Source organism: Netta rufina (assembly GCF_964035555.1).
Source record: "Netta rufina genome assembly, chromosome: 16".
Classification (NCBI taxonomy): domain Eukaryota; kingdom Metazoa; phylum Chordata; class Aves; order Anseriformes; family Anatidae; genus Netta; species Netta rufina.
In genome coordinates, this window is record NC_140140.1 from 10417175 (window position 1) to 10478122 (window position 60948).

General features: G+C 40.6%; 4 protein-coding genes across 5 annotated transcripts; 3 read left to right on the plus strand and 1 right to left on the minus strand.

Moving 5' to 3' along the window:
* Positions 1 to 1641: 1641 nt before the first annotated feature.
* Positions 1642 to 2661, plus strand: MC3R (melanocortin 3 receptor; the record flags this gene model as incomplete). The annotated part of the gene is made up of 1 exon (XM_084296796.1): positions 1642 to 2661. Exon 1 carries the CDS (start codon positions 1684 to 1686, stop codon positions 2659 to 2661), a length of 978 nt encoding a protein of 325 aa, XP_084152922.1. The 5' UTR covers positions 1642 to 1683.
* Positions 2662 to 37991: 35330 nt separating this feature from the next.
* FAM210B (family with sequence similarity 210 member B) lies at positions 37992 to 44437 on the plus strand (the record flags this gene model as incomplete). The annotated part of the gene is made up of 3 exons (XM_084296941.1): positions 37992 to 38636; positions 40390 to 40562; positions 41335 to 44437. 3 exons carry the CDS (start codon positions 37992 to 37994, stop codon positions 41549 to 41551), a joined length of 1035 nt encoding a protein of 344 aa, XP_084153067.1. The 3' UTR covers positions 41552 to 44437.
* A 617-nt stretch (positions 44438 to 45054) lies between these two features.
* On the minus strand, positions 45055 to 51084 carry AURKA (aurora kinase A; the record flags this gene model as incomplete). The annotated part of the gene is made up of 8 exons (XM_084296642.1): positions 45055 to 45711; positions 46307 to 46481; positions 47129 to 47277; positions 47663 to 47801; positions 48116 to 48307; positions 48998 to 49076; positions 49650 to 49932; positions 51031 to 51084. The coding sequence occupies 8 exons, from the start codon at positions 51082 to 51084 to the stop codon at positions 45520 to 45522; spliced, it is 1263 nt and encodes a 420-aa protein (XP_084152768.1). The 3' UTR covers positions 45055 to 45519.
* A 556-nt stretch (positions 51085 to 51640) lies between these two features.
* On the plus strand, positions 51641 to 60092 carry CSTF1 (cleavage stimulation factor subunit 1). Of its 2 annotated transcripts, XM_084296767.1 has the most exons (7): positions 51641 to 52669; positions 53117 to 53287; positions 53919 to 54114; positions 55519 to 55796; positions 56507 to 56704; positions 57289 to 57679; positions 59200 to 60092. In XM_084296767.1, the coding sequence occupies exons 1-7, from the start codon at positions 52550 to 52552 to the stop codon at positions 59457 to 59459; spliced, it is 1614 nt and encodes a 537-aa protein (XP_084152893.1). In that variant the 5' UTR covers positions 51641 to 52549; the 3' UTR covers positions 59460 to 60092. The 2 variants fall into 2 exon arrangements, with proteins under 2 accessions (XP_084152893.1, XP_084152894.1); XM_084296768.1 differs by lacking the exon at positions 53117 to 53287.
* The last annotated feature ends 856 nt before the right edge of the window (positions 60093 to 60948 follow it).

Genomic DNA, 60948 nt, shown 5'->3' on the forward strand with positions numbered 1-60948 from the left:
AAAATCAAATTAAAAAAATCACTACACAGCTATAGTGTGACTAAATAATGTGCAAAGAAAATCCACCTTGTGCTTGCCACCTCCTTTACATGGTAACTGGTCCCACACAGGCTAAAATCAGTACAATTCCACGTAAGGGGTGGCCTCCCAGCAGAAAAAGCAGCTACTGGAAGGAAGGTTTAATTTTCAAAGAGTAAAGAAAGGTAAGGGTGCATGGAAATTTATTCAATTTCTCCAACAGAGGTGCCTAGCTGGGGATCATCGTTAGCTTAAGGGATGACAAAAAAGTTCAAGTGCAATTAGGTCGGAAGAAAAGATTACTTCAGGTCAATGGACATGCTTCCAAGGAAAACAGACCAACATTAGATTTCCATTCTTGTGAACTGAACAATAGTATAAATAATAATAATTATTATTATTATTATTAATAATAATAACAATAATGGGGATGGGGAAGACAAATGAGGCAATTGAACTTGAAGAACCCTGTCCTTGAAGCCAAAGTTAGCAGAGCTGGTTTGGAAAGTGTATTCATCTAAAAATTCACTTCCATGTAATACATTCAACAGCTAGTTGAGGGTCTGGGCCACCTGGGGTAACCCTTCACTGCCTATACAATATAATCCACTTCTGAGGCAGGGGGAGAGGAAAAAATATATGTATTAACTAGCAAGAGTTGGTTAAGCCTTTAGGCTGTCTGAGCTAGGCCAGGGAAGAGGCACAATGCAGAGGAGACAAGCACCCGCACTTTGCTTCACTTGTGAGCAAGGAATTTGGGAATCAAAATAAACAAACAAACAAAGCCCAAACCCAAATCATTTGTGAGCAAGAAATTAAACCCCCAAGAGCTTGTTTCTGACGAAACCAACACTATCTAGCTTTCAGAGCATGTCAGCTAGAGCTCTGGCTCTGGGCAGAAGGAGTGTAGAGCAATATAGTGCATGGGCACCCTACACACTTCTGAGCACCCTTTTTTTATTATTATTTTTCCCCCAGATGAATTTTAGGGCAAATCGATCATATTTGTTATCTGCAGAGGGCGCCAGACAGTTTCAGATCCGCTGGTGGATCTAGCGAGGGGATGCTGTACCTGGTGGTTGCAGCTGTCACTCAGAAAGGTGCTTGCTCTCTAATGGCCACTGCTCTGCAAGGAGGATGTAGTAGGAGTTGTTTTTTATTTCATGCATGTATAAACCCCTTGGTTCTTTTTTTTTTTTTTTTTTTTTTTTTTTTACTTTTCTTGCCACTGAAGTAGCAAGAGATGCTTCACACAAGCTGCAACACACTAACCCACACTGGCCCCAGCCAGCTGACAGCAGCAGATGGGGAAACTGCCTGCTTTTAATCACCAGAATTAGAACCAGCAACGTGCTGCTGATGATTTTTCCCTTCAGAGAAAACTGTCTGATGCCTGATTTGAAGCTCACTTTCTTCTAAGGCAGAAGAGCAGCCTGTGACTGACACAAAACTCACTGTAATTGAAGATTTTTTTTATTTTTTTTTTTTTTTTATGTTTCTACTTGCAAAATCGATTAACAAAAACTCCTGCTTGATTCCATCCCATGTGCACAACAACAACTTGGAAAGCTTTTTTTTTTTCTTCTTTTTTCCTTTTCCTCCTTTTTTTCAACCTTTGCTCTGTCAGGTCTGTAATCCCTTGTGAATTCAAGTCTTTTGCTGACAATGAATACCACACACTTTGCCTTTTCATTTCAGCCTGTGCTGCTTAATGTCACCGAAGACTTCAATGACTCAATCCTCAACAACAGAAGCAGCGATGGATTTTGTGAGCAGGTCTTCATAAAAGCTGAGGTCTTCTTGACTTTAGGGATCATCAGCCTGCTGGAAAACATCCTTGTCATTCTTGCAGTCCTGAAGAATGGAAACCTACATTCTCCCATGTATTTCTTCCTGTGTAGCTTGGCTGTGGCAGATATGTTAGTGAGCATGTCAAATGCCTTGGAGACCATCATGATTGCAATCCTGAGCAACGGCTATTTGATCATTGATGACCACTTTATTCAGCATATGGACAATGTGTTTGACTCAATGATATGTATTTCTTTGGTAGCCTCAATTTGCAACCTCTTGGTTATAGCCATCGACAGGTACATAACTATTTTCTATGCTCTCCGTTACCACAGTATCATGACAGTGAAGAAAGCTTTAACCCTGATTGTGGTCATCTGGATCGCTTGCATCGTCTGTGGCATCATATTCATTGCCTACTCAGAAAGCAAAACTGTCATTGTTTGTCTCATCACAATGTTCTTTACCATGCTCTTTCTCATGGCCTCCCTTTATGTTCACATGTTCTTATTTGCACGCCTGCATGTTAAGCGCATCGCTGCCCTCCCTGTGGACGGGGTGCCCTACCAGCGCACTTGCATGAAAGGAGCCGTCACCATCACTATATTACTAGGTGTCTTCATTGTTTGCTGGGCACCTTTCTTCCTTCACCTCATTCTCATTATTTCTTGCCCAATGAATCCATACTGTGTCTGTTACACTTCACATTTCAATACCTATCTGGTCTTGATAATGTGCAACTCGGTAATTGATCCGCTTATTTATGCCTTCCGGAGCCTGGAGATGAGAAAGACTTTCAAAGAAATAGTGTGTTGCTGTTATGGCATGAGCATGGGACAGTGCATGCTGTAAACATCTGGCTTTGTGTTGAGAATAGAGAGAGGATACATACAATAAGTGTATGAATATATACAAGTATGCAGATACCTAGCAAGTCCATTTTAAAAGCCTTGCTTGAAGGAAGGGCACAGGGAAAAAGAAGAAAAAAAGAAAAAAATATATATATTTAATGCCTTGATTTATACTTTTCAAAATGAGAAGGATTTAACTAAATGATTTGAAGTTATTTAAAGAGTTGTAACAAAATTAAATCAAAAGCAGTTTGCAAAATAGATCAAAAAACTTACTGGGAAGAAAAAAAAAAGAATCCTGAAAGTGAATGCTACTTTACAGAGAATGGAATAATATTGTGCCTGTACCCTTCATTTGTACCTGTTGCTTTATCTCTGTGCCTCTGTCAACAAAGTCAGTGTTTTCTAAGAGTCCATTAGTAACTCCTATGAAAAGCTATTCATTTGCAAGACAAGTGAATCAAAACAAATCAAACCACTGATAGGTAACAGCGTGGCTGTACTGTAACTCCGATGTCTCTATCTTTTAATAAAGGATTAGATTGACATTTATGCTGCTTGCTATCAAGTCAACTGAGAAAAAAGGATCAAAGTAAGCAGTTGCCTGGCACTGAAATATTCTTTCACTAGAAGTCAGCTAACTGAAAGTGAACTGTTGTATAAGTGACAGTGTGATTTGAACAGCTGACTGATAGAAGTGACTCATTTAAGAAGGCATCTACATTGTTTATTGTGATATGGGAGTATCATATCCTCAAAAATTAAAAAAAAAAAAAAAATGGAATGCACTGATAAATGTACTATTTGGTATGTTAATAAAATAAAACATGGATATCTCCTTTTGATAAATAGTTACCAATAAGATTCACCCCTTGAGAATTTTGAAGACCAGGGGTCTGAAGACAGAGATGAATATAAGGAATAGCTAAAATGCCAAATAGTTTGAATTTAGCTTTGTGTTAAAGCTGCATGAACTCTTCAGAAATAGCCATTTGGCTAATTTAGGTACCTTTGAGAAGTAAGCTGTGTACGGCAGATATGACTTCTATGCACTGTCAAATATGTGTCATGGGTCAGACTGATTTTACTTAAAGATCTTTAAACTGAGTTCAGTGGATGAACACTGCTGCATTGGAAATAAGAAAGGAACGTGGTCTTTGCAATCATTTTCATGTGCAAGTTTGTGGCATGTAAAGCATGCAATTTCAGCTACAACAATTTAGTCTTTTCCTCTGCTTCTGATAGGAACAAACCACATAAGTGGCCTTCAAATAGCTTATTGTAACTGAGCAATGGCTGACATGATTTGTATATAACACAATGTACAGGCAGTATCTCTGTCATCACAGTGCCAGACTAAGAAAACTCTAAGCCATTCAAGTCTACTTGGCAACTTTCTGGTATCTTGCATTCAGTAAGGGCAGCTTGACTTAAGACTTGATTTTATTTTTTTTCAGCAGAACTGCTAAGTTTTCATTTCTGAGGGTTCCCTTGCCAGTCTAGGAACAGTTATCCAAACCAGGGCCCCCCAGTCTATTCCACTGCCAGTTCTGCATCCACACAACTATAGTCTGGCACAATCCCAGGGTGATGGTAGCTTCATGACCACAGAAAGAAAGAAAGAAACAGAAAGAAACCACCAAGATCCTTTGGGCACTGTGAAGCACATAGCAGAACTGGCACAAATGAAAATTTTCCCACATTTAAGGTAGAGAACAGAGAAAATCCCATCAAGTGGCAAGTAAACTCAACCCAAATGCTTTCAACCTGTATCGATGTCTCACAAATCACAGTTTCACAGTACTAAGATCTATTTTGTCAACTCAGTCTGTCTTTTGCAATGCCAGATGTAGCACATTAAGATGAACTGAAATAAATCATCACAGGAAATCCCACAACTGACTTTTCTTGCTGTGGAAATATTGTACCTACTTATAAAAAAGCCCTACCTGCTGTTAGTGTTATGCACATTTATACCATGGAGCATGGTTTGCCATGATATTCTGCCTCAGGTTATTGTGTATTTAGTTCTTATTGTACCTGATATCCTACTTATGTCTCATTTTGAAAGTGATTTTAGATGAGACTGATTCATACTGTGCTGTGCCTTTAAGTAAATAAATAAATAAATAAATAAATATAAAATAAAAATAGATCTGTTGAATAAAACAATCTGAAGGCATCACTTTGAATCCTGTTTGTTTCTCTCCGTTCATGATGCCATGTCAAACCAGAGTCCCCAAAACAAGAAATAAAGTTTAACACTGGTCAAAAACTCCTCAATCTGTGTGCTGTCCACAGAACTATGCAGAAATGAGTAAAAAGCCAGGCATCTCCATCCCACTTGCAAACACGATGGAAAGAGGACCCACAAAATCCCTCAAACATCTCTCACACTTCTAGCACCAACGAGCAAAGGTGCAGTTCTTCCCCACAAATCATCCACTGAGATGGATGGTGTGCTTGTTGAGTCACATTTCCAAATTCCCAATTGTAACTCACACTTTGGAAGCCCATGGTGCAGTACCCTACAGGGAGCCAGGATGGCAGTCATTGCTAGCCCATCTGCGATGGGAAAGAAAAATTTTCCATGGGACTGAACTCTGGAATGAAAGTTAGTGAATGAAAACTAACAGTTACAGCTCCAGGTGTGAAGTGGAAGCAAATGGAAGAACAGGACTGTGCTCAGAAAATATCACTGCAATCATTTCCTTTGGGCCAGACCTTAGTGCTTCACAGAGAAGGGAGTCAAAGAACTGGTGTTCAGCCACCCACAGGGTAAGAGCTGAGGCTCAGGTCAGCACTCATATAAGGGACACGCAAGGAATGGAGCATCAGCAGTGGTCCCCCAATACAGCATCATTTCCCAGCAGCACCCACTATAAATGTGTCTGTACAGCAGAACAGACATCACAGAAGCACCTCTTTCTACAGGGCTGCAGCCCTGAACATATGCAAAGAATTGGAGCAACATTTCTATCTGCCCAGAATCTGCCCTTGTTTATAGTTGCAGTGAAATAGGAACATTTTCAGAGAAGCTAGTAGTAAACATAATGCATGATATGCTCATGAGCAGAAGTACTTCTTCCTTGGTAAGAGTGCTAGGCTTCATGAGATAGATACTGTTTCCCCTTAAATAGGATGAGAAATGGCAGAGATAATATCCTTTCCATTTAAAGATGCCATTTGTATGGATTTATTGATGCAGTTTCTGTGCACAAAAATTAGTCAGTCCATGAGTTCTGCATTTTCCATTTGAACTGTCATTTGCTCAGAGATTTGTTAAAAAACTCATATATTCAGACAAATACTTGAATTCTCAGGAGCACAAGAAATTCACTAAGCCAACTCAATACATCATATTCTGCAAATTATAGCTAGCCTTGCCTCTTTGATGTAATATTAGCACTATGCATGCATTTTTTCCATCAAAAAGTGTCTAAATATTTTATAATTTAAAGCATTTATCCTAATGGATATATAAAAAAGTCTAGGAACAGAATCCTGCAGTAAACCAAGGTCAGTTGGGCCACTGGTACAAATACCTTGTCAGAGATGAACCCCCTTCACTGAAATATAATGATTATAGTAGTTGATGCCCAGACTGGGACTACAGCTAGCTGCTTGATTTGGTAGCTATACGTAAACCACTTAGGTGATTTTTAAGCTGCACACCTCTCAGTATGACAGAAACCTCTCAGCTAGTATGACCTGGGCACAACAGCCAGCATGGGTACAGCAAATGCAATTGTTCCAGAATAGCTTGTTCCTTCCTGGCTCCACCTCGGAAAAGTAGAGGCAAGCCACATTCAGACTGATTGACATGAGAACTATCCCTTCTGAACAAGGTATAGAAATTTGGAACATTCTCTGTGGGCTACAGGGTACAGGAGGGCTCCTATAGCTACTGTTGACAATCTGAAGGTTGGCTCCAAATGTCACTGTAAACATTGCTACTGAGCAACGGCAGGGCTCTTTAACATTCCCTCTTCAGAACAGCCCTGAGTACAGGCATGGATCTGATTCTTTATCACAGCTGTAATGCAATGCCTGTATTCAACAGACTCTTAGGTGGAAGGCTGAGGAAAGATAAAGTTTTCAAGGAAAATTAAAAAAAAAAAAAAATACTACCCATATATCTCTGTGAAGAACATTCAGATGTGTTGTTCTGCCCATTTTCAAAGGTTAAAACTTAAAAGGTTAAAATGCAATCCTGTTTTTTAGTATTTCAATTAATAATAGATATTAAATGACTAGAGGCGTGGACCAAAGATAAAGCAGCTCCTTTAGGCTAGAACTACAAGTGAAGCCCTTTTGCACAGCTTAACGCTCACTACACAGAGTGCAATGTGGCATCACAGCTGCAAGTTTTGTTGTGTTCTCACTAGGCTGGAATAGATTAGGGCTACAGCTCAAGTCAGACTTTACACTGATGAATGAAAATAAGCTGTATTGAATTTTCTCCAAAGAAAAAACATAGCTTTTGATCCTTTAAATCTGATTGGAAAATAAGTAATTTTTATTCTTCTTCCTTGTTTAAAATGATTTTTTTTCTTAGAAATAACAAGTACAGGAAGGCTTTCTTCAAATCCAATTTTCATAACCATCCACCACCTTAGCAACCTCATAGCCATTATATATCTCATAGGCAATTTAAATTGTAGTTCACAACTATGCTTATTCATCACTCTCATAACATATACCTGTTAGAGTCGATCACTGGGTAAGGTACTAACACAGGGCCTTTCTACTCGCACCAGTGCAGGTATGAGCAAAAGATGCATTTCTATCACACTCAGATTCAAGTTGTGCACAGTAGATCTAAACTTGTATGAGACGTGGAGGTTTGTATATCATTAGTGGGATAGAAATGTCTCTGAAACAAAAGCCATAAAAATGGAACGCAATTGATTTGGTGTTTGTGCAACACTGTATTGGTCAATGGGGCAGAAGGCAACTACAGAAATGTATATATTTCAAGAAGACTTCTGACAAGGACTTTGAAGAATTAAGATAAATGTATGTGATATTCACAGCATTCTGAAGACACTGATGAGAAAAGGAGATCTACTCACAATTCTTACTCATTCATATGACTTTGGCTGCACCAGAAGAGAATACGGAGGTATGTTCTGGAAAGACAATGAAAGTACGTTTAATATTTGCTATTATTGTTGGTATGAATGTTCATACCGCCAGAATTAACTGTCTTCTGTAAATGGTTCTGAATTTCCAAGTTTTTTTAACTGCAAAATTTAAAACTATGTAGAACACATTTTATTTAATTTCTTTGTTTACAAAAAACACACATTTTATTTTATTCAAGGATATTCCTTTCTTTATTTTTTTATTTCTTTAGAGAAAGATTAGAGACAAACAAGGCACTTGTGAAGCACGATTTACTTAATAGATCCTTAAATCCATGATTCTACCATTTCAGCTCTCTCCATTAATAAAAAACCACAGTCAATACTCACCCTCAAGCATTAACTGATGCAATTTCTGGTTTGCTCTATACTGCATTATTGAGTCAAACTCAATGATATTCCAGGAAGAGTAAAATATATAGAACAGTCCTCTTTCACTGTAACAAGTATAATAAGCAGCATGACACTTTCAACACATTATTGATATAATTGCCATAATTGTAAGGATGCACTCTGGGGGTAAGCTGCAACTGAACCACAAAGCCAGATGCCAAGTGTGATGGACTTGAGGCTGCTCTGTACATAACTTGACTTAACACATTTAAGCACATGTAAACCCACATACATCACAAGGAATGAACATTTCTGGAGACTCACATATTCCTAAATGTACAAGAAACTGTAGGTAAAGCAAAACAATCGCAGACCTCCACCCTTGTACACCTGCTATTGCATGTTTTTCCATTCAAACTAACTTACTCAACACAGTCTAATTTTATACAAGCAATTGGGTAGAAATTTCACTATCTCTACCTTCAAAAGCTGTACAACTGAAACAACCTATCCCCACAGGGGCCATTATACTGAGTGAGTTGATAATCAAAGCAGTGAAAAGGTGCAGCAGGGAGAATCAGTCTAAATAGTTATTTCCAGTGATGAGGAAAGGCAGCGAAGGCCTATTAGCACTCATTCCATTAGGAGTTCATATTACACCTTAACAGAGTTTTGCATGAGTGTCAGTGTATGTGACAAATGTGCTGGAGTGCATGCTGAGAGAAAAGCATCCAAGTGTGATGGAGAATAAGAGCATTAAGTAGCAGAGCGCTTCCTCTGCCATTAGCATACAGCTGTGAAGGTCATCTCAGGACATCTTGAGCTATAAGTGGATTGAACTCCTTGTCTCTTTTTGTACTATCTTATTGCATGATGGTGGGTATTCCTAAAAGCCAATGTCACAAGCAAGGAAGTTTCTCTTAGTCTCTTCAACAGTCACTGAAGAAGATGAGACTCTTTTGCTCACTTCCCAGAAAAGTCAAATTAGGATAATGCTTCATGACATCTGCACCAGGAACAACTTTCTTCTTTGGCTACAGAGGGAGCTGACAGGCCCTGCTAAAAACTAGCTCTTAAATCTTTTTATCTAATTGTTAGTTTTGTCAAGGTAAGTGGTCACACGGTTCTATATTCAGGAAAAAAATACAGAAGTAGCATTACTTTGGAAATAACTTGTTTTGTCCTCTACCCCCAGTAAAATGAAGTGAATTTATATCCTACCCTGCAGACCCTGGCCTTTCCAAATCAAAAATGAACTACTGAAAAAATTGCAGAGTAATTTTTTTTTTCCTGAAATATCTACGTAATGGAAAGGGGCAGACAGAGGCATCTCTATTTCTTCTAGTTATGCCATCACTTCTGAGATCATAAAGAAAATCTGGTTCCAGAATTGCCTGAACAGTGGGAGACCTAAAGCTATAGCACTGCCTGCATGCAGGAGTACCAGCGTACAATGAGTTCATTCCATAAATCATTGCAGTTCAGCAACTGCTGAGACTTTCATCACCATCAGGTTCAACAGCCCTAAGAAAATATTAGGTAAAAAAGAGAGAGAAAAGAAGGCTGGATGGAAAATTGAACATCTGTTCAAACAGCTACTGGTGGCATGTAGCAAGGCTAAAAAACATGGGAGAAGACAAGATCTGACAATGGATACGTTTGGTGCTTGTGAACAGACAAGGACTATTATCTGTGAAATACAAGCATCTGCAGCTAATTAGTACAGACCTTGTCTGAATCATTGTTAACTACCTTATTTCACAAAGGCAACACGCTGCTCCTGTCTTCAGCCTTTAAGAACAAAGCAGCTCTTCATAAAATCCTTGTCTTTCAAATCGATGCTGAACATATTCTTCATTTGGGCAGAACACCAGACCAATTCTTGCAGCCTTTTACTGCTTACCTCTTCATCACAGACAATTATCTGATACCCATGAACCTATCTGACTTTAGTAATCTTAAAACTGTTCAGCACGTACTTGAAAATCAGCTCTAAATCAAGGACTCATAATCCATAGTTCTTAAGTGGTATGCGGATAGTAAACAAAGATATTCTTTCTTTTTCAGTCTTCTCTGCACAAAATCGACTGAGGTAGACTTGGAATTCAAAATTTCTGGTAAAAAGAATTTAGAAAGCAAAACCAGAAATGAAGCATGCAGTAAACTTATCCTCATAGATAAGTAAGTGATTTGTGTGTTTGTTTATAAATCTTGACATGCAAAAAAAATCAACCAAACATACTGCTTGTCATAATGAAGTGTACTGCGTTATATTTTTATGTAATATACCATGCATTCAATCAGAAAGGTATATTATATAACACAAAGACAGATCTCTACATATAAAAGATGTTCCCAAATTTAAAAGAAATCATTTTTATGTAGACCCTGTTAATATATTTCCAGGTTTGCCACCCAATATGAGGTAGGGAGCTTTATTTTTCTTGCCATTGTGACTATGCAGCTTTTCTTTTGCTTCTGAGCCAAGGATGCGTAATCAGTAACTGTGATCATCTGTTCTGCAAAAGCTATCACAGGGACCATTAACCACCTTCATATCCCTCATTTGAGAAAACAGCTCTAACAATTCCAGTAATGAAAAACATTTGTATATGGTTATGTAAGTCTAATGCTTAAATAAGCTTTATGGGATGCTAATCATCCAGATTTTATACAAAATCATATGTAAAATAAATGAATGTGTGATTTAATTTATAATGATGAGCCATGTAAGTTGTATAAGTTTGGAGAGGGTGGAGGCAAAGAAGGAGATTTGGGTAGATTTGGAGAAGCTTTTAAATGTCCAAACAGATTGTGTAAATTGAAATGAATGTCTTGGTTTTTGTTTGTTAGTTTGTTTTTTAATTCACAACTAAAAACTAGGAAAAGGCTGGAGGTTTCAAGAAAATGATTTTCAACCACCAGATTGGCCCTGGCATTTTCATTCAGGAGTCAGAGCACACCGTATAGCTAATCTTGGGGCAGAGACCAAAGGGCTTGTCATTTTAAAATGTTACCCATGAGCCCAGCCTGTATCTCCTGAAAGACACAAGTGACTTTCTCAGCACTAAAATCATGAAAAGAGGTTCACCTTAGCAGCACGAAAACTAAAGAAAATGCCTACCTACTGCATCATGTAATAACCTGAGCAATCAGTTCCAGGAGAGGGAATAGCAAAGGTAGGGCAACATGTCCATCATCAGCAAATAAAAAAAGTAGTCTCGAGACATATTTTTAAGCAGAATCACCTAACATTCTCTAAAAACAATGTTCTTCTCTCAAGCTGGTTTGAGGGGGTTTCCCACTGCTTTCTGTGACACCTGTTGCAGAAGGTACTTACAAGCAAAATTTGAGTAGGAGATTCTCTTTTGGTTTCTGATTGCTTTTCTGTCTCTCTTTGCCAGCTGTGCAACAGCATTTTCAACCCTGTGCTTTTCTAGACATCAAGTGCAACCTCTCAGCTATTACCCTTCTCCTCTGTACTGGTGGCCAGTTTAAATTAAATTATAGGGGAAAGATAAATAATTCACCCCAATTCCTGAGCAGCATTTGACACAATTTCCCTGTTTAATGTCATGTGTAACAAATGGGAACTTCACAGGAAAAACTCTGAAAAATAAAAATAAAAATAATCCATATATACAACTGATGCAAACCTGTCATTTCTATAAATATACAACTGTGTTTCAGAAGTTCATACGTATTCTGCTGTGTTATTGTTATTGACCAAAAAAAAAAAATGTGTACAGGTATAATTAAAATCTTCATATGGACTAATGTACCTTACAGTGTACTGAACAACCATTAAACACAAGTTAGGTAAAAGCAATTAATAAAACACCAAAGAGAATTATGTATCAAACCTAAGAAATCCCCATTGGTCAAAATCAGATTCTATAAAGCAGAAAAAAAAGTGCATTGTGAATGTTAAATTTGGAAGCAAGTGTATATTTGTGTACAAAGTGACAGTTGCATATTTCAATTGTAAAAAGCTTTTACTAATGAATGATTGTTCTCTTATGGTAACTTTATATATATCAGAAAGCATCAGCCTTTTCCTTTCTACTAAGGAAGCTGAGTTGAAAGTGAGAGCAAATGCAAGCATTTGACAGGTGGGTGTAATAACAATGCAAATATTGTTTCCACAACTGATTTGTATAATTTAGCCTTATTATGCGTGATCTGGCATTCAGTTTAATAATTCTATCATATTATTATTATCTAAAATGCATATATTATTTTGCTTTTAAAAAAAGTATCTGAAAATCATAAGCCAGATCATAAATTCTGTTACAATGTTAATGACTATGAGAACATAAATCTTAAATTAAAAGCTAGGTGAAATGGAATGGCATTGGTAAGAAAAGCAAATTTTCATGGGGCAGTGATTTCCTCTTGAGAAAAAATACTTTTTTATTTCTTATTTCTTTTCCTCAATTTCTATGGGCAGGTAGTAATTACTCACAAAATCTGTTGAAAGGGAATCATGCATGCGTGGAATCAGAGTGCACACAGAAGTTACTAAATATTCTTTTTAAAAATGAATTCAAGTGGAAAAACATGATGTTCTCAGAGTTTCAATTCATCATTTTCTTCCCTCATCTCATATAATTTTCATTTAAACAGGTTTAGGTTCGATTTCTACCTCTGGTTATTATACAGTGTCACTGGGAGCTGACATGTCATCATGACTTCACAGTGCAAAGATCTTTTTTGTGTTAAAATACATTCTTTGCTGGCTGAAAAAAATAAAAACTATGACAGATGTGCTTAGTGGGCTCATATGTATTTCCAAAGGCAATCACATAAATGAGAGAAGGGAAATCTTGCCTCCAACCTGCTCCGAAAAGAAGTCATTGTATTATGACGTCCAGGAACAACAGCTTCCAGTTGGCTTGATGGGAGTTAGTCCTAACCTCTGCTAACTCCCAAAGGGGCAGAAAGAAACCTCCAAGGCACACTTGAAAACGTTGCCCTGTAGCTTTGGCCTCTATATTTAGGCATCCTTAATTTTAGTTAATTTAAACCTATTGTACTTGTAAGGGTTAAATGACAAGCCAGGAATATCCTTGAAACTTGAAGCCTACAACATGCAGAATTTTAAGGCAAGAAAGCCCAAATAACAATGTTATTTGGAGTGAAATATTCACTATCTAAATTCTGTATGATAATGCAAGTACGTTGAAAATCAATGTTCTCTCTGTTAATGAGACAGGGTAATCAAAAAGAAACTAATTATTGCTTAGATATGTAGGATTTAAAATATCATTTTTTGACCTAAGTGCAGCTTCTTACAAGAATCTAACAATAATGAAATTACTGACAGTCCAAATGTACAAGAAATATTCAAAGCCAGCCCAATTACTATCTGAAAAACAACATGTGAAGAGGTAATCACTGTTGTACTCAACACTTTCCTTTTGCTTTGCTTAAGGAAAAAGAACTAGAGTGCGAGGCTTTGTTTTTCTTGGTTTTGGCTTGCAGACCAGAAAAACACTTAATTGGTACTGTGGGCAGAAGAATCTTTTGAGTACTTCCCTGCTGTTGCCCACTCCTAAATGAATTGAATTTCTTCTTTAGCCACCAAAACATACTGATCACAGGTTTCCATCTTTCAGGGTTCTGTAAAGCGTAGGGAAGAGGTAGGAAAAGATGTAGGGGAGCATTTGTTAATTAATGTGAAATAGTGAAGCTGGCAGAGTTGGCAGGAAGGATATTTTGTTCAGGGAAGAGAATTTTCCAGATACTAACAGGAACAGCTCAGAGAAGAAAAGAAAAAAAGAAAAAAGAAAAAAGAAAAAAAAAAAAAGTCTAGGATAGCTGCAGCTATGTTTTGCGTTTTGTTTTCTTAAATACACTCCCTGTGGAAGTTTGCCTTAATTAAAAATTATTCTGATATATGGAAGTAATACTTTACTTCTAATGTGACAGTTACTCCCAAATGCTGTATAATTACTCGTTAGGAAAGCCAAATATCTTCCTAGGCATATGCACAAATATTGCTATTTAGAAAATTATTTCAGTAATACACTACCCATTTTTTTGGTTTACTGGAATCTGGTAAGAGAACAACATGTAACAACATCTTTTAACACTTCTTTTTCTGAAGAGATAAGTAAAATAAGGCAGCTCTGTAAACAGTGAAAGTTTTTCATACTCAAAGCCACCACTTCAAAGAACTTTAAGCAATCAGATTTTCTGAATAAAGGAAAATATGGAATTAACATAACTAAGAATATACTTTCCACATTTATGCAGCAGTGTATACCAGATCATTAAGACATCTGCATAGTGAGCAAGCATGTATTTAAAAGAAAAAAATCTTTTCTTAGAGGGAAGAAGGTGTTGGAATTTGAACAAGCCTTATCTTAATGAGAAACAGTCATTACAAAATATGTCGTTGGTTTTTAATCATTTAAAAGTTACAGGATTGTCTTAATGTTGTAACAATGTCATTTTCAAAGGTCTTTTTGTTCATATTGTAAATCCAACAGCATCTTGCCCGTTGTGTCAGTACTTATGTAGTCAGACCCACACTAGCTGTATATATCCATGGTGTTTAAGTACCTAAAACATGCTCTTTCACATCCTACAATAAGCGATTCCCAGTTAAAAACAGAACTTAGGAACTTCCCTGTCATCATGAGTTATGTAATGTGTACACATTTACCTTATACGTGTGCCTTTATACACATACACATATAAGCCCATACACTCATTTTCATCACGAAGTCATACTTTGAATCTATCACTGATAATTCATAGAAAATCTGGAATGTACTGGCTTTTACACAGTCAAGTTTGTTCTTCGCATGTATGAAAGTGTAATTTGTTTGTGTTCTGCTAGTAAGAATTTAAACATCCTCTGTTCTGCTGCCATCAGTTACGTCTAGCTAGTTTGAATTAAAATGTGAAAAACAAATGAGATCCACAGATTTATAATGTCATTTTAAGACAAAGTGGCACAAGGCAAACTACAATTTACTTAGATTAACACTACCTAGTGTTTGTGGAAGCTTAAATCTCAACTGTTCTTTTCTAGAGCCTCTGTTAATCCAACTGCTGTTTCAATTTTTATCATCTTATTTTGTGGATCTACAAAATACAACATCTCTAGTAGAGAAATTAGAATACCAAAGCAATCTCCTCTTTGATTTTTCTCTGTTTTAGCCCCTGTGTGTATTTGAAGGCATATGGGTGCCAAATTTCTTTGGAGAGCTGGGATCTCTGAGTCCTGAAAGAAATAGGAACCTAACCATGAGCAGCACAACACTTGAACTGCTGAGTATCCCCTGGGCAAACGCAGCCTGCAGTTTGATTGCAAATCTAACCCAGCAGGTCAACATTTCTGAAGAGCTCAACATCCTATTTTGGAATAACAAAAAGAGTGGCAAGCCTTTCAAGCAGCCTGGCACAGCTCCACGGCAGAGCACAAACCTGCAGTTTAAGCTCTGCGAGGCTCTTTGTGCAAGCGTGGCAAAGATGATGACTGACAATACACAGTGTGTCCTTCAAAGGTTTGTGCTTTTTTCCCCCCAGATTGTCACAAATCAGGCCACTCACAGATAGCCACCACAGGCACACTGATGCTGTGAGCAACTTGCTGTGCCACACCATGGCAGGATCAGGGGCACTCAGCAGAAGTGCTGTCTCGCAGAAGTGTTGAACTCAAACAGATCTAATCAGCAGTGCGGACAGGGCTATCTGCTCCACCTGGCCTGAAGTGTTTATAGACAAAACCAATATGCTAGAATTTCCCTGACATTCATGCTAATAAACTGTGGAAGCAAATCGGCATTACAAAGCAAAACAACAGGTAATTGCCATAGACATGTACTGCAAAACAACCAATTTGTCTGTGATTTAAATGAAAAATTACTATTACTCTGCCTTCATTTGCTATCTTCTGTATCAGAGCCTGTTATTAGTCATATTCCTGGTCCACAGTCCAGGAATAAAAGAGTTTAATACTGAGCAGGAAGTGGGTATGTTGACATAATAACCAAAGTGTGTATATTTTGGTTGGTTAATTGCTTCTTTTCAAGAGAGGAAGGTTATGGAGCCATCGTGCCCCCAGTTTTGGACAGTCAGACACCACCACGGGAAATGATAGCTCAAGTAGGTAGGATAATCATTGGATGCAACACTGTACACTAAATTACAACTAGAGAAGTTTCTTATTAAAAAATAAAATAAATAAATAAATTAATTAATTAATTAATTAATTAAAAAGAATCAATTACCTCTTACTGTCAAGCACATGGAAATTAAGGGTTTCTTGACACCATGCTGTGAAATACCGGCAGGGTTTTTTTTCTATTCTGCATTAGCAAATATTTCAAGCCCTGACTCATTACACTGGTTAGCTTCAGACCTTCAAATAACTTTCAGTAACAGTAACTAAAATGTCTGAGGATTCCCAATCCCAATAGAGTGAATTATTAATGGAGGGAAAAATCCTGATCATTAAAAATCCTCTGCTGAAAAATTGTCACAATCATGTGACAAATGTGCCCCACTGTCAGGGGCTCTCCATCCCATTGCCAAAAAATATTTTTCAACAAGGACTTTGAAAACTCAGTCAGGTGCATATCAGCTGTACCTTTCCCATACTTACTTCAGGAAGCAACGATTTGTGCATTTGTTGTCTCCCGACTGCTCTCATTTATAACATGCTGACAGAATTCCAGGTTCATGCTTCTAATTCTACTGTTCTTGTTAGAAGAGGTGTTACTTTTGGACAATAGATGATCATCTTCTCTCTGGGGTGTTCCTGCAAAGCAAGAAAAAAATAAAAAGTAAAACAGATGCTGTGAGCCTCACAGTGTTGTTTCTGAACAACAGGAAGAGGTCATCCAAGCTTGCTCCAATTTACTCAGACTGTGCTAACCTAAAAACCTGCTCATCTCAGAGATGTTGTTGCTTAAGGCATGCCATCATGCACTTGAAAGGATTTGTTTGTTTGTTTGTTTGCTCCAGATAACTAAAAGAAGACTATGACGATACTGCCATCTCTGTAAACAAAAGCAGGCTTCCTACACTCTCCAAAATTGTATGACACTAAAAATTACTGCTACCAAACAGTAATGGGGCAACACTACAGAATGGGAGATCAGCAGAACTGTCAAATTAATGTGAGGGATCTAACCTGCAGGACGTTCAGGACACTGGTAATTTGAAAGAAGGACTGTGACTTAACTGGCAAATATTTCATGCTGAATTTGTTTCAAGAGATCTGTTTTCCACAATCTTGCAAAATATCTCAATGTATCCCCAATATTTCAAAAATAGTGGGGGGCAGTGTTTGTTTTGTGGGTTTGTCTGGTTTGTCTGTTGTTTTTTTGTAACACTTCTAGTGACATCGGTACACTGATCTGTTAAAGACCAGCACATATGCTTTCCTGGAGTAGCCTTCTTAATGCCCCCCTTTCTTCTCACTCTCTTTACTTCTCACCCAAGGGCTAAACTCAAATTTTTATGATGAGGACATGACTCAGAGTGGCACAGTCAGAAAAGGCAAAAAATTCAAAGAATCATGCAGATCCACTTCCCTTCTCTTTTAGGACCTAATAAAGCAAAGCCCTGGAGAATGTGTTTGATTTTAATACCTCTGCTATCAGCAGCAAGGATCTTTCTCCCAGAAGTTGCAGTGATAGGAAGTAATTGGAGGATTTAATGTCAAGCAGTGTTTTCAAGGAAAACCTGTTTTCAGGTACTTGCTGAGCACCATGCACATACTCATTCTGGTTATGTTGAGGCACTCGGTCAAGCACAGACCTGAGGGTGATTTTATCATCTTGGAATATAATTCACTAGCAAACATTTCTGGTTGCTGCAGTCCCAGAAAAAAAATGGTTTGGAGTGTCCACCTGGTGCCAGATTGCACAGCTCGTTACCAGCATGTAGGAAACAGAAACAAGCAATGAAAATCATTTGTGCAGATTGCTTTTCATTGTGGTGAAAGCAAAATTCTCCATTCAAGCTTCAAATCAAGCACTACTTCACTAATCACGGAAAAACTACAGATGGGTAAATATTGACAGCCATTGAGTTCTGTTGCACAACACAAGTAATTGCTCTCCACAACAAGAAAATGAGAGTGAGAAGTGCAAAAGAAACCTACTGAAGAAGTTCCAGCCTGGCCAACTGCAGGTGGAGCTTTGGAATGCGCCAGAGCAATTTAGCAGGCTGTGTATAAGCAGCCTGTGCACCAAAGAAAAAGAGAGGTGGTTAGAGGCTTCCTATTGATGTGAAAAATGTTCAGCTTCACTCACATTAACAGAAACCTTCCCTCAACAATAAATAACTTTGTGGCCCTGTCGTTTATGTGAGTCCCCTCCTTTGAGGACAGAGACCGGGAGCAGGGAGGAACCCTTGTCCTTGTTCTCCTCCACTACAAGACCCCTCACCATAAAGTGATACTATACTATACTACATTACACCACACTACACTGTATTTCAAAACAGTTAAGAAGTTAGCCACCAAAACTGAGGAATCCCTGTTATTTTGCTGCCTTTTACTCGCTAATCTACGCAATGCTTAAGTAGAGGTTTTCAAGGTCTTTCAAAATCACAAAAGCATTCTAAGAAAAAACTCTTTTCCTTTTTCATCCAAAGAGAATTTTTCATATAAAAGTCAAGTGGTAAGCCTTCCTGATATCTTTTAGATGAATGGAAACGTTCCAGACAATAACATTTTTTGTTTCCTGTGCAGCTGACGTAAGAGATGTTACGGCAGACTAAAATCTAAGCCACTTGCAGTAACAATTTAATGCTTTAATTTTTTCCATTATATGTAATTTGGGACTCCTAGGCAGGGAAGTAGGGAGTGCATGGACAACCGACACAGCTAAAAGCTTTGCAATTAGCCGAGTATGTAGTTTAGTGCAATTAACATTAGAATGTGTTTGGTTTTACAGTTTTTTAAGCCAGCTCTGGAAGCAGCATGTACACTTTTAGAGCAGTTTAAGCACTACAATACTCTCAAAACTCCCATTGCAATGGGAAAGCTCTGAGGTAGGTTTCTTGCCACTAGCATCATTGCAATTATAGTTGCCCTGATGCTATCAAGTGTAGGGAGAAAAATGGGGATCTTTGTTTTTCTGTCTTTATTTGAAACCAAGGGTATTTCTCCCTCTGAAAGCCTCATCCCTGAAGATGAGGAAGCTTTACTAAAGAAGCGATGCAACAAAGTAGTGACTTGTTAATCCTCGGTCCCACTACTCTGTGCCACACACACAGATAAAAGTCTTAAGAAAAAGCATTAATACGTTTTGAAGTGGAACATATGTGCACATCTTCTGGGCATTTCTACCTGAGGTTTCCTTTGAAGTGACTCTGCACCCCGGATGCTGACCACTGCTGGCAAGATAGCAAAACTCCTCGTACAACATGTAGGAAAATTAGGTCCCTAAACAGGAGTATAGATCCTTCAACAGGAGCCCTGCAGCTTCTAGAATCACACAGAAATGATCAGACCATCCTTCTCTTACTGAGGCTAACCAGTCCTGTAGGAGCAATAAAAGTTACAGCACGGCTTCTAGGAGTAGAGCTAGCTGCCATTTAAATATTTTGCATTACTATTGAGGAAAAAATCAGACTTTCATAAGTGTCATAGCCCAGTTAGAAAAATGAAGCAATAGGCAAAGATACAACACACTGTGTGCAGCAACAGCTCAGAAGGAAATGCATGTTGTCTTAATTCTGAGCACAACATAGCATCCATGTTGTTTTGTACAAACTACTGCTTTGCCAGCTTTCCACAGTGTTTGTTATTCTTTTTGCAACAGAATTGATCATTTAGCTGCATCTGATGCTCTGCTTTTATGTGCTGTCCCCTGGCTGCTGCAGCCTTCTCTTTTCAACATTTTCCCCACAGAGCATCCTTAATTAAATTACTCTGTGTTGTATACAGACTGCAAAGGGACGGGGAGCTAGAGCTAGCACACAGCTTGCATTTGAGCAAGGAGGAAGCCAGAAAAGTCTGGCTGGAGAATGGTGTAACCCCCATGCTGTAGGCACAGGTCTTCCTGTGCAAATAGAAAACCTCCAAGCACAGAGTATCTGGCTACAACTAAACACTGACAACACTGGGAGCAGGATGGTGCTAGGGATTTCCAGACAAAAACAAAAATATATTTGCTTATCTGAAGGTTTGGTTTGGTTTTGGTTTGGTTTGTTTCACATAGGTGCAATGTAATGTTTCCATCCTTTTATTGGTTTATTTAACCTGATGTTGTTGCTGGTAGTAAACCTTTAATCTAGCAGTTCACCCAGAACAGAGAAGTTAATTGCTAAACACATTTCCCCTCTTTTTTTTTTTTCTTTTTCTTTTTTTTTTTTTTTTCTGTCTGTTGTGCAAAGGTCAGACATGGAGTGTGGAAGGGCTAGTCAGTATAGCTGTGCTACTTTTCTGTAGTATGTTGTTAGTGGATGTTTTGGACATCACAGCCAGGGGAAGAAAAAAAAAAAAAATGGAGAGAGAGAGCTTTGGCAAAGCTCAGAAACAATTAATAATGTTTGACACATTTTGTTGGTGTTACAAAGGAGAGCCACTGCCTTTTATTCTTCAGTTGTCTCACAGGCACGCCACCCAGCACCCTTTCTGCTAACCTGCCCCCAGATATAGCTCAGGAAGCTCTGTGTGGCCCAAGGAGCCGCTCCGTACAAGAGCTGTGTGCAGAGCTGTAGCTAATGAGCATGGTTACAGCACTGCAGCCTACCGGAGGGTGTGCAGCATGGGGAGGTGACTGGGTACGCTCCAAGTGACAAAAGTGAGCTCTAATGCTCAGCCTTAATTCCCATGATTCCCAAAACATTCTTTTGGTTGTTGTGTGTCCATTTTTATTATTACTTAGCAGACAATTTGTTAATGAGCCTTATAGACGGAGCTGGAAATGAAGAGCTGAGTCACTTCCTCAAAGACAAACACACCACTGCAGACTGCAGGCTTCAGGCACTCAGCTTCATCCACTCCCTGCCTGCCACACAAAGCCCTTATTTCTGTGACAGGGGAGAGGACAAGAACTAGCTGGAGCACCTTGTCAGCCCTGCTGTTTCTGTGGCAAGAGTCTGCCCCTGAGAGTTATAGTTGATTCTGAAAGAACTTGTGCAATCTTTCCCATTATTTAGGCGATGCCTAGTAAATATGGCAGGTGCCTCCTTTAGGAGAGGCAGCAGCTAGTAGCAGAGCATCTCAGGAAATGACACATATAATGGAAAATAAAAATCCTTGGGAAAAGAATAACCCAGGCTTGCTAAGAACCTGCCCGAAGATGCAGCTAATCAGGGCAATTGTTAGCATGAGCAAGCTAAAGCCTGCTAGTTCAACCCATTCATTGGGCTTCTGGATGCAAAACTGAACTATTTACATTAACTTAGACTTCTCGAGTAATTCCCAAATTCCTTCAAGAAGTTCAATCCAAAGATTTAAAATCTCCTGTCCCATTCCCTTCCTCCCAGTTTCCAACAATTCTGCCCTCATGAAGAATAGCCCTGTATCACTTGAACCTTAGTGGGAAGTTTCTCACAGTGGGACAGCTTTGCATATTGATTTTTTTGCTGAATGAGATTAATCAGAATGAAGTAGATAAAGGGAGATAAATGAGAATGAACTCATCAGCTTAATCAAAATAATAATTTAGCCACATTACAGTTCTGACAGAAATAACACCCAATATGTGAAGTATCATATAATTAGACCTACTTTCAAATAATACTCATGTTTCTAACAATCTAGCTAACACAAGTGCTTAGTCATTGATTTATGCAAATATAATGATTCTATTCTCATTAATGAATGTTGAGAGGAAATGGCAAAATACGTTAAAATTAATGATATGCAAGGTAAAATACATGGCGGTGACTGCACTTTTACCAGCCTAAATCAGGGCAAACAGAGTCAAGCAAGACCAGTCAGCTCTCGCACACTTCAGCCACAGAGCTTTAGGACTCTTGCTTAACCTAGGGAAAATGAATGGGTTTGGTCCTCAGTTGCCCTGAGTGGAGTCTGATTCCCTCTCCCATCCCAACTAAGAGGAGTATGTGACCATCTGTGTGGTGCTTAGCTGCCTGCCAGGTTAAACCATGACACACCTGTTGCAGGTCTTACTCTTTTCAGAGAAGACGGGATTGGATCTACAGGATATGATGACTACAAAGTGTGCTGTAAAAAGCAATAAAAGGAATCCAGCATATTTTTAAGAGCAGAGGAGAACAGAAGTTCATCAAATCTAAGATAAATATACATAAAATATATTTCACAATCTGATCATCAAATAAGACTCATCAGAATCATCAGAATGGAGAAAGAAAAAGTTAAGCTTATGTGCACATCAGATTCTGAATTAATCAATTTTGCTGGGCTCAGCCTAGAATCGAAATGATCTTGTCTGTGTACGACTAAAGGTTACCGCTTTCACAATTCAAACAGAAAAATGTATTCATCAAAAACATATCTATTAGCTTCACAATAGTAAGCACTCTATGAATCCGAAGATGTTTCTTAGGAATAGGTAATATGGAACACTTACCTAGAAACTAGATAGCTGACAATTTTCAGAAACAATTACTCGATTTGCTAGCAAACGTTTCTTCTTTCAGTGCTCTGGTAGGAGAAGTTGGCTGTACTTACACACCAATATGTGTATTTTTGCAATGCTATATGCTTATGTATTTTTAATTTTCTGGTAACTTTTCTTTATATCATTTTAGATAATCCATTAAATCCATAACCATGTTATTTACATAGCCTTGTAAATCAATCTCCAACATAATGTACCAGCATTTCATATACATCTTTCTATTCAGCCCCAAAGCATTTCAATAAAGAGCAAGAGCAATGATAATGCACTGCGTTGTGCATCACCATGGCAATGTTTCAGAAAATAGCTTTTATTTGGGGTCAGAAACATCAAACATTCTAATAGATTGCAAGTACAGAGTTCATCTTGATACAGCCTAAAATTATCATGCTCTAACTATCATACCCTCAGTTCTCAAGATTTGCGCAGAAGGAGATATTTAGACAAGAGTGCTGAGGGAATTTAGACCTTCAAGACATAGGGCACATTCAGAAAGTCTGTGAGTAGGTTTAAGGTCCAGTTTCCCAGAACAAAGCTTTTGAAGTTTGAGCCAACCTATATCAAAATGCAGAAATATTCCTTAAAAGACAAAATTCTTATGGATCACTTGCTTCATCTATCACTCAGTCCTTCACTTCACTTAATCCTTAAAATATCCAGCTGAACTACTGCAAGGCGTGGTAGCAAAACCTACCCTACAGCTAATTAAGGCTATTGAGTGTTGGTAATAAGCAATATTACTGTTGGGAGGGGGCTGTGAAATTGTACTTGCTTTGGATGTGAATGTCATCTTCCTCCCTTAGAAAATAACATGTTATATTTGAAACTTTTTGTGTACCAATTCTGTTTTTTAAGGAAAAAAAAAAAATAGGCAAGTGTTTGTGCTCACGGTAAAACAAAGGGCTTCTCGATCAGGAACAGTCTTGGTTTGCGCAGCTGGCTTAGCACCCTCTCTCTCAGTTGCACCGGTGAGCTTCTCCACCTGCTGGAAGAGAAGAGGGCGACGGCCGTATCTGGCTGCAGCTCGGGAAAGGGGCTCTTTCTTTCCAGCATTTGAGATTTTCTTGCTTATCTATCTACCTTGCAGATTGACAGAGGGAAACGCAAGATAAAATACTCGTGTAACTTGCAGACCTCTACATTAAGGTACTAACTTAGTCTTGGTGCTCAGCTCCCTGTGCCATTATATATATAATCATCAGAGGATTGCAGAGTTATTTGTATTATTAAAACAAGGCGATGCCCAGTGCCTTGTGCAGCTTGGAATCATTTAGGAGCTATGTTTTCCATTCCTTTCACCCACTTCTGTCACCGCTTGGCTCAGTTCTCTTCAGATGGTCTCTGGATGCTGTAAACAGCCCTGGTGTGTCCTGGGCAGAGCCTGGACATGGTTTCAAGTCCTTCAGGTGCACTATTTTAAGCAGATTCCTGTCTGAAGGTTTGGGCAGTTCAGCCCTCCATACTCCCAGACCCCCCATGCATGGTTAATCTCAGCTCCAGAAAGGCGTAATGACAAGAAGGTGAGTGCTTAAGCAGAAGGAGTTTTGTTGTGTGGTTTTTGTTGCTGTTTTGTTTTTAAACGCAGATAATTAAGTTTTTTTTTTTTAAAAAAAAAAGAGGAAAGAAAATAAAAGAAAAAAAAAAGCCTGCTTGGGGGGGGGTTGGTGAAGGGTCAGGGTCGATGGGTTCCTTTTCTCTTTCTCTTTTATGGCACCTTCACCCCTTGAATCAAAGGAACAGTAATCATTTAAAGCCCAGTGAAGTTCCTTCCTGCCTTCTCTCTCCATGGCCGTGGACTGGTCTCTCTTCATAGGAAGAGTCCCTCTTCAAAACCTCTTCTGATTCTTCCCTGCTGTGTCTAGGCACAGAACCTCAGTGTCCTCCAGCATCAAGAGGCTGTTGTGCTGTGCAGATAGGCTGGTAATCAAGGACTCAGTGGCATAACTTTCACTCAAGTCACTCACGCAAGTAATTGTTAAACGCTCTTCCAAAGCTAGCAACATGCTGAGATCAGTTTTGTCATCGCAGGGTACAAAAGTACAGGTAGAATATAAAATGGAAGAAAGGTACAAAAAAATGGATGTGGAGGAGGCAGGGAGTCATCATTTGACAGTTATGGCCCACTTGTCTGTTCTTTTATGTCTACTTAAAAAAAAAAAAAAAGGCAAATATGTGAAGTAAGAAGTGTATTCTGCTTATGTTACTTTGGTAGAGGGGTAGGCACACTTCGAGAGCTACTGCAAGTTGTCATCAATGCAAGCACTATAGACAAAGAAGCAAATGATCTTAGAGTGATAAAAAGAATTCATCAGCAATATTTAACTGCAGATTGAGGGCGATTCAGATCCAGAATATGTAAAAGATAGATGTCAAGTTAATGGAAAAAATCATATACAGATGTTTCTCATCAACATATTCTTTTACAAATACAAAAATAATTGTGATGATAAAAATTACCTTCAGCAATATGCAAAGCAAGGAAATAGATGTAGTTTTACAAACACTTTCCAGGCTACATTCTCGTGCGGGTATATCAAGTGAAACATGAAACATTTTGTACACTAATGTCAGCTCTGTAAGAGGAAGAGATGATTTATTCATTAATAGTCTGCAAGACTATGACAACTTCATGGAAAACGTGGGACTAAATATGAGCTTTGCTGTGAAGAGAGTTGCAGGATCAGACACTTGTTTCCTCCCTCAAGACATTTTGGGCGCACAGAACATCAATACATAAACCACTTCTTCACCTTACTTATTCCATTATTAAATGAGTGTCTGTTTGTCTGATTTCTGAGAGGATGGAAAAACTTACAAATGCATTAAATAAAGCATTTTTATTTAAAGCCAAAAGGGAAAGCAGCAAAAACCTTATTAGTAAGAAATCCTTGAATATAAATGTCAAGGTCCCAAGCCACATAAAGTGTAGTGATTTCCAATTAAAGCTGTTGTACTGGTCCACAGATTTCCCTAACTATGTTCAGCACTCAGGCTACTAGCTTTCTGAGCTTCATGCTTTATTGAATTTTAAATACCAAGAGATTTTACAAAATTGAAGTTCCAGTGAACATCAGAAGATGATCCGTGTCATTTTATTCAGGATACAACTAATAAAACAGAAACTCTGGGCTACAACAAAATATATACCTGCAAGCACATAGTAGTCTTACCATATGGCTTATGAAAGAAAGCGAATAATTCTGAAACCCTTTGGAATCAGAAGGGGACAAATCTGCTAATCAGACTTTCTCCCATAGTCATACTCATACACACACAAACCCCAGTATTCATTACAGATTATTCATCTAGTTTTCTTTTCAAGTTGCCTTAATCTTTGAACATGGAAATGTGCAACCTTTAAGTCCTTTCATATTAAGGCAGATATGGGGATGGTAATGCTACAAGTTCAGTAATATTTATTAAATGAACAACTATATTTTAGAGGAGAAAAATGTTTGGGTCTGGTCTGTGATCTTCAACAAATTCCCAGGAAGCCAAACATTTTCTCTGAAGGACATTATTGTGCCCTACTAATACACAAATGTTACAGCTACAGAAGAAAAATACAAAGCTAGCACCTGGTAGCTTACAGCAGGAAAGAGCAAGTCAGACAAGGTTGTTTTCTCAATTATCATCAAGCAGTTTTCCTAATAACAAAGGTTTCTTCCTTCATTTGGAGCTTTTCTAACTACAAAAATACAAGCCTACAATATGGGTCCGAATTTGTGACCGCATACGGTTGCTGCTTCAGAAATGCCATTCAGATGTTGATAACAACAAGCTCCACATAATATAGGTTCCAGAGGAAATTAGTCCAATTTTTATCTTCAGTCCCATTTAGATTTCTGGAAGCAATTTTTAAGCATTTTTTTTTAGCTCCAGTGGCTTATGCAACAGCAGGTATTGTTAACCTAGATGGGAACCATTTTTCTACCTAGCATTTTACATCATTTAAAAGAATTGCCAAGCATGAATATACAGCTTAGAATTTCAATTTGATTGGTATTGTCCCCTAAAGTACATTCTGTGAACTGATTATCTCCTCATTCCTCTATATAAAGATCTGAAAAGTCCCAAGGATTTTTTAAGCATTTCTTGCAGCACATGCTCAGTTTGCCACAAGGTCAGGCCCTAATTGCCCTGTTTGGCAACCTGTACCGAGGCAAATGTTGGCATGTGCTACCACCATCACTATTTTATATCTGCTCCACAGGAAAAGGGAAAGTTTCTGAAATGAGTGCATTTTCCCTGTTGCAGTTCCCCCATTCCAGATGGTGGTGATCTGTTCAGAGCAGTTCCAACGAGCACACAGGAGATGCTGCCTGCAGGGCTGGAAGCGTGGTAGCCAGGCACAGCCGAAGCTGCACCTCTGCAGAGCCTGTCCTGGAAACGCATCCTCTGGCACCTAGTGTGAAGATCCTATTCCAAGGGAAATTGCTCTAAGAGAATGGGTTATCATAAAGTCAAGACGATTTCTTTCCAATCTCACATGTGTAAAGTTGCTTATAGGTGGCTCAGAAAATGTACTAGATAAACTATTGATCTGGCATCCGTACGCTCTGAAAAATTAATGTGTGACAATGATGTGTGAGAAAATCTATTTAGGTATCACAGCAGGGTAACACTGTCACTAATCGTAAAGGACAGCTGACCCAGTTCTTAATTAACATTCCTAGTTGCTATTAGTTTCATCATATTCAGCACTGATGGTGGTATTCCAGCACTGAGCAACAGCGACCTGATTCAAAATGACACAGACAAGGCATTTTGTAGATCTTGTTGAATTCGTCATTTATATTCGCTGTTAACCACTCTTCCCTGGCAGCCGGGAATGAGATTCTGGTTCTTGAATCAATTCTGCCCCCTGTTCCCAAACCCTTCTTTCTCTGCCTTGCACCTCATGGTTACCCGCTGTAAACGCAGAGTTACTCAGAGGCACTGCACAGGCTGGTTTTGTTCGTTATCTCTTTGCAAGCTGCTTTATTATCCCGGAGCATTTGTGAGTGCTGAATGCCCTGATTTGTTACTCTGAGGATATGCCATCTCCTCAGAGCTGCAGAAAGGACCAAAGGGTTTACCTTTTGTTTTCCTCCTAACTTCCTGACTTTATTCTGACAGCAAAAAAGAAGGAAATAATCTGAGAGGTTCACATGGCAAAGGACAGGACTATTGGCCAGAACCTTGTCTTAGAATACCTTCTTCTGAGACAAGATCAGAAATTCATGGCCATCCTGCAGAGCCCAAAGACAAAGAGACCGTTTCTGTTCTTATGTCCCCAAAATGACTGCGGGGCAGATAGTGTCACCTTCTCTCCTGGCCTCAGACCCAGTGACCAGCTGGAGGGGCTGACAGGGTCGCTCTGGAGACCACCCCCCTTCCCAGGTTGATATGCTCAGGTAGCTCTCCATCTCTGGAGATATTCAAAGCCTGTCTGGATGCCTATCTAGGCAGCCTGCTCAAAGGAACCTGCTTTGGCAGGGGGGTTGGACCCAACGATCTTTTGAGGTCCCTTCCAACCCCTTCAATTCTGTGATTCAGTGATTCTGTGATTTCTAACAGGTACCCGGGAAACAACCGTCCTCTAGGAGGTAACCGCCAAGAAACATGGAGCGGGGCTGTGCAAGCCTGCATTTAGCTCAGCTGCTGGCTGAATTGGAAAATAAAAGTAGCTGTTTGATCTGAATTGAAAATTAAAATGATTGTACTTTTCTTATGAAAAGGAGCTCAGGAAGTTTTATTTAAGGCCAAATGCTGTGGGTCCTGATTCCTGTTCTGCCATTTTCTAAACTCAATATCCCAGGCCAGCAACTTGCTTTTCAAAAAACTGCACGTATTTTACAATGTTAGTATAAAGGAAAGAGAAACTCCTTTGGCACTGCCATCCTTGCTGCAGGATGAAGGCTTCCCATTCTAATTCAGGTGTCTCTCTTTCTGAACAGGAGGCCTCAGCACCCTTCCCTCAGCTCTCTCAGGAATACGCAGAACTATTGCCCTGCCCTCTGCTTGTGTTCCCTGCAGTAGCTTCAGTCGTTCTTCTACATGCACCACTGTGCTGTGGAAGCATCTTTCCCCCGAGCATACTTAACTGGGTTAGCTTAGAAAGTCCCAGCTAACTTAAACACTCTGCTTTTAAAGAAAGACAACAGAGAGCACAAAGCAAGTCAAATAAACAGAACTTGTCATAGCCGAGCCATTTCCCTACATAGTTTGCAAGGCTGATACCTAACGTCCTTCCATCTTCTATAAAATAAAAACAAAGAGGAGTCCATCAACATGCTATAAATCCAAGACAAATAATAAGGCAACCTAGATGTCACAAAAACAATCAGCCTTATAACAGAAAATTAGAAACTGTGATTAACTTTCTAAAAGGCTTTCAGATGCAGTGGACGATATTTAGAGAACAGACCAATGTAAACTGCTCATTTTCCCTTCCAGATGTGACAAAATGTTGTTTCTTTACATCCTACTCCAGTGACAAGAACAGGAGCCTTTTTTTTTTTTTTTTTGAAGGGAAGAGAAGGGAGTTGATGACAGTATTTTTTTAAACTCCCTCCCTTTGACTTCTATACATATTTTGGAAAAAGAACTTGTCCAAATTTTCAATTAATAACTGAAGGAAAAAAATAATAATAATGTTAATGCTATCACATACTTAAAACTACTTTAATTAAAACATGAAGGTAAAAGACAAATAAATCAAACCAAATAGAATAAATTCTGTCCTTTGGATGAACTGTTGTTTTCCAGTAAAATGATGATATCCACTACCATATTCATTTATAAAAAATTAGTAGGAGAAAGGGCAGTATTTCAGGACAAAATTGTTTCTGCTCCCTCTGATCTAAGCCCGAGCTTTTTCTGTTCATTGAGGATTAAATCCTAACATTAAATACTAGTGAGGAAAGGCTGCAGTGCTTATCAGTACAGTTCGTGGGCACAGAGAGTGAATAGAGAGCAGAATTACAAATGCTTGTACAACTTCTGTCTGCATAGTGGTTTTCTGTCACAAGTACTTCATACCTAACAAAGGCAGAATTAAACATCTCTGTGCATCGTTTTGGCAGTGTGTGAACTGCTTCACGCTAGCTTTTTGCATCAATTACTTTGGCATTATCAAAAAAAATCCAAAAAATATGTTTATTTCCCTTCCATTCTTTAAATAGCTTCTAATGCAATTCCCATGGAAACCGTGCTTACAACCACATGCCTAATGTTTGTGGGTTCAGGCATTATCCAGCAACAACTCCAGACTCAAAGAGCTGTACGAAAAAGCTGAATTCACGTGGACCATGATCAGCAATTGATAAACACTGATGTTTATTTACTTTGCGAGTCAGTACAGAACAGAACTGCTTAACCTAGTGAAGTTTATAGCACACAAAGTGTCCTGTTAGACCTTCTTCTCCAGTATCATTCCTCTGCCTGCAGTCCTGTCAGAGGCTGCTGAAGGTTTCTCAATTACATAGGCAAAATTAGATTTTGTAACCCCAAACTCGAGACTAAAATATCTTATCTTCAGGTCAGCAAAATTCAGTTCTACTCTGGCAGCAAAGCATCTTCCCCTAAATCATCCTCTTTGGGTTATCTGTGGCAAACATCCATTAGAAATTGGACACTTCACAAACAACCAAGAACAAAGCAGGCGGCCCTGTGGGATGTCGATCATTTCTGATTATTAGCAAACTCTCAGATCATCAAGGGTTCAGAAATTCTGAACCCAATTAGAAACAAAATGGTCTACTAATCTATTATTTTTCTTAATTATCTTAAAGGCATTTCCAGAAGGCAAATGAGCAGTCAGTATGTGGGAGGTGATGTACCAGGGAAACATCTAGGGTTTCCATAGGACTGAACCTGCTGTTATGGCAGACTGGTAGTTAAGGCATAGATCTCTGATGGATAACTGGATAACATCAGTTTTATGCAATTGCATCACTATTAACTTCATTTAACTGCATCCAGCTAAACAAAGAGTATTTTCAGGCTGAGTTTCTTTAGGGGCTTTAGGAATCAGCTTATCTTTCAAAGCTCATCCAGGCTGCTGAAACAAGATCTTTTTCACAGACAGCTTTTCTTCTGACCCCAATTTTATTTTATTTTTTCCTGTTTCTTCTTTTCTTTGAATGCTTTGTAAACTTTGTACAAAATCAAAGATTCTTATTGGTTTCAATTCTGTCATCTCTCCTTTCTGATTCCCCTTTTGTTCTCTACCATTTCAGACACCAACTCTGGGTTTATGACAGTGCAATTGAGAATAACTTCCCTTAGTTCAATCAACTGAGAAGTAGCCCAGAATAAACAGATAATTTATTAAATCCATGAATAATAAGTGAATTATCATGTACTATTCCAGAGGATAACAATATTGAAGAAAATGGGAAATAATGCAGCAAAATCGCTTTCTTCCCCCTTTTCCTAGCTCAGAGGTTACCTTCTGAGCCCTCCTTCCTCCAGACTTGCTCCTGTAGCAGATTTTACACTGTGGTTCTTAAAAGTGCATTTTGGCAACTGGCTGCACGTCTGAAGGACGTGGAAAAAACCTTGTGCAGCAGCAGAAAACCTTCAGCAATTGAGCTGGTATCTGTCCATATTCCCAGCAGATATGCTCACATTTGGCAGCTGCTCCAAGTTTTAGTAGAAGCCACGTAACCACATTAGCACGGTATCAGGCCTGAAAGAATACAGCTTTTTTCTCAGCAGAGCTCATTAGCTCAGCACAATACAAAACAGCTACATGACTTCTGGTTATCTTGGAGCTCAAGCAGGTTGAGCTCCTATCAGTAAAATGTGCCATAGGCCTTCGCAGTGAAAAAGAAAAACTCGCTCTCTTTTCTGTGCTGACACAGAAAGAGGCACAGCCAGCCTTTTCCTAATGAGAACTAGGGAGTGATGCACAAGAGCTGGCTGGAGACGCAGCTACATTGCTCTAACAGAGCTCCTCAATGGCCCACATCTGCCCCATCTTCAATCCAGGGGAGTTAGCTGCATAACTCTTATAGAAATAACCACTTTGCGACAGCAACTTTTCATGGTTTAAACTGAACGATGAATCATAAATGCATTGCAGAAGCTGGTTCCCAAAACTAGCCCAGCTGTGAAAAGCCAGCAGTGCCATCCATTGACAGAACTTTGTAAGGCATGTGCTGGGCACGGGAAAAATATCTACCAGTGAATCATTCTGCATCATTGCTGCTGGAGATAATTTGCCAGTCTTTCTGCATCAGGCTCTGGTCCCAAACAAGTTCTTACAATGCCTGCTCTCAAGCAACAGCTGCCAGACACGTTAAAAGACTTCACTCATAGTGGTAGAATATCTGCGTTCACACTTGTTGACTCATGATAGATGGGTGCTTGTGCCAGCTGTGTCTTCGTCTAGTGTCACAAGAAGAACATGACAAGTCACAGGGTGGTCACATGCCCAGGGCCAAGAACAGGCTCCTTATTTTGTAGGATCTCAAAGCTGACAGCCCTATACAGAATGATGCTTTTATAGTGGTCCCTTTACAAAACAGCACCTGAAAACATGACACAAATCTTTCATAAGTAATAGATTACAGGCTTTAAAAGAATATTCCTCAATTTTAGGGATTGCTAGAAAGTCCAGCAGATCAGGAGGATGTTAACAACTGTGGTTTGTAACCTTTAATGCTCTTTAGCTTGTATTATGGACTCCTCACATCTATTAAATGCTTGCATCAATGCAAGTAATACTATTTTTCTTTTAGGTTTTGACATTATATGCAGATACAATTTTGGCTGTCACTCACTTTGAAAGGCTCTGTCCTAGAGCAACAACATATAACCAGCTGAAAGATGGGGGAAGAATTTCCAATAACCTCGTACAAATAAGGGCTAATGACTGTGTTTAGTAATTCATATCAGCCTTTTCTGAGTATGCTGCAGATTGAATATTGCATTGCACTGAGTTGTTTGGCCAGAAACTCATTATGGTATTACGAAGGGAGAGGTAGAAAAGAGGGTATCTGGCCTTGACTGTTACTTGTTTTGTCTAAATAAGCTGACAATTTGCTTTATAGCAATACTGGTGAGGAGCAAAGGGCAGGAAATCTGCACTTGAAAATCTAAATCATGGGCTGCAACAGCAGAATGTTATCAACTATTCACAGAGCTTTTATGCCTGAAGGGAAAGAGGACAACTGGCTTTTGTGTTTGTGAAAACAAGTTGAAATTGTTGAACATTTAGTAAAACAAACAGAAAATATGTCTCTTGCCTATTTTTTCCTAAGTTCTTATGTAGCTAAATTATGATCAGTTCATTTGTGAGTCAAATCCAAAAGTAAATCTACAAGAGTCTGTGGAAATTTGAGTGTCCATGGGAATCAGAGAGAAGAGCTGCAAAACAGCTTTGAGGGGGTCTGACACAGACAGCAAAGCAATTCAGACATTCAGCTTCCAAATCTTTCATCATACAGTTTGACTTCACAAAATACCATTTAACCCATTATAATGGAAGCAGAAATTCAAAGAAATTCATCAGTAAATAGCACCATTTTGCATCCCTCTCTGTGTTATATTCATAAATAAAGGAAGTGGAATTATCACTGAATGATTAAACAGCCAGTGGAAATATTACCCCAATGCCAAACCCCAGGTTCCTGAATAGTTTGCACTTCACTGCAATGTAAACATCAGTCTAAGGGTGGAAGATGATAACTTCTCCACAGACTGTAAATTCTTCAGGAACAGAAACTTTGCCAAGTATAAAAATTTAAAAATTTTTAAAAAATAAATAAATGAAAAAGTCTGTTTTCCAAACTGAATGGATACTTAATACCACATCTCAAGGAACCAGCAGTGGGTATAGTAATTATTGCTGCATCAAGTCTAAGCCAGGTTTATAGTTACTAAAACGTGAGAACGGCAGGTGACTTCTCTGAAGCAAGTTGTGTGTGTCTTTAGTGGCAGCATTATTACATAGAGGCAGGGCAAAAAGGCCAAGAGCTGTTTGGACAAGAAGACTGAGTTACCTTCCTCCTCAGGGTGAAACCCATCAGTGGGTGCCAAGGAGGCTGCTTGTGCTGCAATTCCCTGTAGTTTATCTGTTCTGTGAAAAAACAATCTTCCTCCTTTGCTGGGGCTATCAATCCCTCACCTAGCAGGAGACATTGAATGTGATTTTCAATCACACACATCCAAATGACTGTACATCACACCATCCAAATGAGAAAGTATCTCATCAGAAGATGACTGGATAGGACACTTGCGGAGAGCAGAATTAATGCCACTGACCTGTTGTATCAACTAAGGCACAAAAATCCTGAAAAAAATATGCTTCCTCTATGAGAAAGAGAGGGATCTGCTGCTCCACAATGACGGTGTCTGCTCACCCACATGCATGATGTAGATGGGCACATGAAATCAGCAGCAGGTCACATAAATACAAGCAACTTGGATGTTTTCACTTCTATTTTCATCTTACTTTACGTCCCTTTTTCTCATCAAGACAAGGGGGTCAGTGGGCAAAGAGCAAGATCTGCCTCGTACATGAAATTCATATTTGTGCAGAGGTTTCCACAAAAAACATGCCTTGGTCAGATTAGCTTTTAGAGTGATTTGGGTTGAAGTCACATTTCCCTTTGCTTGGTTAATCAATGTTCTGCAGTGCAGGATCCCACATTTTTCCTGGGAACTGGAATGAAACAGGACCTTACAGCCACATTCTTCAAGGATTTGCAGATGAATTGGCTTTTCTTTGCTTTCATGTTTGGAGAACTTTTGCCCCAAATTCCTGTCTTACAGATGAATATACCTGGACTGGCTTCCTTTGGCTTTAGCTACCCTAGCAGGATAGTGTTCTCCCATTTGAATAAAAGATAGCAAGTTTAATGATTTTCCACTGGTTTTGCTTAAGAAAGAAGATGGCCTGTCCCTGAGAGCCAACTCCATGTACTGAGGTGTTCATGGAACTAGAAATTTCCTACTAAATATGTTTGTAAACTATATTTGGTTCATCAAATATTATACAGGAAACTTGTTATATTTTTCACAGATAATTTTCTTTATTTCAGTAAAAAAAAAAAAAAAGTTTTACTTATATAATTCAAATTTAGGTTAATTTTATCCACCACCCACATTACCTCATTTTCATAATTTAAGCAACCTTGGAACATGATGTGAAAAAGCCAATGTATTAAAGAACTGAGCCTCTTAAAACTCTACTTCACATGCCATGCCCTTAATTTACTATAATATAAAAAAATTTACTTTAGCTTCTTTTCTGAATGAGGTTCGTGATCTGATCCCAACTTGTCTCATTATATTTGTGGTACATGACATTACTACATTTATAATAATACTAAAAGATACAGCTTCCATCACGCATACGCAATTGCCTCCCACTCTCACATAGGAACCAATTCTTACATGCCCATTAGAAGGCATTATATTTAGGAGCTATCACATTCACTATCCCTAGATTATTAGGAGATGGAAAGATTTGGAAAACATATAACAAATTTGCTGTCACACAATTTATAAAACTTAGAAGACTTCTAAGGTTTCCTCATCATCAAAATATCATTGTAGTTTGACTGAGACTTTATTAAAAGTTAGCAGTTACTGAATTATTAATCACATTTATCCTTACAAATGAACTTCACTCCTGAATAAGCTCATTGCAGGGTCCCACAAGTATCAATGGCATTACTTAGCTTGCGCTGTTGGCAAACCACAGACTGACCAATGGATTTGCACCCTGGATTATTTTTTTTCAGGGTGGATTTCCAGTTACAGAAATTGGTGTCATGGAATACTTCAATTCTTCCATTGTTTCTACTGAGCTGTAAAACTGTCAGGAGAAATCTTTCCTTCAAAAAGTCAAATTATGGGAGGAAAAGTGTAAGGGCTTTATAATAGATACCTTGATAAAGGATATCCCTGTGTTACTTCATTACAAAATTTCTGATAAAAGCATGACAAATGATTCTGAGACAAATTATGTGAGAATGGCCATTACAGAAAAAAGTTTGCCTCAGTGAAATTGAAATGCATCTTCTGCTTACATTTTAAATACTGTATTTGGCAATCTCTTAGTTCCTCTCTCTGTGCTTGCAAACTATGTCTATATTAAAGTATCTTAAGCCAGGGTGTTTGCTTGCTTTTCAATGAGCATCTATCATTTGATGTTTCTGGTATTGCTGCTTCCTGTTTCTAAGCAAAATCTCCCACTGAGATTTTTGAGGCAGCAGACAGCCAGACAGAGCGTATAAAACTGCCAACTCTTCTGCTTTTATGCCTCATTAACTGACCTATTGCTCTTTTCTCCACTTTCCCAGGATTTCTAAATTTCCTTCCGCAGCATAAAATATATGCCACAGGAGAGTAGTTCTGTGTTATCTACCAGGCAATGGATCTGAAGCATCTGCCAGACAGAGGGAAGTCTGCAGTGCATATGGACAGACCACCTCTACATCACTTGCACTGGCAATCCCGAACGTATTGGACTACAACACCTGCATTTTGTTGCACCTGCTTACAAATTTATTTCAGGATAATCTCATGCAGAAACATGGCTCTCAGTACTTTCTTCATCAAAACTTGCAGCTATGATTCCAAGTTCCTAGATCTGATTTGAAAGGAGCTGAAAGCTACTAAGCAAAGAGCCCAGTGGTACTCCATGCCAGTGGAACTTAACTGGCAACTCCTATGCTGAGTGACATTACTCACAGGATTTGATATAATTCAGGAAACAAACCTTTGCCCAAATTGTAGTGTGCTATGATTACAGCCCTGCCATGCTAATGTCATCTTTCTGCTCAGGTGGTGCTAGTGTATAGTCACAGAAAACACATTAGCAAACTGCTTTGGAACTGTAATAGAAAAACATAATAAATATGTGAAACCATGTTCTGAGAAATTATTCCTCTGCAAAGCATTCAGAGAGAGACTAGATTTATGAAACAAGAACTAAAGAAAGCGCAAAACCCTAGAACTGGCAGTGCTCTTTGTTTTGCCCTGAACAGACTATTTTAATGCATGCAAAGCTCTCTCCCTCTCTTCCTGCAAGACACTCCTCGAAACCCATCTGTTCTGTGGTGCATCCTACTTAACAAGAGCTGTGCACCAGGCTGTTTCAGCATTGTGCCATTCAGTGCTGTCCTGTGCCATTTCAGCTTGTACTCCTAAACTGCAAGCTCTTCCGGAGGGAGAACCTCCTATTTATCTGACACAGTCCCCCTATTGTACTGCCCTATGTGCTTACACCACTGTAAAAACTACAACTGGCCTGAAGAGGAAATGCTGAATAACTAGGAAAAAAAAAAAAGAGTATTTTATTGCCAGAACTTAGCAGGCTGATGCATTATGTCTGCACAGCAAAACGGTTACACAACTTTTACCCTCTGCTAGTAGTAAGACGTTTCGGTGATGGCAAGGAGCCACCATTTAGGGAAGCTGCGGTCAGTGGGGTTGTGAAAGCCCTGGTATTGTGCAGGGTAGCGGTCAACAAGCAGGCATGAAGCCACGTTCACTAGCATAGAATCATAGAATATACCGGGTTGGAAGGGACCCACAAGGATCATTGAGTCCAACTCCTAGCACCACACAGCACCACACAAAAATCAGACCATGTGTCTGAGAGTGTTGGTCAAGTACTTCTTGAACTCTGGCAGGCTCGGTGCCGTGACCACTGCCCTGGGGAGCCTGTCCCAGTGCCCAACGACCCTCTGGGTGCAGAACCTTTCCCTAACCCCCAGCCTGACCCTCCCCTGTCCCAGCTCCATGCCGTTCCCTCGGGTCCTGTTGCTGTCCCCAGAGAGCAGAGCTCAGCACCTGCCCCTCCGCTCCCCTCGTGAGGGAGCTGCAGGCCACCATGAGGCCTCCCCTCGACCTCCACTTCTCTAGGCCAAGCGTTCAAACCAAGTGACTTCAGACACTCCTGAATATTTTCTCTCTATTTTTCTGAATAGTATCTTGCATACCCTTCTTTGGAGTCTCTCTAACAGTTTTACCTCTTTCTTGTATTGTGTTGCCCAAAACTGCACACAGTGCTTGAGGTGAGGCTGCACCAGCACTGATGACTGTGTGACAATGACAAGAGAATCCCTTCCCTTGACTGGCTAGCAGTGCCTTAACTGATGCACCCCAGGGTACATCCTGGGCCCTCCTGGAAGGTTAAATGGCTGAAACACCACAAATTTCACAAATGTGCAGGAATGACAATGCAAATTTCAAGGAATGACACGACAAATGTCCAGGAATCACACCACAAATGTCTAGGAATTGCTATGGGCTTGTCCCAGTCCGCCATGGATGGATCTTTCCCATCAACTGAAGTTAAAAATGGATCTCATGGGGACACAGGGAGCCCCCTGCCAGGGCCACCTCCCCACCACCTCCCATGCTTGTCCCACAGGGGTTGTGCCTTATTGGTGTCTTTAATTCTTATTTTGCACGTTAGGGTTGTGGTCTGCCAACAAGGCTTCACACGTGATGCCTCTCCCTGTCAGCAGGCTTCATCTGCGCCCCGGGTTGCTACGGGACACCCCTCAGGACACCAAAACAAGCTCACCCTGCCCCGTCCCACCTCAGGGCCTCGCCCACCTCAGCGAGCACCCCTCCCCAACACTCCCCCTTCCCCAGGCGGGCGCTGCCCCTTTAAGAAGGAGCCCGCCCGCCACCACCCTCCCCGCTGTCAGCTCCGGGAACCCGCCCGCCCGCGCCACCGCCGGCTGCGGCGTTTCTCAGGTTTGAGCGCCCGCCCGCACGCCCCGGGCGCTGCCATGTTCCGCCTGCTGCTGCGCACGGGGCCGCCTCCGCTCCGCGGGCCCCCCCTCGCCTCCGCCGCCCGCCGCCGCCGCTGCTGCCCGCCCCCTGCCCCGGGCCGGGCTCCCCTCAGCCCGCCGCCGGCCCCTCTCGTAGCGCTGCGGGCTGCCGCTAGCAGCTCGGCCAAGGTAGGTGGCGGGGACGGCCCCTCCGCACCCTGCGAGCTGCCTGGAGGTGGCACCACAGGGCTGGGGGGGGGGGGGGTCGGGGGCTGTTTTGGGGTGAGAAGAGGGGATTTGGGGTGATGGGGGTGGAGGTTGTGTGGCTGGTGTGCTGCGCTCCTCGCCCAGCTGGATGGGGCCGTGCGGGGCAGTCCAGGTAGCGCTTGGCTTATTCAGCATCCTGCTTCGGCACCACCCAGACACTGCCAGCTGTGGGGGGCTCGGAGCACGGGTAAAGGGAGAAGGAGCTGGGTTTTGGTGCTTAAGAACCATTTGTTAAACGTGTCTGTGCTGCACCGGCCCAGGGTGCACCTACCTCCACACCTTCCTCCGTGGGCAGTCAGCTCCTGTTTCCCTGGCACCTGAAATGAAATGTTTTCCTCTGAAATCAGTCCTCATATTGGGCTCTTAAATAGATCGTGCCCATCTTTCTTTGGATGACAAAACCACTGTGTTAAAAGCTAAAATGCCATTCGAACCATGCCCAGCTTTTAGGAAAATCACGCTGTTGAATAAATGAGTGTGCTTGGCTAGGCAGGTGGTGCTGCTTTTGGCAGTAGGTGTTATGAGACTGTTCTGCTTGGTTAATTCAAGTAGTCCCAGTTCGTAATTCGGTATCTAAATTTTATGGAACAGAATTTAAAATCAGAACTACTTCTCCTTCCCTCTAATAAAACTGAAGAGTGAGAATGACTTCAGAAACACTGCTGTACGTGGTAAAGTTGCAGCAGTGTAGTACAGCCACAGTGTTACGTGGCTGGAAGTACTAAGGTTATTTACCTGTGAACCCTTCCTTCTGCTTAATGAGCTCATTTTAAAAATAAGCATTTGAACCTTGTTTCTTCATTTACTGTCTAGTATTAAATCTGGTTTTAGCAAAAAAAAGGGTTGGGTGAGTTGCTTTTGTTGGTAGTTTTTGTTGTGTTTTTTTTTTTTTTTTTTTTTTTTTTCTTTCTGGACATTTTTCTTTCTTAGTCAAGTTTCAGTTCTGTTCACATAATGTCTTGGTTCATGAGCCAAAGTTAAAGAATACAAATTTAAAAAAAAAAAAAAAAAATCTAACATTATTCATTATGTTTGGAAATTTTAAAAATACAAGAATCAGAATAAGTCCTAGCTGACAATCTTGCCAAGTCCAAGAATGAATCAAAAGCAGTAGCACTCCCCTTGTTCTTCCTTTTGTCAGCCGACCTACAGAGGGTTCTTTGTAAGAGCCTGAATGCTGGACCTCTTTTATCAGTAAGTTGTTAGTAGGCTGGAATCAGTGTGGCATCGTGTAGGCTTCCGGTGCCATCAATTGCCTAGCCATGTTACAAGAACTTGCTGTACAAAGCTGAGCTGGGTATGAGCAAAATTCTCTGGCATCTCAGTCTCACCTCTCAAAAGCTGCGTGAGTGTGTCTTGGCACCCGTTTGGATCAGATGGAAGGCTGAGACCATAACAATTCTTTTTAATGATGGAACCTGCATTTATGTAAGAACTTGCACCAAGCTCAGCGCACCTGTTTGATGTGAATAGTTGGAAAATGGGAACTTGTATGGACTCGGCCTACAGGCATCAGCTATTCTGAAATGAAAAAGCAAAAGCACATTACTATCTTTCCCAAAGCCTTCCAAGTAGCACTGTACTCAAACCAATTGCTTCGTTCTTTCAAATCTGTTCAACTGACTAGAATATAATATTGTACTTAATGCTAATTAATGTTTTGTTTTCTCTTTAGGATGTGGGTGGATCCCCTGACAAAGCAGCCACAGATCTCAGCAGTGAAAACAAGAAACTCAATAAATCCCAGCAGCTGAAAAAAGTTTTCAAAGAATATGGTGCCGTAGGGGTTTCATTCCATGTTGGAATTTCATTAGTATCTCTAGGAATCTTCTACCTGGCTGTGTCAAGGTACGGTTTGACTGTATAGCCTCTAGGTAATGGTTTAGACAAGAAAAATATTCTACCATTGTGCTTATTTCTGGAAAGAGATGTGCTCTGTGCTTGTTTGAGCTATACACAGGAATCTTCTGAATTTTGGGTATTGATTGATGCATAAATGGATCTAATTTCCAGTCAGGTATGAGTGAATATAAACTTGCTTGGTCATTCTATATAAGTTCATTGATTGTGGTGGGCTGGTGAAAGCAACAGAGTAGAGACTGTGCAAGAGTAACTAAAGAAGAATTTATTTTGTTTTGCAGAGATATCTTTTGTTCTCAAGCAGTAGCATGGCCTGTAGAGATAGAGCTGTATGAAAGTGCTGGAGCTTAGAGATAAGTTTATTTTTCTGGGTGCTGAACTCCATTCAAACTGCAGAAGGCAACAGCCACTAAAACAGAGGATCAGGTTAGCCAGATAACAGAGACAGGTAGGAAATGCTGAGGATGGTGCTGAACATTCTCCATGCTGTATGTTTGACTTCATAGGGACCTGGCCAGTGTAAAAAACAACAACAAAGTGCATCTCAATATATTATATGTACTATTGTTATAGAAATAATTTGGCTGTTACTGCTGGAAGAGTTCATTGTTTTTTGTTATTTAACATGTAAAATTAAACAAATTCCAGAGTTGGAAGTACGTCATGTTAAATTCCCTGAGTAAACAATACTCTTAATTTAAATCTTCTTTATTGTGCAATTTTAAAATAAGCTAAGAATTCTTATTTTCTTTTTCCACAGTGGTGTGGATATGACTGCAGTTCTCTTCAAACTTGGTTTCAGTGAATCCTCGCTGCAATCTAAAATGGCTGCTGGTACAAGCACTTTTGTGTTGGCATATGCTATTCACAAATTGTTTGCTCCGGTACGAATCAGCATTACTATAGTTTCTGTGCCATTTATTGTCCGATACTGCCGGAAGATTGGTTTCTTCAAACCACCTACCCCAAATCCATGATAACTTCTTCTTGTTTTTTACTATTTTTATTATTATTATTTTAATGTTCAATATTCATGTAGCTTTTCAGATTGATAAATTTCTTTAAAATACTTATTTGGGTTCATGTTAATGCTGACCTTCTCTTGCATTTCTCACTTGTTCTTTCAGGTAAATGTAATGCAGTGAAAAGTGCTGCCCTTATCTTTTTTCCCTTTGCCACCTCTTTTTTTTTTTTTTCCCTCAGAAATAGCTGTTAAAATATCTGTTTTCCACTGCAAGTGGTAATATAAATGCTTGACAATGAACAGTCTTTTGAACACACAGTTCTGGGTCTTTATAATCTAGTTTTTTGGACTATAACTTTTTTCATATCAAAATACAGCTGCAGCAGTAGTTTATTACTGCATAGATATTACTGGGAAATAATCTTATTTTCCTAATAGTCTGTGGATTAAACAATATCCTACTATATGAATAGGTCTTTTGGTAAGCAAATATATATTGGGATCTTAGGCAGTATGTAGGAGTTCTTGTTATAAAAGACATGTTATGATCCTGGTCTTCCAATCCAACACCCATGCCAAGCTAATTTTAGTGAGTACCCATATGCTTAATTATTGCACAGTGATAATTGTTTTAGCTAGAATTGGTAATGTACTTCATGTACTTCTCTGAAGCTACAGCTTCTTTGTGTTGCTTCCATGTTTCAAGATTTTGTTGTTTGAAAATATGCTTTTCTGGCCTTTCTAAGGTTGGTTGTTTTTTGTTTGTTTGTTTTGTTTTTTGTTTTTTGTTTTTTTAATGCTATAAACTAAGAGGTCCTGAGTTTAGCGAAATCAGTGTAACCAGAATTACCTCCTGTGTGAACATATTCCAAAGACCAAGTCAGATGCAAGGTATCTATGGGTTTTTCATGTACTGAGGCCTAACTTTTGTACTGGGGATGCTTTTTTTTTTTTTTCTGAAAACTGACCACAACTGCTTCCTGCTCCTGTGGATGAATCTCAGATCTGGGACTGACGTCCAGACACTACAATTCAGATATCAAGAGTAATTATTATGCTTTTGTCTGACAGAATGTTATTCTGTCAGAATATTATTATGACAGAATAATATGACAGAATATTATGACATTCTGTCAGAATGTATGCTTTTGTCTGCTGAATGTACCAGTTAGAGGTGTAATACATACTACTCTGTTAACCGAAGACTGGATCTCAAAACTAGGTACTTGGCTTAACATTCCATGGTAAACCTGAGTTTCAGACTTAGGACTATGCTTCTGTGAGATGACTGAAGCCAGATCCAAGAATCTTTTAGATCTGCTCCTCCTTCCAGGTCTGTTCTTTTTACATTGTCTGCCTCCGTCTTTATGCTTGTCATTTGTACCAAGGTGGCTCTGGCACAGAGCTCTTTGTACAGGAATCTGACTGAACTAAAATGGCAGAAAACTACCTGGGCCATTAAAATTGTTTGTTTTTTGCCATGTTAGTGAATCGTGAAGAAGGAATAGTGCTGAAGGCCCTAGAGGAGAAGGAGCAAGTCATTTCTCTTCTTGTCAGCAAGCTGTTAATGCAGCTCAGACATGTTAAATTACACTCTAACACCTTTACCATTCAGAAAGTCCAACCCAGAGACTGGTTGGGTGCTCTGAGGATTCTTGAGATCACAAGTGAGAAAGGAGAGGTCACACTCTAGAAAGATAAATTGTAGCTACATATGTACTTACACCTCTGTACTATTTCTACCCCTTGGTTCATCAGAGAACGGGGAAATATGAAGAGACATTTCCTTCCTTTGTCCTGTGAAAGCAAGCTGTTATTAGAGCCTACCTCCTGAAAACCTTGGCAATGGCTTTGTCACAGATAGGGTGTGCTGTTAGCCCCATGTCTTAAAATGGAAACCGCTGCCAGTGAGCAGGTACACCGACTTGATCTCTAATGTGTAGCACACACACAAAGACATGTTACATAGATAAACACTTCTCAAAATACTAACCTTTGACAGGACATACCAACTCAGCCTTGCAGTATGGCCTGCTTCCCTGGGAGCTATATGCTCAGTCCTCTGGCACAGCTTGTTGTGCACAGCTGGTTGTTAGGATACAGAGCCAATGCTCTGCTGTTTGGTGTGTACAAGGAATAGCAGTCAGATCCATTTTGACTAGCTTATTTAAAAAATTAAAAAGACAGGATTTGTCCCACTCTATGCCTGCTTTGCTGCATGGCTGCTGAAGCTGACAGCACCCTCTACGAGCTAACTACCTTGCTAAACCATAATTAGAATGTTTCATATCAGCTTGTCCCTGAAGGAAGCTCTGCCTTCTACTCTTGATAAATCAGGATATTATATTGTTACTTAAATGAAAGTTTATTGCTGGATGTTTAGTGAGTAAAAACCTGCAGGATAAACAAGTGAAGGGTTACTGTGTTGTTACATGCAACCAACACTTCCCTAGCTTTCCAGGACCTGCTGCCTTCTGGAGTGAGTGGAGATACCAAGTGTCAAGTAGACAGACAGTGTATCTTAAAAGTAAACATAATGAGCTCTGTTGCCCCTGATCTAAGAAACGTTCTTTTCTATATATCCTCTAGCTGTTCAGGTCACTGTTCTCTTAGCTAAGGGTAACAATGATTTCAGAATAGTTAAGTGATGAGATTCTTGTTTTTTATCTGATCAATTAGTTTTAAACAAAATAGGTGTTTTGTCCTAAAGTTAGAGAAGTAGGATACAGGCTTCTTTTCCTTTTCCAAAAAGTATTGCTCTAAAATGGGAATTGTTTAAAGCAAATGCACCTAGAAGTTATTAAAAAGGCGTCAGCACTAGAGCTTTTCTTTCAGTAAAGAAAGAGGGCTTCATTAAGTTGGGACCAGACTTCAGCTTACCTACTAATAAGATAGTTGTATAAACTGACAATTTGTTTAGATAAGTTTCTGCAAAGTATATTTTAAATTAATTTGAGAATATATTTTAAAATCTAGAATCCTTGCTTGTAAAAAAATCATTTCTTAAATGGTTTGTAAAATAGTGAAGGAGACCTTAAGGTCTTATGTTAATAAAAATACAATAAATTGCTTTCTCATAGCATTTGCTTGAAGTGTTTTACTAGAAAAGAGGTGGTTTGCATGTTTTGTTTCTCAATGTCTTTCCTTGTCTACAAACAAGTTGCACCACAATTTAAGTCGCTTTCTTTTAAAAATCTCTATCTTTTCAAAATTGCAAACATCTTTTAGTGTCTTAAGAAGCTTCTTAATGCTATGCCATTTATTTCCTACCTTTTAGTACTGTGTGGTGAGTGAAGAAAAGTAGCCACACCTCTTTCAAGAATATCAGCACTTTGATATCAGCTTACTTTTCAACCAAGAAAAAACCTTGCTCTGTAATCATGGATGTGAAGCCAAGCTGTACTGTAGTATGACAGTAAAGACAAGTGATTTAGGTGGAGGCAGCAGAAGCAATAAGAGTACCATGCTGGTAACAATATATAACAAGTCTTTATTTTAAATGTTGAGTGCTCACATTTAAGGCAAAATTAGAGACAAAATCCATACATCATTCAGGACACAAATGCATTCACCTGACTCAGTTTCAGATTACACCACAGGTACGATACCCTTAGCAGCCCAATGAGTTCATAGGCAGGCATCTCTGGGATATTGCACTGTTCAATAAGACAGAATCACAACTGCCTCTTGGTACTGGAACAATGATCTATAACCATGACAGACCACATCATAAAGGCCTTGAACAGCATAATACTTAAACCTGGCCCACATGTAGTTATATTTCAAGTATATTAAGTATTCCACAACCTCCAGCTAGAAGTCAAATAGATTTACACTGAAATTTGAGATAAGTTCAAGCTGACAACCAACCTAAAGACTTGTGTTCCTTATTGCCACTGGATTCCAAGACCTGCTTTTCTTATTATATTACAGCAGTCACAGTACAAAACTCCTCTCATTGATCCAATAAGATTATCCTTGTTAAGACTGCGTTCTGGGTGGGGCAGTAACATCACTCTTTCTGCTGTTGGGCAACTTCGTAGAGTTTGCTGTAATCCAGGGATGAACAAGTACATCCTTCAACGGCATCCGATGGAATGGGTTATGCTTCAGGAGCCTTGAAATTAAATCCTTTGCACCTTCTGTTACAAATGCAGGATACTTGAACTCCACCTGGTAAAAGGAAACAAAAGATTATGCAAAGTTCTTGGGTACTAATCAAAATTAAAGAGCCACAGGGCTCCACCCTCCAAGGCACAGATAGGAAGAAAAGTTGTCAGCCTTGTGGGATGTGCACTGTGTCTATTTAATTTCAACAGGGTTATGATGAAAACAAGGTTCTTGCTGCATGTAGATGTTAAGCTAGTGCTAGTGTACTTTTCAGCGTATTTCAAATACAAGACTAGTTTGCTGGAACCTTTCTAGAGCACAGAACAGGAAAAAAAAAATCAAGTTTAATACCTTGAATGTTAAATTTTATAAGCCAGAAAAATTAAAGGTGGAAAAGACTAGTTGCTTTATGAAGAGGTGGATATTCAGATGCAGGCAGAAACAGGACAGAAACAAGAAGCCAGGCAAAGTCTTAAATCTCTTCAGGTAATTCTGGAGTGACTGAGGACAGTTTTAGCAGCTTAGTTTTGTGCACATCTCATTATGTCTTACTATAGTTCTAGTTCTACATGCCCTTCCTCAAGGCAACTTGTAGTTAAGCTTTAAGAGAAGAACTGAAAGCAAAATTCAGCTAGTCTAAGTAAGTTGTGGCACGTACCCTAGAAATAGCTCTGTAGGTTTCCTGGTATGTTGCTGCTTCAAAAGGTGGCTTCCCTACAAGGAATTCATAACACAGAACCCCCAAGCTCCAAATATCCACCTTTTCATCATGTGTTCTTCCCTCAATCATTTCAGGAGGCAAGTAGTCAAGTGTCCCACACAGAGTTGTTCTCCTGAAAAAAAAGTTACAGTTTATCATTTACCCTTTATAGCAATTAATATCTGTTCTAGGAAAAATCAAGATGTTAATGCCAGCAGTTAAGTTATCTATACCTCAGTGCAGTCTACCCCAGATGGACTCAGCAGCACTGACATTCCAGCAATAGGTTTGTTTTTGTTTGTATGTGTTTTTTTTTTTTGTTTGTTTAAAAAACTTTTGCTTCAAAGCATTTAAAATCACTGCAGTCAGTCTTGCCCTTCTTTTTCCCCTCCCACCAGCTCACAGGTCAGACAGGCTTCCTTTTTCAGTTTAGTTAAATATACCCTAAGTATATTCTGGGTGTGTGGTATTTCAATGGAAGTTCTCATCTGTCACCTCAGGAACCACTACAAGCCTCCACCAGTACACTGCCCCGACCCTCTTGTTTCTGGTTCAGCAAGTTTTGAAATACACAAAAAGCAGAGGGAATATTGTCCCACTTTGCCACACCAGTTAAGACCCTCACTGCAGTAACCCAGTTCTTAAAGGATATTTTCCCCCAGTATTTTAGGAAGCTCACATTTGCCTCCATTCCATAACTAGAAGTTTAACAAGAAATCTAGCATTTTCATTTTCACCACATAAGTATTTCACTGTATAACTTATGTATTGCATTCTTACCTAGAAGATGGAGCATGCACAGACCATCCAAAGTCAGCAATTTTTAATTCTCCATTTGAGCCAAGCAGCAAGTTTTCTGGTTTGATGTCCCTATGAATCACATTCTTTGAGTGGCAGTATGATAGGGCATCTGCTAGTTCTGTGATATACTGCAAATAGAAAGAAAACAAATCTGTCAAGCATGAAGACACCAGCATTCTAGCTTTGCTGTCTAGAGCATAGGATATACTAAGCATAATTAATGGTTTGAATTTAAGCAATGATTCCTTACACCCTTGAAGTAAAATAATACAGGCTCTGCCTGAAATGACCAAGAGCTTGTAGCATTGGGCAACACTGAATGTTGTTAAGTTTAAGTAATGCTGTGCAGTAATTTGTCTTCTCAACATATTGAGAAATAGATTACAAGTGCATCAACAAACAAGCATCTCATGAGTCAGCTTCACACAACTGACAGAATTTCATCTGGATAGCTTTATGCTTCAGGTACTCCAGATAAGAACAAGTGATGTACAAGCAGCTAGAACGACCTACAGTTGCAGTTCTTTGTTCATCAAACTTGGTAAGCTTCTGAAGTTCTTTGTAGACTTCTCCACGGGGTGCATACTCTAGAATAAGATAGACTCTTGTAACATCATGGAAGTATCCATATAGTCTGAGAATATTGGGATGCCTGCAAGAAGATTTAAAGATTTTTCTGAACAAGGTATTTGTACAACTATAATACTTATAGGTACAGGACATATGATTTAATATAAATGCCACACAAAACAGTACAGTCCTGATTGCCATGTATTGCTTGCTTCATTGCAAATGAAGCAGAGGTAAGACTTGCTTCTTTATGCAATATAGTAAGAATCTTAGTTTCAAGTTGTCATGTGTTTAAAAAGAAATTGCTGTTTTCACTGTCATGTTATCAAGAACAAGCTCTTTTTTTTTTTAATTGAGCATAAACTAAGCAAAGAGAAATAGCTCACTAAGCTTTACCTAAGATGAGACTGTATTTCAACTTCTCTTCGTAGTTGATGTTCTACACCAGCTTCTTCAAGTTGTGTTTTAAATAGTACTTTCAGTGCAAGAATAAATTTACTCTGCTTTTCACGTGCTAGGTACACATTTCCAAATTTCCCTTTCCCCAGAGGACGACCAATTTCAAAATCATCAAGAGACCACTGTCTTCTGCAAAAGGAGAGATAGTTAAGTTACAAAAGCTGATACCTGCATGTACAAACAATGTTCCTGTTCAGTAGATACTTGGTGATCTCAGCTAGATTTTGGGATTTAATGAAACACCACCAAACAGACGATGTGTTGAGACCTCTGACAAGATCCTGAAAGCTACTCTCTGGCTTCATAAAGCTTATGCAGAGAAATACTGTCATCAGTCACACCTTACAAGAATAACAGAACTGTGTGTACTAAGCCAGGCACATTTCAATACACTTCTGTATTCTGCATTGTCAGAATTGTTTTAAAGCTAGCCCTAATACAAGTTAACTTCATACACAGACTCCAGCCTCCTGCACATATAAAGGAGGAATATTTTCCCAGGAGTACATGCTGTGATTAGAGTGGTGGTTATCAGAATTCTCTCATGGGAAAAGCATTAAACAAAAGCTTTTCTTCAGATTACAGTAAATTCTTGTTCCTGAGGATTATCAGGTCCAAGTAAACTTTCCTAAGGTTTCATTTTGAAATGTTACCTCTATGAAGCGTTTGGCCTCTGTTTTTAGCAATCAAAGACTGGAGTAGCCAGCAGCTACTGGCACAACACAGCAAGTTTAGTTGCAGCACAAAGTTCTGGAAGTTAAAAGCAAGCCTAACCCAACAGGACTCAGTCAGCTGGAAAAATTTCAGCATGCAACTTACTTTTTATTCTCTTCGTTTTTCTTTTTCGTAGGCTCTTCATTTTTCTGTTTAGAGCTGCTTTCTGCCTCAGAACTTTTTGCTGCATAAAGTAGATAAGTAAAACAACTTTATGAGATAGACCAATCAACACAACACAAACTCACACGAGGAACAAGTATAACCTCTGTGCAATATCTACAATTCAACTATATTCGATAGTTAAAACTAAACTAGTGTAGTTTACTATTGGCAAAGCAACATAGTTAGAATTGCATCAAAGTATAATTCCAAGTCTTCTTGAAATTAAACAAGCTTCCCCCCACCCATACAATATCTTTGTGTATCAGATTAGCATGCATACTGGAGAAACTAATGCAGGAGTGCCAATTCTATTCATTCACAGCTGACTGATGAGCATCTGTAAACTTTCCAGAGGAAAGAAACACTTATGTTGGCTCTAAATACCTGATTCTGGCAACACAAATAGTACAGTAACATCTAAGTTATAGTACATGCTGCTGTTCTGTTTCTGGGTGCAACCACTTATTTCTCTACATTACTGTCCCCCACATCATCCGCATGAGTTTTACACTTTCTTCACTGCACTCTGCTTCATGGACATATCCCAGTCGTCACAGACTGATAAATATGTGTACATCATCCTCAGAATTACCAGGTGCTGGAGCCTGTTGAGGTTTTTCATTGGTCTTGCTTGGAACCTGGGGTCTAGCCATTGGCTGGACTGGAAACTTGGGTCGGGGCTGCTGTGTTGTCTGGTTGTTAGACAGTTTTTGGTTTGACGGTACAGACTTCTGTGATTGCACAGGAACTCGCTGGGCAAGGTTTGAGGGACAGAGAACACGTTGTGCTTGACCTCCACTGTTCAATACCCGGCTCTGGGCAGAATGTTGAGACACAGGAACACGTTTTGGGCCATCTACAACAGCATTTGCAGTCTTCAGAAAGAAACAATTGTACATTAGTAATAGAATAACACTATATAGCCCTTATGTTCCCATACCATAGAGTTGGGTGTGGGTTGTACTTGAGTAAGGTACAGAGGTGGAAAAACATTAAGTAGTTAAAAATGAAATATTAGGGAATTCTCATCTTATATTTTAAGAATTAAGTTTACCTGTAGAGAGCTGCCAACTTGTTAACAGCATGTTTATTTATAGCTGGCTATAGAACTTTTCCACACAAGCCTGAATAGCTGTAAAAACTCGTAAGCCATCAGACCTTTACTATAGAAAATATTTGCAACTGATATACAGTTTTAAGCTACTACTCCCTTGAATGGTGTGCATTTTAAGATGCCTTGCACCGCAACAGAAGTTCAGCAGAACAAAAGAGTTTATTTAGTAAGGTTCAGTTGACTGCTTTTAAACTTTTGCTTTCAGTAGGTGAAGGCAGTTCACGTTTATATTTAAGAAATCTTTAACTGTTCTAGCATAATTTAGCTAGAATTAAGTTCAAACACTAATGATTGGCATCTCACATCAACACCTCTGATACATATATTTTTGTTTTTTTGTTCAACTCACAGACAAACGATTAAGAAGAGGTTTTGCTTTTGTTGTCTTAAATCTTTACAATGGCATGCTTGTTTTTAAGTTAAAAGAATAGGAACATCTGCAATTCTGTATATAAACACTTTCAGTCACAGAGATCTTGAGTACTCCCACACAGGCATGCAAACGTTAACAGTGCTTTCCTGCGGAAGCCATTTCTCAAGTAATGAACCTACTTACATTTACTCCCTAGCTAAAGGATGCTACATTACACCTCAATCACCTCATCATTTTGAGAGCTCCCCAGTTCAAGGGTCACATAATAATAGTAGTAATAAAAATAGTAGTAATAGAAAATAATGAGCCTTGGGCATTGCTCTCCAACAGAAAGACTGCCAGACAAAGTTTACTGTGGCTTACTAGACACAGAAGACACTGTCTTGTGTTCCTCCCCCTCTGTTATTTAGTAAGTTTAATAGTAACGGTCACAAGAGCCTCAAACTGCGTGATCAAGAGGAACGCATCTACCAGCCTAGGAATTACCTTAGGGACGCGAGCAGGGTTCCCAGAACGATTCTCTTTTGTATTCTTGTCCATGGCACCTGAGGAGGGCAGGGCCCGCGTACAGCCTCACCTACGGCGAGAACACGGCGATGGCGGGCAGCTCCACGGCAGAGCCTCACCTCAGGCCCTCTCCCACCTCCTGCCCGCCGGGGCCCAGCCTCCCTCCCCCACAGACGCCTCACCCCCGGCCCCACAGCCCCTCAGGCCGCCTCTGAGCGGGGAGGGCCCGACCCTGGGCCCGCTCCGCCGGCCCCTCAGGCGCTCACCTCAGGCCGCGGCCGCTCAGGCTGTTTGAATTCAAACGGCCCTCCCTTAAATACCCTTTAAACCACCGCCCCTCGCCATTGGCCGCCCTCCCGCCGCCCGCCGCCGCTGATTGGCTGCTTTCCCAGCGCCCCGCCCACCGATTGGCGTCTCCTCAACGCGCCGCTCGATGTCAGGCCCGAGCCTCGTCGCTTCCCCCCCCTTCCCTCTACCGCGCAGGCGCAACGGCGGCCCGTCTGCGTATCCCGCGTCGGGCCGGACCGCCCGCCCCGGGGGCGGTGTTTGCGCTCCATGCGTATTTTACGTAGCGCCTGCCCCGCCGCCGGCTCCTTCCGTACTCCAAGTGCGCGGCGCGGCGCCCCGCTAACGCACGGCGCTCCGCAAAGTCTGCCCGGCCGCCTCCCGCCTTACGCAAATCGCGTATGTCCAGACCACCCACCTGTGGCAACGCTACAACTGCCGCCCCCTCCCCGCGGGCACCCAGGCCTCGCAGCGCCCCGACGGCGGCCGGGGGAAGGGCCCCAGGTTAGTCCCGCAGCCTGCGAGGCGCCGGCCTCCGCCCTCGCTGCCTCCACACACACACACACACACACGCACGCACACACCCGCGGTGCTGCCACCTCGCGTGAAGCCGGGCGCGAGTGGGGCCGGCCGCCTGCCTTTGTGTGGTGGCGGTGGCCGCGAGGTAGGTGCCCCGCGGGTGGCAGCTCCGCGCGGAGCCGGGAGGGCCGGGGTGAAGCAGGCCTCGCCGCCTCACGCTCGCCCCCGGGGCAGCGCTCCACGTGCCCTCGGCTCTTGAGGACAAGTGCGAAGGGGACGCCTTGCCCTGCTGCGCCGCACCAAGGGGACGCTCGGCCCGCAGGTTGGCTTCGCCGTGAGGTGAGCGGTGCTGAGCTGCGGCCGGTGGCAGCTTCTAAAAGCCTGCGGGTCATCGAGGAGCGGAGCCGGGACAGCACCGGCAGCGGGTGAGCGGTGCTGCTCGTGAGGACAAGCGCGACAAGGAGCGAGGGGCTGCGCTGGTGGCTCAGTGACCAGGCAGCTGCGAGGTCTTGCTCACACCTGTGAGGAGGACCTTGGCCGGCGAGCAGCGACCAGGACGAGGTTCAGTTTGTCAGGTCTCTGAAGAACCATAATCGAAGGCAACTCTTAACCGGCTCCGCGTCGCTAGGAACAAGTGCGAAGGCCGCCCCGTTGTGTTGGTGTTTACAAGCGGTACAGGATAGGGAAAAAGAAGATGTCAGGTCGTCGTGTCGCCGCGGCATGTGACAGGCGGCAGCTGCCAAGGGGCATGGGCAGCATGGCAGCGCCCCTCCTCGACCCGCGTCCGCTTCGACTGCCGTTTCTTGAGGCTGACGTGAGTAGGACTTTGGGGCGGGCGGCGGCGTGCTGTCGGGACGGGCTCTCAGCCTGCCCCGACCAGGAAGCATGGCAGTGAGCACAGCGGGGAGGCGGGCAGCGCGGAGCAGCAGCGCTGCCAGCCAGCTCCACAGCCCCGTTACTCGCCCCCGGTGCCCGCACACCCGGTGAAGCACCACCTCGACGCTTCCCGGGGCCGGGGCACAAAAGAATCCCGGCTGCCAGCCGCTTCCTATGACCTCCAGGGCGGGCCGGGGGCTGCACGGGCCCTATGGGGAAGGGTTGGGGATGGAGGAAGGGGGTGTGGGGGGGGTGCTGGGGGTCCCCCCGGAGCTCCGCGCCCGGCCCCTCCCCGCCGCTCGGGGGCTCCCTGCGCGCGTCACGCGTCACGTGACCGGGGGGGGGGGGGGCGCGCCGTGACGCCGCCGCGCTTGTCTCGCCGCAGAGCCGCCTCCCATCGATGTGCGGGCGCTCGATGCAGCAGCCCTCGCGCCGCAGCGTCCTGCGGGCCCGGCCGCCGCCGCCGCCTCCTCCCCTACCGCCGCCGCCCATCGATGCGCTCCGCGCTCCGGTCGCCATCTTAGGGGCAGAGCGAGGGAGGCAGAAGGAAGGGTCGGTAGGTACCGGGCCGCTCCCCTGCACACACACACACACACACCGGGTTGTGTTGCCCCCTACCCGCCCTAGAAGCCGCCCGGCCCTTGCAGCCCCGCCGGGGCTCAGCGCCCTCCCCGCCCTCATTCAGAGCCGCTGCCCCACGCCCCCTCCAGGGCCGGGTATCGCCCCCCGGGGCCGGGGCTCGGGGCTGGCCGGGCGGGCAGCGGCTGCGGGCCGGGAATCTCCAGGGGGTGCCGGGCTCGGCGCTGCGACTGCCCTGCATGGCCCTCCGTGATCGCCTCCCGAGCTCCGCCCGCCCGGCTCCACCTGCCCGCCCGTGCCAGCACGAGGGATACCCGCAGAATGAATTCGAACTAATACCCTATCTTTTCCCTCCACAACGTTATTTTTGTTGTTGCTCCTTAGTGCAGCTCACATTCCGTTTATTGGCCAGATTTTCATTTCTGCAGTAAATGAGCTCACCGGTTTTCTCCCATTTTCTTTCATTTCTCAGTCTCTGAATCTAACCTGAACTAAGCAAATACTAAATATCTATGCACCACAATTCATCAGATGCGTTTTATTTAAAGCTTTTAATTGTGTCATGCGTCTCTATCATATATAATTTTTCTTGTTCTTTTTTATTTCAGGCCCCTCCGAGGCACTCCTTGCTCACAATGTATAGAACAAAAGTCAGCTTGAAAGACCGTCAGCAACTTTATAAATTGATAATTAGTCAGCTACTATATGATGGATACATAAATATTGCTAATGGCTTAATAAATGAGATAAAACCACAGTCAGTCTGTGCACCATCTGAACAACTGCTGCACCTGATTAAATTAGGTAAGGTGGGGGAAAAAATGAGCATAAAAGTCCAGTATCTAAATCCTTAGATTAAATCCGTGTGAATTAAGGGTTTAGTGTTACTGACAATACATTTCAGTATTTCAGCTTATTTCTAGTAATACCACAAAGTTTTTATATATTTAGATGCAGCCTTTGTCTCCGTGTTTTACTTTTTTATGGTGCATTCCAGTTCTGTGTTTCATTCTTGTGTGCATTGAAAGCAAAACAGGTCACTGAACGTTGTCAGAATGTTTGTTTCAACTTCTTTTAACGTGTTAGAATACCTGCCAAGGGTCCTCTGGGTGACTGACAACCTTCTAAAAATATGCTCAAGTAAACAAGATCCCCAAGTCCACAGATCTAATAGGAAGTTAGATCTATTACTAAATTGCAGCTCTCTGATTGTTCCTGAAAGCGTTGGAGAGGGACCAAGTCTTTTCACTGGCCATCTTCATTAGCTTCTATATACCACTCTCAAGAAAATAAGCTTCATGGTCTGGGGTCTCAGCAAAGGTATTGCCTGTTCTCTCCCTATACCTTTCTCTCTGAAAGTACATCTGTGCAGCACACAGTAGTCAGAATTCCTGAGCTGCTGTAAAAACAAGCTGTCTAGGTTATTGGAAGAGGCCTAGCCATGACAGCATGTCTTCTCTGTATTGTAACTGAACTGGTTCTGCTGCTTCAACTAGTTGATTTACATGAGTATAAATAGGTGAAGCTTTGTCTGTCTGAAATAATCATGCTAGACTCGCAGATTGTAGATGAAAGCAGCAACGACTTTTCTGTTGAAGTTGGTAACAGCAGTTAGGCACGTAGCTGAAAAATTGCATGTCCTGTGTTGGTACAAATTCCAATGCTGAACTGTCTTTGTCCTGTAGAAGCATCCTGCAAAACAAAAAAATTCTGTGGAGTGGGTGTGAAGTAATAATTTCCATTAGCAATGCTAGGATAGTAGTTTGTGGGGTGGAGTTTTCTCCTTTGATTCAGTAAAATGGAAAGAAGAGTAATTGGTAAATGCTTCTATTTTTTATTTTAAATGTCACGTAATAGCACTGGGGCTTGCTTCTCACTTCTGTAAAAAGTTGACTATAGTCCAGTCTATGACTTCTGTAAGTGATTGGTATTAAGTAGTTAGGTACACATATGATGTTCATGGTTGTATTTTCACAGTTAAGTTTAACAGATCTGCAGTCAGCTTTGATATAGCCAAACTACCTTGCTTTCATCATGAATATTGCTATACAACTAAACCTGTTCCACTAGCTTAGCCTTGTTCAGCATGGGCTGTCTCTTAAAGCCTGACTGCTGTGGCTGTTAAAGTCTATAGCATAGATCTGGACATAGCCTATCTGTCTAAAGTGGAGGTGAACCTGGTTTACGAGTGTCAAATTCTCTTTTCAGGAATGGAGAATGATGACAGTGCTGTTCAGTACGCAATTGGACGGTCGGACACAGTAGCTCCAGGCACAGGAATCGACTTAGAATTTGATGCAGATGTACAGACCATGTCTCCTGAGGCTTCTGAATATGAGACTTGTTATGTCACATCTCATAAGGGACCATGTCGTGTGGCTACGTATAGCAGAGATGGGCAGTTAATAGCTACAGGATCTGCTGATGCCTCAATAAAAATTCTTGATACGGAGAGAATGCTGGCCAAAAGTGCTATGCCTATTGAGGTAAAATGTGACTTGAATCGTAGCCACTTTGTGAATTCTTGAGCTGCTGTCTGGTTTTCATGCAACGTCTGTGCCTTGTGGCTGGCTCAGTGAGTTGGACTTAATGTCTGTCTCACTGTATTTCCTTTCCAGCAGTGGTTCATAAAGTACCCTTGAAGAAAAGAAAGAAGATGTAGGGCAAATATACTTGTGTGACTTCTTGCAGCAGCCTGGAGATCTGAGCCAGAAATAGCTTCTCATAGTTGTTGATAATTGCTGTGCTGTGTAAACACAGCTTGTCTTTGAACCCTCTTCTGGCCTCTGCAGCATCCAGTGGCTGTTTCAGTACTGGTTCCCAGAACGCATATTTATTTGCTTTATTTTTTCTCCCGATAACACTTATCAGGCAACAATTCAAAAGTGTAGTTTTTCAGAATATACACAACATTCTCAGTAGTAGTCTATATGAGTGAAAGTTGCCGTTTTCCCTGTTGGTACACCTTCCCTTAATTCCTTTGGCAATATAATATTTTGATTTGGACCCTTCCTGAAGAAGGTGATACATTTTCTTGCATCAGTTTACTGCTGCTGATACTAGTTCATTCTTGAGCAGGTCCATTGACCTTTGTAAAGATATGGGGATGTTATCTGATAATTTATCAAGTATAAAATCTGCATTACCTGTCAAAAGCATGTTCTCCCTTCTTACGCTAACTTGTTCCATGTTGCAGGTCATGATGAATGAGACAGCACAGCAAAACATGGAAAATCATCCTGTTATTCGGACTCTGTATGATCATGTGGATGAAGTTACATGTTTAGCTTTTCACCCAACAGAACAGATCCTTGCATCTGGTTCAAGGGACTACACACTTAAATTGTTTGACTATTCAAAGCCTTCTGCCAAAAGAGCCTTCAAATATATACAGGTTAGATACTGTCATCCAGTTCAGAACAACCAAAGCTTGTGTGTAATTACTGAGCTATCAGTGAGCTGAATTGCATCCGAGTATGTAGGTGGTTAGGTGTGTAGGAGGATGTAGCTAACAAAATTTGCAGATGTGCCAATTTCTGTGTTAAGAGTGCATAACGGATACGTATACTTACAGTCTTTGACTCTCATGTCTGTTTGCTTTTTGTTAATCCAGACCTAATCTAATATGGGTGACTTTGAAGTCAGTTACGTTATCATGGTTCTAGAGACGAGTTTGGGATTATGTGGTGGTTTGACTGGCTGACAAAACCTTCTGCTACTGTTGTGCAATATCCCAAAAATAAATGGGCACAGCAAGCTGCTCTAGGAAAAAAATTGTGGTATATTTAAGTGTAGGCTGTCACAGGCTTTTTAATGCTATGTAGAGCATTTTCCATTTTGCTGAAATACATCATGTCATGCGAATTGATAGTGTAACTAATTTTTAGCACTTTAATGCCACCAAAACTGACACATTTTAGCTTTTTATTTTTATTTTTTTAATAAACTTACATCAATTATGTATTTTTGATCAAACAGGAAGCAGAGATGTTACGCTCAATCTCTTTTCACCCTTCGGGAGATTTCATTCTTGTTGGTACCCAGCACCCAACTTTACGACTTTATGATATCAATACTTTCCAGTGTTTTGTGTCTTGCAATCCTCAAGATCAGCACACAGATGCAATTTGTTCTGTAAATTACAATGCAAGTGCAAACATGTATGTGACAGGAAGTAAGGATGGATGCATCAAACTGTGGGACGGTGTTTCAAATCGCTGTATCACTACTTTTGAGAAGGCGCATGATGGAGCTGAAGTCTGTTCAGCTATTTTTTCCAAAAATTCAAAGTATATCTTGTCAAGTGGAAAAGACTCTGTAGCTAAACTATGGGAGATATCCACTGGTCGAACACTGGTCAAATACACAGGTATGTATGTGGCAGGTGACCTTCCAAGTACCTTCTTTTTCAGCTACTGACCAAGGGGGGGCAGGGGTGGTGTTGTCTGAAAGATTAAGTCTGTTATTGGTGAATACTAATCCTTAAAGGTAAGGGGAGACAGCTTCTTTGAAGATAAATTGCCCCATATTTTTTAAAACGTTTCATGTAAACTACATCAAGAAGAAAAGCTGTGTCAAAGCTGTGTCACTTTCAACCTGCTGAGTCTTAAGTAGAATTTTGGAGGCTTCTCTACCAGCATTATGCCATTGCTTTTGGAGGGAAGCGATTGCTAAGCTAGGGAAAAGGAAATAGGAATGTGAATGCCCTAAAGTTTAGAACACTTGTGCAGAAGGTTTTGTTCCTTAGTTTTTCTTTAATGTGTTTTAGAAATGATGAGTATTCGGAGGGAAGGTGGAAGACCTCATTGCTTTTCTTTCCGATGATCGTCTTTATTCTTGGGCTTGTCAGTTTATACTGCACCCTTGGTCTAGCAAAAAAAAATACATATATATAAAAACGAAGGATCAAAAGTAATGCATAATCCTTTTTGGGATAGAGTAGGCCTCTTGCCCGAAGAGTACCATGGACTGCAGGGGAATAAAATCCACATCGGGGCAGTTAACAATTAGACTCTTGGGTAAATAAATGGTTCAAGTAAACCATGGCAATATTCTGAAAAATGTTTGCAGCTGTACTTTTTTGAAGGATGAAATTATGCACGAGGTAGCCACACTTCCAGCATGCTGACAATACCATGCTTTGATCTCAGCAGGACTTGGGAAATTATGAAAGATGGAAACTGCATGCAATAGCAGTTACGTGACAGGGGAAGCTTTAGGGTGAAGCAGCAGTGTGCTTAAGTATTGGGAGTTGAACCATGACAGAGGAGTGGATGCTGAAAAATTTTTGTTTCAGCTTTTGGGATCTGTGCAGTCCTTGTACACTAGCAGTATTTTTGCTCTCAACCAGCAGGGTGCAGCACCTCCTTAATAAACCCTTGCAAAATACAAGGTAGAAAGTAGGTCTATTCCTTGGAAAATAAATGCCTGCATATTAAACACGTTTTATATGAAGGGGGGGCAAAGGTATGGCCAAGGTAGGTCACACAATATGCCATATGATATTCAAAAGGAAAATTATTGATAATGAGGATCTCTGTCTCCTGCTACCTGTGGTCTTTCTGGCTAGTTACAATTGTAAGCCTCATACAAAAGATGTAAGGTAAAACTGCTTTTTAAAGCTTACTGTTTGCACTCATACTGAGTGGTTGGACTTGATTGCCACAGCTGGAGTGCTTAATCCTTCCGTACTCTAAATTCTAGCATACACACTGTATATAGGTACAAAAGAATATCTGTAATTGATTCAGTTGTTCTACATGGAAGTTGTATAATAACAGAGAAAATAAGGCTTCTTTTAATAGTCTGCAGCAATTAGTAGATACAGGAGGTTTGCAAATTTCCTAAAAGAGATCATATTTGAGTTAATATTTTTCTGCATATATTTAGGAGCTGGTTTGAGTGGACGGCAAGTACACAGAACACAAGCTGTCTTCAACCACACAGAAGACTACGTGCTGCTTCCAGATGAAAGGACCATAAGTCTCTGCTGCTGGGATTCAAGAACTGCTGAACGGAGAAATCTTCTTTCTCTTGGGCATAACAGCATTGTTCGCTGTATTGTCCATTCTCCTACCAATCCTGGCTTCATGACCTGCAGTGATGACTACAGGGCTAGATTTTGGTACAGAAGGTCAACAACAGACTAAGGACACTTTTATAAAACAGTGATTATCCAGATTCATTATATCATCTTGTATTGATTGTACTGCCAACAGATGCCTAGATGAGAGCCACGCTGTGTCTGTTTTCTTGTCGTTTTTTTAATTCTGTCAAACATGGCAGAAAAATCTTGGAACACCAGGATGAAGTTTTGCCCCATGCTAATTTTTTATTAGTGTGTGGGACATTAATTTTTGTAAGTCATCTCTAATTTTACTCAAGGAGTTGGGGTGCGGAATAAAATGATCCTTGCAGGAAGGATTGTATTCTCCCGTCTTTCTGAATCCTGCAAAAGATAATGTGACTAGATCTTGCTCAAACTGGGCAGTAAGAGCCAGTTTTGCTCTGCATTGTATCTGTGCAATCCCACTGAAGTCTGTTTAAAGAATGGATTACACAAGTAACAGCAGAACTTGGCAAATATTTTAATGAAGCCTTAAGCCGTCTTCAGTAAAGCTCTGTTTTGTATCTTTTAGTCTTCTTTTTTCCTCCAGTTGGACAAGTGGACCTTTGATTCTGAGCCAGTCTTGTGCTATAAGAATTTGAAACACAATTTTAAACTGTTTAGATGAATTCAAGCAATGGTGTTCTAGTTCTGATATTAAAACTCAGAATTGAAATCTTGTCTTCTTTGGAATTTATCTTAACAAGTGTAATCTCAAATTCAAGGAATATCTACGTTGCAACTATAAAATGGGGCGGTGCTGCAGCACATGAAAATGAGAATAATTTGATATAGACACCTTCAGTAACCCCTCAAAAAAAAGAAACTTGTGCATATTAATTTTCATATATGTACTTCAGAAATGTCACTTTGCTTCATTTTACTTAGAAATTTTGTTATATAGCACTTGAATTATTTTTTTTTTTAGTTCAAAAACCCAGACTCACTATTTCTTATCTCTAACAATGCAAGTTTCCCAGACCCATATTCAATAGAAGTACAGATCCTTAAAAAAATCTGAGCTTAAACCTTCTGTAAGTTTGAAAATTCACTACGTATTCTTACAGATATGGTATTATCTGGCCTGTGCAGTTTTAAGCGTGTTCATTCAAGTATTCTGCCTGCAGCTTAGTGAAACAGTACTTCTGAGCTTCGTGTGTGAGAACCTTCCTTTGGCCATAAGCTCAGCACTTGCTTTCATTAGGATCTTTAAATGTAAGGTTATTTTGTTACTGCTGGATTAAGCATTGCCACTGATGAAGTGTCTTGTTTAAGGGCTGATGAGGGTTACAGGTTTTGTCTGTATTTAAATAAAGATTACCTTTTTTAAAAGTTGTTTAATATATAAAGAAGGAAATGTAGTTTTATTTTCTATGTAACAAAGGACAAATCAAACGCCGGAAGGATATGATCTAGGGTCGTGTTACAGCTTGATGAATTAATCTGTTGTACTACATTTGGATCAGGCATAATCATAGATGTTCAGTACTGAATACGGGGTGTTTCATTTTCAAAAAGTAGAGAATGAAATT

Coding starts and splice junctions, on each gene's coding strand:
- CSTF1 (XM_084296767.1), top strand. CDS start 52,550: ATGTCAGGTCGTCGTGTCGCCGCGGCATGTGACAGGCGGCAGCTGCCA. Junction 56,705..57,288: donor GAGCCTTCAAATATATACAG/GTTAGATACTGT, acceptor TTGATCAAACAG/GAAGCAGAGATGTTACGCTC. Junction 57,680..59,199: donor AACACTGGTCAAATACACAG/GTATGTATGTGG, acceptor GCATATATTTAG/GAGCTGGTTTGAGTGGACGG.